The 72,089-nt window shown below is 33.7% G+C and overlaps 5 protein-coding genes across 5 annotated transcripts; 3 read left to right on the top strand and 2 right to left on the bottom strand.

Annotated features, from left to right (window-relative positions):
• The first annotated feature begins 5,879 nt into the window (after positions 1–5,879).
• Positions 5,880–6,796, top strand: LOC127104550 (serine/arginine-rich splicing factor RS2Z32-like). The gene is made up of 2 exons (XM_051041736.1): positions 5,880–6,028; positions 6,274–6,796. Exons 1-2 carry the CDS (start codon positions 5,880–5,882, stop codon positions 6,794–6,796), a joined length of 672 nt encoding a protein of 223 aa, XP_050897693.1.
• Positions 6,797–6,928: 132 nt separating this feature from the next.
• LOC127104549 (uncharacterized) lies at positions 6,929–7,387 on the top strand. Its single transcript, XM_051041735.1, has one exon. The coding sequence runs from the start codon at positions 6,929–6,931 to the stop codon at positions 7,385–7,387; it is 459 nt and encodes a 152-aa protein (XP_050897692.1).
• Positions 7,388–17,649: 10,262 nt separating this feature from the next.
• On the top strand, positions 17,650–18,033 carry LOC127104548 (uncharacterized). Its single transcript, XM_051041734.1, has one exon. It carries the CDS (start codon positions 17,650–17,652, stop codon positions 18,031–18,033), a length of 384 nt encoding a protein of 127 aa, XP_050897691.1.
• Positions 18,034–48,635: 30,602 nt separating this feature from the next.
• On the bottom strand, positions 48,636–49,178 carry LOC127104545 (uncharacterized). Its single transcript, XM_051041731.1, has one exon. It carries the CDS (start codon positions 49,176–49,178, stop codon positions 48,636–48,638), a length of 543 nt encoding a protein of 180 aa, XP_050897688.1.
• A 9-nt stretch (positions 49,179–49,187) lies between these two features.
• LOC127104544 (uncharacterized) lies at positions 49,188–50,135 on the bottom strand. Its single transcript, XM_051041730.1, has 2 exons — positions 49,771–50,135; positions 49,188–49,602 (listed from the first exon to the last, which is right to left on the bottom strand). The coding sequence occupies exons 1-2, from the start codon at positions 50,133–50,135 to the stop codon at positions 49,188–49,190; spliced, it is 780 nt and encodes a 259-aa protein (XP_050897687.1).
• Between the last annotated feature and the right edge of the window lie 21,954 nt (positions 50,136–72,089).

Below are 72,089 nucleotides of genomic sequence, written 5' to 3'. Positions count from 1 at the left end.
GCTTCCTGTGCAAGTCATGTTTAGGATAGGCTTGCTTCCTGTGCAAGTTAGCTAGAAACCTTAACTTAGGGACGACTTTGCATGACAACATCTAGGCTCGAGTCGTAGTCTCCCTAGTGTTGTGTCTCCCTCTGTTATTTGGTTAGGCTAGTCCTTTTCCCCTCCGTAGGGGAACTACGTCGCCCTGATCCTCATACCAGATGAGGTACGTAGGCAGGAGATGAGCTGATCTCTTCGGGCGCCCTTTTTTTCTTTTTCGCCCTTTTGTTTTGTTTGTGTGAGTTTGTTTCTCCTTTTCTGGTTGGAGTCCGACGTAAGTCCAGCGATTGGCAGTTGGTTTCCTGTGTGTGTTTGTTGGTTCGGATGCTGATGTAAGTCCAGTGATTGGCATTCAGGCTCCACGTTTGCCTTTGCCTGTGTTTGTTTGTGTGCGTGTCAGCCGAGCTACGAATGCTCTGATTCTCCTTCGTCCAAGGAGATACGTATGCATAGGAGGCGATATCCTAGCGAGCATGTGTCGTTTCCCCAGTCCGAACTACTTCGACTCTGATGTCTATGCCTGATAGACTAAGTAGGCCCAGGATGCGATATCCTGCCGAGTCAGTTTCAGTCAGTTTTCTTGTGTCTCTTTCAGCCAGTGTGTGTGTGTGTTTGAGCAGTGTTTTAGCAACCATTTTCCTTCCTATTGTGCGTGGATCCCGTCGAGTACGACGGATGCGTAGGGGTGCTAATACCTTCCCTTCGCATAACCGACTCCCGATCCCATTCTCTCTGGTCGCGAGACCATGTTCTTTCCAGGTTTACTCTGAGCGTTTCCTTTCCCTCTTTTGGGATAAATAACGCACGGTGGCGGCTCTGTTGTTCTTGTTTCCCGCCGGTTTTTTCGCGTAATGCGACAAGGAGCAGTGATGACATTAGGAGTCTCCGGAGGATTAAATTCAATTTCTCCAGCGTCGATCATATCCTGAATCTTATTCTTCAACAACCAACAATCGTTTGTATCATGCCCAGGGCTATCGGAGTGATATGCACACCTGGCATTGAGATTATAACGAGGAGAAGTAGTGTTGAGATTTGCAGGAGGGCCTCTGAGGGTAATTAAATTTGCTTTTAGCATACCCTGCAGTGCTTGTGCTAAAGTCATATTGATCTTGGTAAACTGCCTTCTTGGCCTGTCTTGTCTGTGCTGGAAGTTTTGAGATGGCGGTGCTGCAATCGTAACTGCTCCAACAGTATGGTCACGATTTTTCTTGTTATGATGTTATGATGTCATGATGTTATGATGTTATAATGTCATGATTTTATGATGTTATGATGTTATGATGTTATGATGTCATGATGTTATGATGTTATGATGTCATGATGTCATGATGTTAAATAAGTAACAAGCACAAACAAGTCACACAACAATCATTCCTAGGTTTTAAGGCCTGCATGAGTTCCATAGGTAAGTACCCTCCCCACTGAAGTTTGGTTGGTTCAACCTGTCCTAGAATAGTAACCGGGTTCTAGAAGGATCTCAAATCATTGACCTTTCCTTAAGTCCACTTCAGTGCACCACCAAGTGGTTGACCAAAGCTTCCCTAAAGTCCAATCTCAAAGAGTGTAATATCGAGTCTCAACCAACCCCAGTCGGAACCGAAGTCAGTTATCTCACTACTTTCTAATGGCTAGGATGAGTCAATTAGGGTTCTAAAGGTCTGGTTAACGCTTTGATGACACCACGCGGACGCCAAATTTTTCCTCAAGTAAACATGAGGAACATCAGGACATCCAAAGTGTCACGTTAACCGTAGCCATCATTTTAACCATTCCAGTATACGCCGGATAGTCGCGATGATCTCTTGCTACTTACCTAAGGTACACTAGATCCGGGTGTAGGATCTTTCACTCACGCATAAAATACCCAAGCAATCCCTTAAAAGTAAATCAGACAATTCGAATACATAAGTGATCTTGTTTTTTAAGGTAACCTCTCTTTTTAAGGTTCCCCAGCAGAGTCGCCAGTTCTGTCATACGGTGAACTGACTTTGTGTGTTTTTGCTTTGGAAAGCAAATGTCGCGGATAGCAAGAGTCGCCACCGACTTTTCTTTTATCCAATAAGGAAAGGCGGAAAAGAACATGAAAGACCTTGATTAGATTTTGGGTTCGGGAGGTACATTATACAAAGGGAAGGTGTTAGCACCCTTTGTATCCATGGTTATCCATGGGCTCTTAATTGCTTAATCACTTATGTTTTTCTTGTTTGAAAAAGTGTTTGAGAAATGTTTAGAAAATGTTTGAAAAGAGAGTTTAACTTTTTAATGATTCTTGTACGAATGTATACAAAGTGTTTATCTCGTTTAATTTTGAAAGTTGTTTAGAAAAATATAACTTGGCAATGATTCTAGTGCGAATGTATACCAAGTGGTGATTTTCTAATAGATGTTTTGCAAAGTGTGAGGTGTGAAAAGTATTTTAAGTTGTGAGTAAGCATTTAAGAGTTATACCTACTCAAGGTCTTTATGGGCATTTCCTATCCTTATGAGGGTAAAACTGTCCTTACTATTGAGAAGTAAGTAGTCTTATCCTTTGGATGTAAAGGGACATCGTAGGGTCATCGATTGGTCATTGAAGGCAACATTTGTAAGGATACCTTAGCATTCGAAGGGACGATCATCATTTAACCGTAGGCTACAACGACGGGTCATCGAGGGACAAAATCATATATTCGAAGGCAACATCCGAGGGACTATGATTTATCTTATAGGGACATGATGATTTAATCGAAGGGTCTTTGCTAAGTGTATCCCCACGTTCGCGGGACATGACCGTAATACCGTAAGGCAACAAAGAGAGGACCAAGATCACATGTATTCAAAGGCAACATTTGTAATCAGTTAGATAATTAGAATAGATCTCCACAAGGGTATCCCACAAATAAAGTGGAATACCTAGCAAGCTACCTTCTTCGGGAGTATGTGAACCCTCACAAAAAGTCAACAAACGGGTTAGAATACCAAAACGGGGTGCAATCGAGAGTTGCACCAAACAAAAGAATCACAGTAGTAAGAATGTCAGGTCAATAATACACGGTTATAATAAAACATGTCAGATAAGCACAGAACAGAACAGCAAAATCAACGACTATCATGTTCGCTACTGCCTCGCCTAGCGAAGGCTTGGCGAACACTCGCTACATGTTCGCTGAGCGAGGTGCTAGCGAACGGCTGCGGGTTTTGGGTTTGATAACAGTACGATTTCCGGAACTCCGAACCCTATGGCATCCATTACAGAAATTACACGGTTAAACATTCAGGATATTCATGCATACTTAAACCCACATGCAAAGTCTAACTACATATCCAAAATTCAATCATAATGCATCATGTATTTAGAGATTACAAATTGGAAGTGTAAAACGGTAGTGATGGTGCAAACCTGTTTGCAATTGAATTGCACCAGTGAATTGGCAGATCACTCTTAGGGTTTGTACCAGATCGAGTGGGCGGAGGTAACCTTTGTGCAGATGAGTTTCCTTCAGGTTTTCCTTTAGGGTTGCTCTGAATTCTTTCGGTTAGCCTCCAGGGTTTGCTCTCTGTGTGTGTTTGTGTTTCTCCTTTTCTCCTCTGTTTTTCATCCTCCTATTTTTCGTCCCCTTTTTTCTGAATGAGGTCTTGGTATTTATAATAGTTTTTGTGACCTAATGGGCTCAGAATGAAGCCCAAAATTTCTGGTATTCGCAAGCTTCGCTAGGCGAGTGGTGCAGCGAAGAGTTCGCTAGGCGAAGGATTTGCTCGCCTAGCGAGCATGCCAGTTTGAGTCATTTTCTGGATTTGGCCACCTGTGAGCTGGGTCTTCGTTCCTTTAAGATCAATGTCTTGAACAATGAGTTGGAGTGCCTTGAAGAATGTCTTGAAAGATTAACGGGCAAATTTTGGGGTATGACAAAGTGTATGATGGATCCTTTGACTCGAGTGCTCGTGGGATTCAAATTCAATGGTTGTCTTGGAGTTTGCTTCGAGCTCATAGAATTGGGTATTGGTGCTGACTTGGAATTGAAGCTTGTAGGTCACATGTGGAATTTTGCTTATGTTGCAATGGTTTAATGTATGGTTTATGTAGATATGTATGTTGCAATTTGGTTCATGGTTATGTAATGGCCTAGATATGAATGTATGGTTGAATATGATTTTGAATGTATGGTATTAATGAATGAATGAAAATTTGGTTGAAACTTGATTTGATTTGAATTTGGTTAAATGGTATGTAATTTTGAAATATAATGAATTTGTGATTGTAATTTGAACTTGGTTGAAGTGTTTGTAAAAATGTAATAAGAATGGTTGTAACTTGGTTTATGGAAATGGATATGGATTTTTAGAAATAATCCAAGACTAATCTAAATGTCAATTTAAAATAAAAAAAAAACCAATAAAACCAATTAAAATCAAATTAATCTATAATTTGTTAAAATTACTTTGATATCAATTCTAACATTTATTTGAAAATTAAAATCAATTAGAGTTTGAATCATTAGTAAAAACACAATTAAGATTAAATTGAAATTTGGAATTAGACTTAATTTGAAATTAAAATCAAATTGAAAATTAAAAAGTCAAATAATTAGAATCCATTTTATAATCAAAAGCACCATGATAAAAAAAACCTAGATAATGACCAATGTTTATCAAAATCGAGACAATATGGATTTGGGAATGGACGGTTGACTTTGGTCAACTAATTGACCAGAAAGTCAACGATTGACCTCAGACGTGAATCAGTGTTTGTACTAAAATGAATGCATGATGCATAGTGGATGAATGCAGATGGATCTAAAATCGGGGTATGACACCATGCATTCATAAATTATTGAGTTGGTGGAGATAAGTTTAAGTTCGAAGGAGAACGTTAAACTTATCCGAAACTTCGAAGGGGAAGTTCGGGATTCCGAAGGGGGAATTGGGTTTGTATGATGAACCATTGATAAACAATTGGTACCACATGCATTGGGTCGAGTTATGGAGTCTCATTGTATTTTCATTATATCGTGTGGTGTTTAATTATGGTGAGAATGTGGATTGTGAATGATTGTGGTGCTTTACGCATGAATACTATCCTTAGCATGTTATGCACTGATTAATTATATTAATGTATTTCTTACCCCCTTTTTATTTGTTGTGTCTATACTCCTTTGGAGTATAGAAAATCATGTACCTGAGTAGTTGACGGTGCACGATATGTTGCTATCGGTCGGGTCTTCTAGTGGAGCCGCTCTGATACGTAACACCGAAGTTGTTTTGTCTATGGGGCTGTTTTAACTATGTGTTTTTCATGTTACGTATCTTTAAATAATAAGGATTATTGTTTTAAACTACTATTGTTTGGATGTTTTGGTGAGGCTTTGGATGCCGAACAAAAATTGTTTTTGTTTCCGCTGTAACAAGGTGATTTATATGAGTTGAAGTAAACTTTTAAACTCAAAATTATGTCGATGTGACATCCTACTTGATTAATTAATTATATATTTTTTTATTTATTTGAATCGAGAAGTAGGTTGCTACAAAATGGTATCAGAGTAGGTTGGTCCGTCCGGCCAGGTGTATAGTGTCTTATAAGTTTTTAGTATGTGAATAGTGTGTGAACACTATTAATATAAGTTTCTTCTAACCATGTTGTTGATATGTTTAGAATATGGGTGGAAGGAATGATGGTGATATTGTTGTCTCCTTGCAAGCAGTACCTCAAGTTGTGCAAAATAACCAACATGGAGGAAATGATGAGTTCCGCAACTTGGGAAAGTTTCAGAGGAACAACCCGCATACCTTCAAAGGCGGGTATGATCGAGAGAGAGAGAGCGCATGCATGAATTAGGGATATTGAGGAGACATTTAGGGTAATGGCATGTACTGAGACACATAGAGTGTTGTTCGGTATGCATATGTTGACTGAGGAAGCTGATGATTGGTGGGGTAACACTCGCCAGAGATTGAAAGCTGCAGGTAATGAAATTACATGGGTTGTGTTCAAAGGAGAATTTCTGGAGAGGTATTTTCCAGAAGATGTATGTGGTAAGAAAGATATTGAGTTTCTGGAATTGAAACAAGGGAAATCAATTGTTGCTAATATGCTGCTAAGTTCGAGGAACTTATGAAAATTTGTCCACACTACAAAGATGCAGCTGTAGAGATTTCCAAGTGTATCAAGTTTGAGAATGGGTTGCATCCTGAGACCAAGCAAGGCATCGGGTATTAACAGATTCACCGGTTTCATGAACTGGTGAACAAATGCAGAATATATGATAAGGACAGTAGGGCTCAGTCTGTTCATTATAAAAGTTTGAGTGAGAAAAGGGGGAAGCAGCTGAATCATGGAAAGCTGTATAATGTTCCATTTGACAAAGGGAAACAAAGAATTTCATATGGTAGAAGGCCAAGTGTAGGAGGGGCTTCTGCTCCTATCAAGTGCTACAGGTGTGGTCGTGTAGGACATCACGCCAATGAATGTAAAAGTGATGAAAATAAATGTTTCAAATGTGGGAAGTCGGGACACTTGATCGCTGATTGCAAAACTAATGTGCCTACTTGTTACAATTGTAGGGAACCTAGTCAGAAACCAAAGAAAGCCCAGACTGGAGGGAAGGTGTTTGCGTTGACTGGATCTCAGCCTAACATATCTTACAGGTTGATTAGAGGTACATTTTATATTCATGATATTCCTTTGATTGCTATTATTGATACGGGTGCAACACACTCGTTTATTTATGCTAATTATGTACGAAAAATGGGTCTTATTTCATCTACTCTTAATAGTTGACTAATTATCGACACTCTAGCTAACGGGTTGGTGACTACTTCTTTGGTATGTATAAATTGTCCTTTGTCCATCTATGGCAAGGACTTTGGTATTTATTTAATTTGTTTACCGCTGGAAGATATGTATGTAATTATGGGAATGAACTGGTTGGAGTTCAACCATGTTTATATCAATTGTTACAACAAAACTTTACGGTTTCTTGTTCCTGAAGATAAACAAGAAGATGAATTTATATCTGCTAAAGAATTGAAGGAATTATTAAAATATGAAGCTAAAGCATTTGCAATGTTTTCCTCTTTATCTATGGAGAGTCAGACGACTATTGAAGGGTTACTAGTGGTGTGTGAATTTCCAGAGGTGTTTCCAGATGACATGTCTAAATTTCCGTCCAAGAGAGAGACGGAGTTTACTATTGATCTTGTACCTGGTACTAGGTCGATTTCTATGGCACCATACAGAATGTTCGCATTAGAGTTGGGAGAATTGAAGAATCAGTTGGAAAACTTACTTGAAAAGAGATTTATCAGGCCAAGTGTATCACTTTGGGGAGATCCAGTGTTGTTGGTGAAGAAGAAATATGGTAGCATGTGACTATGTGTTATTTATCGACAATTGAATAAAGTGACGATAAAAAATAAATATCCACTTCCGAGAATTGATGACTTAATGGGTCAGTGATCAGTGCATTTTGATGCACATTCTTCTACTATTCTACTTAGCCAACTCTATAATTTATTTTATTATTTTTACTATTTTAGTGTGTTTTTATATTTAAGTTTATTTTTTTCTTTATTTTATTTTCGTACTTTATTTTCAGCATAAATAGTTATTTGAGACCATGTCACTATGCAGATCATAACTTAAGCTATATGAGTCGGATTGATGTGTTCTAATATGCGTTGGAAATCTAAGAGAAAGAATTACAAGTTTCACGTTGAAGTCAAAAGCAGATTCAGAATTAAGAAGGGTCGAATAATTCATTGAAGTTCCAGACTTAATTAAAATAGTTAGTTTGGGCCGGTTTTTGTAATTTTCGGGTCGGATCCCATAAGGGTCCGAATTTCCCTTTTATTATATTAGGTCTTTCACTGCTGCATAAATCCTACTATGAATTTTGATGATACAATATTGCTTAGAAGATTTCATGGAGAACTAAAATTCACATGGTTGATTTGTTGTAATCGGTTTCCGCCGATACTTTAAGGTTTCTTAATTTTCAATCAAATGGCTTTTCCCTTTCAATATTTTGTTCTATGTCTTAAATGCTTTATTGAAGTTCTATATAATATGTGTTGATTAATTTCTATTGATATATGTTCCATAATCGTGTTTGCTTAATTCACGTGTGCTTAACCTGTTTGCTTAATTCAGAATATGTTTGCTTAATTCACAAATTAGGAACACATATCATCTATTAGTATCAATGCAATTGTTACTGTTACTGTAATCAAAAAGGGATTAGAATCCGCTTAGGGCATGGAAATTATATTAACCAATGATAAGTTAGGAAACCAAACCAGTAGACCGACTTATTTCATAATCACTTTTTATAATCACATTTTATAATCACTTATTCTTAATCGAATCGAAACCCCCGCTTTTGTTTTCTTATTTCTTTAATTTTCCAAGAGTCCTTGCGATACGATACTCGAGGTGTCGCTTCTCGTTTACTATATTTTATTACTCGTTTTTGACCCGTGTGCGACAACGGATCAGATTGACGCCATTGTCGGAGACTCTTGTAGATTTTAACCATTATTATAGTCTAACCATTATTATAGTCATAAGTGTTGTGTTTTAGCATTTTTTGCCCTAACTTTCTTGCGTTCTGGTCTTTTTGCGTTTTAGGATAAAAAAAATTGTTTTTTAAGCAACTTGTCTCAAATTATTCTGATTTTTTGTCGATTCACTAGGAAAAAATCAAGGAACTAAATAGTGGATGTCGCCCTAAAAATCCAATTTTTTTTATTTTTTTATTTTTTATGATTTTTTTTCTGTTCTGATAGTTTCAAAAAATTCCGAAAAAATTCTCAAAATTATTAGTTGACGTTATTAGATTAATTTTTGTGTTTTTGTATTTTTTTCCTTTTATTTTAGTAGTTTTTCCGTATTTTAATTGTTTTTTCTTAATAGGGACATTTTCGGTATTTTCCTATTTGTTGCTGCATTGCTGAATTAGTTTAGTGTTTTCTCATTGTTTGTTGATTTTTTTCTATTGAGTTTAACATGGATGACCAAAGAACTCTGAGAGAACTTGTTGCCCCTGATGTTAATTATAATGCTTTATGTATTGAATATCTTGTTGTTGTTGTACCTTTCGAATTGAAATTTGGTTTAATACACTTGTTGCCAAGGTTTAGTGGTCTTGCAAGTGAGAATCCACATAGACATCTAAAATAATTCCAGGTTGTGTGTTCTACACCATTGAGGTCTCAAGGAATTACCAAAGATCATGTCAAGCTTAGAGCATTTCCATTCTCACTACAAGGTGCTGCAAAAGATTGGTTATATTATCTTGAGCCAAATTCTATTACAAGTTGGAATAATATGAAGAAAATCTTAGAAAGATTTTTCCCTACTTCAATAGCTTCTTCAATCAGAAAAGAAATATGTGGTATTAGTCAGGTTGACATGGAATCATTGGCCAAATACTGGGAGAGATTAAAGCAGTTAGTGTCGAGTTGTCCTCACCACCAGATTTCTGAACAATTGCTAATACAATACTTTTATGAGGGATTGCTACCAATGGAAACAAACATTTTAGATGCTGTTAGTGGTGGAGCACTTGTTGATAAAACTCCAGTTGCTGCCAAATCCTTGATTGAGAACATGTCACTCAACTCCCAACAGTTCATAATAAGGGATAACTTTATGGTCCAAGCAAAAGGTGTGAATAAGATTCAGGTTTCTTCTTCCAACAAAGCTCTAGAAACCAGAGTTGATGAACTTACCTCTTTAGTGAAACAATAGATGCTACCCCTGCCACCACTACCATAAAACCCTCCCCAAGTGACCACCTTTATACCTTTCGGACCTTCACTTGAGGATCTTGTCAAGCAAATGGCTATAAATAATCTCTAGTTTCAACAACGAACAGATTCTAGTATTCAGAATTTGCAAACACAATTTGGACAGCTTGTCACTTCAATGAATGCCATGCATCAAGCTCAAGGATCGAACCAACTACCTGCCCAAACAGTAGTGAATCCAAAAGTCCCCAATGTGAGTGCAATTTCCTTGAGATCCGGAAAAGTTGCAGAACCAACCCCAGAAAAAATAAAAAAATTATTAGTGTAACATCTGAACCTTCTGTTGTTGTTGAGGCTGAAAAAGAGTATGTACCATCAATCCCTTTCCCACAAAGAGTTGTAAAAAAATAAGAAAATTTATGAGGAAGACAAAGAGAGAGAGAGATTTTGGATGTATTCAGAGAGGTAGCAGTGAATATTCCACTACTTGATGTGATTAAGCAGGTCCCGAAATATGCAAATTTTTTGAAGGATTTGTATACACACAAGAGGAGGCTTACCGAAGATGAGAGAGTGAATTTGGGACGAAATGTTTCGGCCCTTATTCAGCCTAGCACTTCACTTACTAGTTCATCCCTCACTCAGTACATGCCACAAAAGTGCAAGGATCCAAGAACTTTTTCTATTCCTTGTACCATTGGGGACAGTAAATTCGAAAATTGCATGCTTGATTTAGGAGCGGGCATTAATGTTATGCCTACTTCTGTTTATAATAACCTTGATCTTGGTCCTTTGCAGCATACAAGTTTAATCATTCAACTAGTGAACATAAGTAATGCTCGCCCTATTGGAGTAGTGGAAGATGTGCTTGTTCAAGTTAATGACTTGATTTTTCCTACAGATTTTTACATTCTGGACATGTATGGAGAAACAGATTCAAGCAGATCGCCCATCATTTTAGGCAGACCGTTCATGAAAATGGCGAAAACAAAAATTGATGTTGACAATGGAACCATGTCCATGGAATTTGCTGACATTGTCGCGAAATTTAACATTTTCGATGCCATGAAACATCCCTTGGAGGAGCATTCTGTTTTTCATATTGAATTGATCTTTGAGTTGGTTGATGACACTTTTTTTGAATTATTTTCACTTGATTTTCCATCTCTATCTGGGTTTGATGACAGGACTATGCCATTCTCCTATCTTAAGTGCACTCGAGTTCGGGTATAGAACTCATCTCACAAAGATCACCAAGCAGCCATAGCCAGCCAACAGATACAACAATGATATGTACACAATGCAATAAGGTAAAGCAGGTAAATAAATAACTGTACAAAAGCATGAACACCCAATAAACAAACAAACTACAAAAGCTAGGAGGGACTCGCTTAGGGAAGATGGACCAGCAAGAGGTCAACTTCTTAGGCTCCCCAGCAGAGTCGCCAGCTGTAGCAACCTGAAAAATACAGTGTGCGAAAAAACAATCGGCGAAAGAAAATGACAGAAGAGTCGCCACCGTGCATTATTTATCCCAAGGGAGGGAAAGGAAACGCTCGAAGTAAACCTGAAAAAGGAAAGGACAAGACGGGGTCTCGCAACCAAATCTTGGGTTCGGGAGTCGGTTATGCGAAGGGAAGGTATTAGCACCCCTACGCATCCGTAGTACTCTACGGGATCCACTTTTGTAGTTCTTGTCTAAAAGGTGTGGGTTTATCTTGTGCTGTTTGCCAAAAAAAAACAAAAAAGGGTTAAATGAAAATGACTCGCGCGGATGTTGCATCCACTGCATACGTATCTCATCTGAATATGAGAATCAGAGTCTTCGTAGCTCGGCTGACCTATGGGTTGGGGGGATGTGTGCTCGCTAAGACATCACGTCTTATGCCTACGTATCTCATCTGGAATGAGAATCAGAGCAAGCCGTAGTTCGGCTAACTACGGGGTTATGGATTGGGTTTTGGACGAACGACGTCACTACGCAATCTACCGGATGCTCGACCTTTGGAGACTTACTCGTCTGTAGTAGAAGGAGTAAACGTGTTGCTTTGGGTTTTAGGGTTTGGGATGCTCGAGGGCAAACAGGCAGTCCTTGACGAAGGAACCGCGCTACCTGCAGGGATATGAATACAAAACACAAAACATGTATCTCAAAGTAAAATGCCACCAAGGGGCTCAAACGTTGCCTCTTATCGAGGTCTTCCAGCTAGGAAAGCAGTAAAATGCGGGAAAAATGTAAAAGTACCACGCGGATAAAGATCCGAAGTAACAGCAATTAGAGGAATGGGAAACCCTGAGATCCTTCCAAGCTAATGCCATCAAAGAAAAGTGAGTCAGTACAGGTAATCGGAACGAACCTCCAGGGGTTATCCCACAAATAAAGTGGGAAACCACGCAAGTTATCCCTGCAAAAGTCATGTGAGCCCTCACAAAAACTCAACAAAAGGGTTAGTGAAACACCATAAGCATTTTTATCATGAATAACAGTATGGTATCAGAAACCTCAAACCCTGTGGCATACACTCAAAAATTAAACGGTTAAACATTCAAGGCATTGTTTATACATTCATATACATATTAAACCCATGGGCGAAAAACCTAATGAAATTCATCCATCATACCTCATACATTCAGAGTATTCAACTTCAAAGCAAAAGGTAATGGGAATAAAGGAAAACCTGATTGGGGAGCTTGATTGAAATTGAGTTGCACCCGTGAGGTTTACAAAACAATCTTCAGGGTTTATGTGAGGCAGAGGTGATTCTGTGTAGTTGAGTTCCCTTCAGGGTTTGGAGGTTGCTCTTAACTCTGTTGGCTTTTCTCTCACTATCTTTTTCCTCAGGGTTTTGTTCCAAGGAAACCTCAGAGTGTTTTGCTTCTCTTCCTTCTTTCTCCAGTGAATCTCCCAGTGTAACTCCAAGTGTCACTCCTCTACTGAAACTTCAGTATTTATAGACTGATTTTCGTGGGTAGTGGGCTCAAATGAGGGAGACCCAAGTCCAAAATAATTTGTTATATTTTATTTATTTATTTTATTTATTTATTTAATTAATTAATTAATTTTTTTTTTCGTTTTTTTTTCCAGGAAAAATGAAGGGTAAATTTTGGGGTATTACACCCCAAACATACCATCCATTGAACAACCACCTTCTTTAGAGCCTAAGCCAATTCCTGATGATTCATATTATTCATCAAAACTTTAATCCAAGCAGAAACATAAAAAGGGAATTGGATGGACCTTGGCTGACACTCGTGATATTAGCCCATCCATATGTATGCATAGATCTCACTTAAAGATGAAACAAAAGTAGTGAGGCAGCCCCGTAATCCTTTGATTCTTGATGTTGTGAAAACGGAGATCACTTTCACGTGTTCGTTCAACACTTTTACTTATTGAAGATTCTTCTTTGATCCTGGAATACAAGACGAATGCACTAAATAAAACTTCAAGGTCAATGGACACTACCCAAATCTACTCCATGAGAATCCGACTTTGGAAGAAGAGACTGTAGAAGAGCTCTCTTTGGGAAAGGCTGCTTATGTGATCATTTATCCTCCTTGACTCCTCGAGTGTGTTCTTTCCTTTTTCCCACTCTCATTTTATATTTATGGTCTTTCATTGAGGACGATGTATGTTTTAACTGTGGGGGAGGGAACCATTTATTTGTTTTGTTTTGTTTATTTTGTTTTACAGTTTTTCTCTGTTTTTGGTTTTTAGTTGCTAAATAAATAAAAATTGCATGCTTTTTCCTTTGGTTTTTAAGTTACAATTATGAGTATTTTTCTTGGTTCTCTTGACTTTGTGGTGTGATGTGAAAAATTTGTTGTGCATTTTTAGTATGATAGGTAGGACTAAAATCTAAATTGTACATCATTTGTGGTAGATCAATTAACCTTGTGAGATTTTGAGCCTTATATGGATAACATACAAAAATACATCTCTTTATTTTTTGTGTGATTCACTCATGTTTGTTAGTCTCTATAACTTGAATTGACTCTTGTTGATGTTGTTGTTTACTTGTGCACACTGATATGATAAAGACAGTTCTACTTTTTGTTTTTTATCCAGTTAGCAAAAAAGCCAACCCTAAAATAATATCATTCCTTGTTTGAAACTCCCTTGAGCCTATTATCCTTTTTTGTTTAAAACTCAATACAAATCGAGAAGTGAAAAACAATGTTATCACCATATTCAAAGGGTTGAAAGAGTCTTGTTTGGAGTTGTGTGTGGTTGAATAATTATGTTTGTAATATTTCAGAAGTTGGTAGAAAAAGAAAATAAAAATAAAAATAGAAAATAGAAAAAGAAAAAAATGAATGAAAAAAATAGAAGGATGTCAATCAATACATACTTCTTCCGAAAAAGAAAAAAATGAATGAAAAAAATGGAAGGATGTCAATCAATACATATTCCTTCCGAAAAAGAAAAAAAGGAATAAAAAAAGAAAGGAGAAGAGAAAATAGTTGCTATAGAGTTGTTGAAGTGAATGAAATCTTTTGTAAATTCAACTCCCGTAGTTTTTTTCAAGTCTCTTTTGTCTCTTTGAATTTTAGCTAGTACCCCCTTAGGATTTATCTCACCATTACCTTGGCCACGTTACAACCAAATAAAAGTCCTTTTGATCATTGTGTGCATGTATTTAAATTGTGGATGTTAGAGTCCTTTCAAGCTTATGGTAGTACTAACTTTCATGTTGTGCTTTGAGTGTAAACAATTAACCTAAACACTTGAGAGTTGAGTGAATTTTATCCTGTGAGGATCTTACTGCTTTTGGATGTACTCTTTGGTAATCTGTTTTCCTATCTTCTTTAAGTGTCACAAGAAGCTGCTCACTAACACCATATTCTTGTAGCTTAGACTTAGAATTCTGCTTGTACCTTGTATCTTGATAATCTTTGGAATTGCATGTTTTGTTTGTTCTTGTTTTTTCTGTTTTGAGTTTTGAATTTATAATTTTGCTCGGAGTGCAAAAGTTCAAGTGTGAGGGAATTTGATCAGTGCATTTTGATGCACATTCTTCTACTATTCTACTTAGGAAACTCTATAATTTATTCTATTATTTTTACTATTTTAGTGTGTTTTTATATTTAAGTTTATTTTTTCCTTTATTTTATTTTTATACTTTTTTTCCAGCATAAATAGTTATTTGATATCTTGTCACTATGCAGATCATAACTTAAGCTATAGGGGTCGAATTGACGCGTTCTAATATGTGTTAGAAAGCTAAGAGAAATAAATATAATTTTCATATTGAAGTAAAAATCAGATTCAGAATTAAGAAGCATCGAATAATTCGTTGAAGTTCCAGACTTAATTAAAATAGTTACTTTGGGCCGGTTTTTATAATTTTCGGGTTGGATCCCATAAGGGCCCGATTTTCCCTTTTATTATATTAGGTCTTTCACTGCTACATGAATCCTATTATGAATTTTTATGATACAATATTGCTTAGAAGATTTCATGGAGAACTAAAATTCACAAGGTTGATCTGCTATAATCGGTTTCCGCTAATACTTTGAGGTTTCTTAATTTTCAATCAAATGGCTTTTCCCTTTCAATATTTTGTTCTATGTCTTGTATGCTTTATTCAAGTTCTATATAATATGTGTTAATTAATTTCGATTGATATATGTTCCATAATCGCGTTTTCTTAATTCACGTGTGCTTAACCTGTTTGCTTAATTCAAAATCTGTTTGCTTAATTCACAAATTAGGAACACATATCATATATTAGTATTAATGCGCTTGTTATTGTTACTGTAATCGAAAAGGGATTAGAATCCGCTTAGGGCATGAAAATTATATTAACCAATGATAAGTTAGGAAACCAAACCAGTAGATCGACTTATTTCATAATCACTTTTTATAATCACTTTTTATAATCACATTTTATAATCACTTATTCTTAATCGAATCGAAACCCCTGTATTTTGTTTTCTTATTTGGTTAATTTTCCAAGAGTCCTTACGATACGATACTCGAGGTGTCTTTTCCCGTTTACTATATTTTATTACTCGTTTTTGACCCGTGTGCGACATCGGATCAATCAGATAGTAGGGGCATGTGTAATTAGAAAAATTTATTTGAGGTTAGGTTACCATCAAATCCGAGTTAGAGACGAGGATATTCAGAAGAAGAATTTTAGAACCCGATACGACCATTACAAATATTCGGTGATGCCTTTCGGAGTGTCTAATGCACCAGAGGTGTTCATGAAATATATGAACCATATATTTTCATCCGTACCTTGATCAGTTTGTCTTGGTCTTTATTGACGTCATACATATTTACTCTAAGTCGAATGAGGAGCATGCATAACATTTAAGAGTTGTACTACAAGTACTTAAAGAAAATAAGTTGTTTGTGAAATTGTCAAAGTGTGAGTTATGTCTACCTGAAGTGAGTTTCCTGGGTCATGTGATTTCTGGTGATGGCATTGTAGTGGATCCGTCTAAGGTAGATGCGATACTACTGTGGGAAACTCCTAAATCAGTTACAAAGATCATAAGCTTTTTAGGGTTGGCTGGTTACTATCATAGGTTTTTCGAATTTAGCCATTCCGCTGACTCAATTGACTCAAAAGGGTTTTCAAATTTAGCCCTACGATTGACTCAGTTGACTCGAAAGGGTTAGGCCTATGTTTGGAATAACCATTGTGAAGAAATCTTTAGAGAACTAAAAAAGAAGTTGACTACAACCCCAGTTTTAATTTTACAAAAATCCTTTTGAACCGTCTGTGGTATATTGTGATGCGCCTAAAATGGGTTTAGGAGGTATGTTGATGCATGATGGTAAGGTGGTGGCTAATGCTTCACAACAATTGAAAGTACACGAGAGGAATTAATCCCACTCACGATCTTGAACTAACATCAATGGTATTTATGTTAAAAATCTGGAGACATTATCTTTATGGTTCAAGGTTCGAGGTATATAGTGACCATAAGAGTTTGAAATACTTATTTGATCAAAAGGAGTTAAACATGAGGTAGGGGAGGTGGTTGGAATTTCTGAAGGATTATGACTTTGGTTTAAGTTATCATCCAGGTAAAGCTAACATCATGATTGATGCTTTAAGTCAGAAGTCTATTCATATGTCGACATTGATGGTTAGGGAATTGAAGTTAATTGAACAGATCAGAGATATGAGTATGGTTTGTGAAATGACACCGGAAAGTGTGATACTGGGTATGTTAAAAGCAAACAATGAATTCCTTAATGAGATCAGGGAGAATCAGAAATTGGATGTTAAGCTGGTGGATCTATTTCCTTCAGAGAACGCAAGTGCATATGGTAATTTTAAGGTAGACGAATATGGAGTATTGAGGTTTCGAGGTAGAGTATGTGTGCCTGACAATCTTGGACTGAAGAAATTGATTCTTGAGGAAAGTCATAAGAGTAGTTTGAGTATTCACCCTAGGGATACAAAGATGTATCAGGATCTCAAGAAGATATTTTGGTGGCCAGGAATGAAGCGAGATATAGCACAATTTGTGTACGCGTGTTTGACTTGCCAGAAGTCAAACGTAGAACACTAGAAACCTTAGGGTTCGATGCAACCTTTAGACATTCCAAAGTGGAAATTGGATAGTATTTTCATGGACTTCGTGATAGAGTTACCAAATACTCTTAGAGGGCATGATACTATATGGGTGATTGTCAATAGATTGACGAAATCATCCCACTTCATTCCAATTAACATCAGTTTCTCTTTGCAGAAGTTAACTGAGATTTATATTCGTGTTATAGTGAAGTTGCATGGAGTTCCTTTGAGTAGAGTTTCTGATAGAGTCCCTCGGTTTACATCCAGATTCTGGAAAAGTTTGCAAGATGCTTTGGGTACAAAACTGAAGTTGAGTTTTGCTTACCAGGTTATCTGAGATAACATGAAGACAACACAGAGTAGGCCGAAAATTTATCATGGTGCGAGAAGAAAAGATTTAGAATTCAAGAAAGGTGATCATGTGCTCCTTAGAGTTAATACAAGGATGGGCGTTGGATGTATGTTGAAATCGAAGAAGCTGGCTCCTAAATCTATTGGTCCATATCAGGTTTCTCTGAGAATCTGGGTTGTTTCATATAGAGTGGCATTGCCACCCGATCTTTCGAATTTACATGACGTGTTCCATGTATCACAACTTCATAAGTATATTCGTGATGCATCTCATGTGATTAGGATGGATGAGGTGCAAGTGAGGGACAACCTTACGGTAGAAGCATTACCCCTCAGAAATAAGGATAAAAAATTGAAGAAACTGAGACGCAAATAGATTGCTCTAGAGAAAGTTTTTTTGGGAGGAGTAGCTGGAGGAAATATGACTTGGGAGCTGGAGAGCCGGAAGCGGGAAACATACCCTGAATGTTCTCGTCAGGTAAAAATTTGAGGATGAAAATATTCTAAGTGGGGGGGGGGGGGGGGGGGGGGGAGTTGTAACGCCTTGAAATTTTATTTTATTTTTTCTTAATATAGTTGTGCAAATTGTGTGTGATGTTATGTTGTGTTAAGGGAGCCCCTTGAGTGTAGTACACCAACCTTAAAAATTAGAATTTAAGGTGTTAGGGGTGTGTGAGCAAAAAGGTAGAGTCATGGGGGTGGTGGAAGAAGTAGTGATTGTTACTATTATTTAATTTGGATGATTTATATAAATAATAGTAATAGTTAATATTTAAATATTTATTTTAATTATTATTGTTACAGTGATATATTAAAATAAATATTTGATTTAGATTTATTAAAATAAATATTTAGTTTAGATTTAATAAAATAATAATATTAGAGTTTAAATAAAAATAGAAAATTGGTTGTTATAAGGGAATTTGAAGTGAGAAGAGGGGAAGTTACAAAATATGTGAAAACTTGGAAAAAAGAGAGCTAAGAAGAGAAGTAAAAGCTAGGAGGATCAAGAAAATCACCATTGTTAAGAATCGAAGGTTAACAATCTAAGGTAAAGGGGGTGAAAAACCATTCTTATAAGGATGTATATCCATGAGAGGTAGTGACGGGTCCTTCCCTCTTAGGTTTACTCTTTACCATGTTTTTTATTGAAATTCTTGGTGGTTTGCAATATTTGTATGATTAGATGATTAGATTATGATTTTTATATATAAATCCTTGATTGTTGTATGAATTCGATGTGATGATGCTTGCCGAATTTTCCTATAATGATCATGGAATAAGGGTTTTAGGGATATGAACATGATGAACATATTATGGGAAATTATAAAGTGAAGATGTGTTGGTGTATGGTGAATGAATTATTGATATATGTACATGGTTGATGATGAAAATCCTTGAAAATATTTTGAGGGATATTTATAGGATGGACATTGGGGTTTGGCATGTGTTGGGTTCGTACTATTTTAGTTCTTCCAAACAACATCATTTTAAAAAAAATCCTTTGTACGATTTTAGTCATAACTTTTGACTCGTGTCACGTTTTAAGGTGAGATTTGGTGTGTTGGTTAGCTGAGAGGGAATACTACAATTTTGATTCAGGGGGAAATCATTTTAATGGATTTATCAGAGGGTTACATTATATGGAAGGAAGTGTAAAAATATGATAGATATGAATGAAGTCTGTATCATTAATTTAATCGTTGTGTCACGAATGATTGGTATGTGTGTTAATGATGTTAGTGGTAGTCCAGAAGAGTGGACTACTTATTAGATAAGTGTATTGAGTGACCAATGGTGGACCGTAATGTATTATAATATTTGTGTGTTAGAATGAATCATAACGAAATCCGTATCACTAAATTGTTGTGATTCATGAATCATTTGAATTGTTTGTTCACTTGTGATTTTGATAATCTAGAAGGGTGGATTATGTTGTGCATGTCTATATTTGTATGATCGATTGGGGATCACGACATGAATAATGACAAGTGTGTCAGTTTCATTTTTTGCCATGCGATGCATTCATAAATTGTTGAGTTGGTGGACATAAGTTTAAGTTCGAAGGAAAACGTTAAACTTATCCGGAACTTCAAAGGGGAAGTTCGGTATTCCGAAGGGGGAATCAGGTTTGTATGGTGAACCGTATATAAGTTATTGGTACCATATTCATTGGGTCGAGTTATGGAGTCTCATTTCATTTTCATTATATCGTGTGGTGTTTAATTATGGTAATAACGTGAATTGTGAATGATTGTGGTGCATTACGCATGAATACTATCCTTAGCATATTATGTACCTAATTATATTAATCTATTTATTTTATACCCTAATTTTACCCCTAAGATTCCACCTATCATATCATTTGCATTTCAACCAAGATCACAGGCATGGTATCTTCCTAACCTTCACCTCTTTGGGTTTGCCTTTATGGGTGATCATCAAGCACCCTTTGTATTTTATTTTACCTTTTTGCTTGCTTACATTATAACTTTTCTAACCTTATATAAAATACAAAAATATTTATTGTATCCTTGCATTCTAACGTTGCTAACCTTATTCAAAAATATGTGCTTGCATTCTAACTTTGCTTGCTTGCATCCTTGCAATCAAAGGATTAAGCTTGGTTTCTAAATTAGGGTTTTGATTCCCAAAGTCAAAGTTTGGTCAACAATTAGTCAACAAGAGCTTTTACTTCAAGGAATGACTTATAATCTTAGGTCATATTCATGTCAAGCTTCATTCAACATCATTTGATCAAGAGAAGTTCAAGTTGGTGCATGATTTCAAAATTAATTCAAGTATGGTTCATGTGTTTATTTCCATGCCATCTCCATCAAATTTTATAGAAATTATCAAGGTTTTTTTAAAGGGACAATCAAGTTTCCTTCGTTTGGTATTCAAGTGTTCATCATTTGGCCTTTGGATGCAATAAACGACAAGAAATCACAAGTTGGTGCATGTTTAGTTGACCTAAAATCAAGTATGGCATGTAACTTGGTCCAAACACCATAACTCTCTCATTTCTTAACATTTTTGGAAACTAATTTGAGCCAAATGTCACATTTGAACTCCTCTACAACTTTTCTTCAAGGGTGAAACATCAATTTTGCCTTTAAGTCCGTCAATTTTGGAATTTTACAAGATGCCCTTGTGTGCACAAAAGTAGGCCCAAGATCTGGTCGACCTAATGTCTGGCCTAGAATTTCAGGTCACGACCCCAACTTTCCACCCATGCCATTTTTAATTCAAGCATCCTTTTGATTTGATTCTTTTTGCATTTGATTCTTCACCATGAGCAAATCATTTGGCACAAAGAATATCTCAAAACGCACGAGTGAATCTCATTTGGCCAAAGCTCAAACATGGCACCATGGGCTTTGCTTCTTGCGCAACTTCCAGGTCACGAATTTCATGCTATTTTTAATCTGGGACCACCTGCACATATGTAACTCATTTGAGGACCTAGAACGCATATGACCAAACACAAAACGATCGGTTTCAAGTTCTAATTCATGCATTTCACCATCACTCTCACACCCTTGGAAAATTATGAAAGCTCTAACCTAATTCACACAAATTTTCCTCCATTTCACATGTATCATGATCTCATTTCATTTCCTGTAAATAGAGGAAGCATTTTCCTTTATTTCCAAGCTTTGATAGCCAAAGAAACCCTGAAACCATTTGAACTTGATACCTCAAAAAACCAGTTAACCATTTTCTTGATTCAAGCTCTTTTTGCTTCGAATATTTTCCCAAAATCACTCACCGACACCTTCGGAAGCTGATTAAATCATTGTCGTGGCTTGAAATTCCTTGGAATCAGACTTCCAAATCCACCATTATTGACGTCTGAAGCTTCAATAGGAAAGGTAGATACGAATAAAATTTCTGAGCAAACAAGTTACAATGTGTTCGTCTTGATTCACTGATCAAAAGCCCCCAACTACCTCGAATTCATTCTTCGTATTCATAATTTAGTTTTACTTTGAAGAACTAGGGTTCTTCGTGTTCTTGAGAAAAATCTCTTTTCTCATAGCCAATCAATGGCTCTGATGAAAAGAGACATGAACAATGAAATGTTAGGCACTTGAATCCATACTTAATTCTGGCTAAAAACACGAGTTCATGAAGCTTGCAAAATCAACTCAAGGTTGAAGATGAAGCTGATACGCGCATTTTCAAAAACTAGTCGTTGGCGCCATTATTCAAATATTTTCCTTTTTTTATTTATTTTCTTTCCTTTTTCTTTTTACTTTCTAATTTAATTTTTAATGATTTGTAATTCATTTTGATCCAAAAATTTTACAACAAAGTAAAAATATTGTGCATCTCATATATTTTTTGCATAATTTTTAAAATCATTTTTGCATTTAATTGATATTTTCCTTTATTTTTCATTTTATTTTCATTTTCCATTTTATTTTTGATCATTTTCAAACATTTTTGCATCCAACTTTTGGATGAATTTATGCTAAAGAGAACTGAAAGAGTAGTAATGAAAAGGAGAAATAACATAACAGATATAAAGATGTTGTTAGAGAAGAAGTTGCGAAGGTTAGATCCACCTTTGGTTCCTCTAGAAGAGTATGCCATTCATGTTAGACCCCGGAACATATAAACTCAATGTTTTTTCTTAAGTGTTTATTTGCTGTTGAAAAATAGAGTAAATTATATTCATAGAGGATTTAGAAACACATAAGATTATGAAATTAAATTCAATGTGAAGTAGAAATGGTAAAAGTAATATGGTATTCATTACTAATAAATTGGAAATTGTAAAGTCTCATGGCCAAAGCATTAAAACTTGCTAGTACTTCTGGAGTAACACGGATCACATAAAGAAAAGAAGGAATTGAGACTGAAATTTGAATTGGCTTATGAATTTTTCATGGAGGATGTTGATTTTGCACTAGGAAATTATTGAAATGTTGTAATTTCAATGATAAAACATTGGTTTTTCTGTAAATTTGCATTGAGCATTAAGAGTTTAGAAGACGTCGAGGAAGAAGATAATGCAAGCAAAATTAGGAAAGAAGATGAAGAACCTTAATCAAAACCCATAACAAAATTTAGTGACAAAAATTGGTCTAAGCCATGTGGCATTCCACGTCAATGTCACATGGTCTTATGGACTTGTCTAACAGAATGGACGGAAATGACTAAAGTGATACGTTTTGAAAAGTTGAGGGATTAAAATGGTCTTTTTAAAATTTAAGGGACCTAACTGGACCCGAGTACAAGATAAGGGTTGAAAAAGGGTATTTAGCCTTTATTTTAATTTTAAATTTATGTAACTTTATTTTATATTTATATCGTCTTGTGTTATAATTGGGAGTTATTTATTTTAAATATATTATGTACTTCATGCAGCAAACTAAGGACATTTGACTAATTAATAACTTGATTATAATATGAACTTAACAAAACAATAAACATACTTAATTATACTTGCGTGTAGCATCCATACAATTTTTGCGGCTATGATCGATTATGAGACAAATCTCACATTTTCTTTTATGTTTCTCCACATTATCTATTTCGGTTCTAATGCGGGTAGTGTTTAGGTGTCCTTTCTTTTTCTTTCGCATGAACTAATTCTGGAAAAAAAAGTATATCCTTCATATTTAGTCTAATTTTCTTCATGGGAAACACCTGGGAAGTTTTCTTTGTAGACTTTAAAGACGTTAACAACATTGTACACATCGGATATGTGCATAGAGAAATCCTAGTGTATACTAAAACATGAAGCAATAACATGTGAGCAAGGGAAATGTAAATCTTGAAATTTCCCACTGTCACACCACCATTTATAGAGGTTTGTGTTTAAATTACTTATTGGTCGGCCCTAATTATGATCCAAAGTATCATGGATCATGAAATAGAATCTTTGATGGTAAAATTGCAGATCATTGTGAGTGTTAAACTTAAGCATTTCCTCACCAATCCCTTTATTGCAATTATCTAATGTAATTGGCCTGAAGCCAACATTTGTGTCCAATCATGTCCCCAATTCCAAGATAATGCACCCAACCTAGAGTATGTTGATTTTACCAATGTTGTAATAAGTAGGTTAAGAGTATACTTACGCACCGAGTTTATTGACCCTACAAGGTTGGTTGTCATGTAGCTCCATCAATGACCTTTGTCATATGCTAGACCCCACTTTTCTCTTGGAATATTGCCTATCCATCTTAAAGCACGTATGTTTGCTTGACAAATTTACTTGTCGTATATTTGAATGTAAGCTCATTCAACACATATCATGTATAGGCAACATAAAATAGTAGAAAGCTAATAAATTAAGTTGTAGTAGTTAGGATAAACAAATATTATTTGTTACCCATGTTACCAATTTTTTTACGAAGTTCTTTGTCTTTGATCTCACGCATGAAGTTTTGTGCAATGTGTCTAATATAGTACACATGTGAAAATGAAGGATGTTGTCAACTATTTTCAGGTTATTATAAGCATTCTTTATAGATTCATGTCTATCACATATCAAACATAGGTTGGGTTGGGAAGTGACACACGTTCTCAAATTTTTCAGAAACAAATGCCAAGCACCTCCTGTCTCGCCTTCTATCAATGTTAAGGCTATTGGAAAAATGTTATCATTCTTATCTTGTGAAACATCTAGTAACAGCATCTCTCGGTACTTTACATACACTCATGTCCCATCAATTTGAACAATGATTTCTAATTATGTAAAATCAATGATACATGACTAGAAACCCCAAAATAAATGATGGAAGATTCTAGAACCACCTATTTGTGTTCCCTCAACCGTCAGTGCATAAAGTAACTGTAATTCAGTTATAGTACCATGATGAAATGTTTTCATAGCCAACAACCATTATGGTGTGTCATTGTATGAGGTTTCTCAGTTTTTATAGACTGATTTGAATGCCTTATTATTTGAAATCCATTCTTTTTGTAAGAGGTCGTGTATTTGAATTTCTCACAAAGGTAACTGATTATTAGATTCACTTTAATTCACACGTTGTTACTAACTAATTGTATAATTTTATGACATATCATGTTTGAGTAAATCTTTCAACGATATTGGAACATTAAGGATGACATGCAAGTGTGAGGTTTTGATCTATGTGCTTACAAGTATTGAACTAGTGATGCTGATGTTAATGACCTTCTTCGTGTTTTTTATGACAACATTAATGCTTATTAAAGTCAGTGATGATATATTTCCAACTTTTTGATGATGGTGATTAAATTGAAGATATCTCAAGCCTCATCAAGTAGAATATTCAAGGTTCCAATGAAGTTCTTATATGACTGGTGTATCTAGAAAAAGAATTTGAAAGCTTTAGAGTTGTGAAAGAGAGGAATTATGAAAGTTTTCCTGGTCGAGTCTGTCTAAGTGTCCAGAGTCTTATGAAGGTAGGAGAGTAACTCCTAATATACTTAGTAAACACACACAACACCTAATTTTTTTTAAGGACTATCTTTATTTGATAGAATCACCTAAAAATGTTTTTAGAGCCTAACTAGTTGAATAGAGGAGTGTCTGATTGATTTGAATATTTTTTCCAACTAAATAATCAAACCTAATAACCTAATCAATTATTTTCAATAAGTTAAGTTTAAATTCGATTTTTTCAGTCTCTTAATGACTGGTAATGGCTAAATATCAAAACCTTCAACTTGTGACTTGAACAGTCGATTATTAGTGGTCAATAATCAATTAGCCTAATCAATTGTGGCATTGATTCAGCCCATGGATTATATCATTTTTTTAGCCTCATTTTCTCCCATATAAAGGAGGTCTCTCTTCATTTGAAATCATGCCATAATATGTAGTTTTCCTATTTCTTAACATTTTATTACTCTCATCCTTTCTCTTTTACATTTTTTCTTCACCAAATTTGCCTTGGTGCCTTGTGAGTGAAAACTACTTGTGAGGAAAGTATTTTATTGGTGTTGTAACAATGTTTATTTCAAGAGTTCGATTCTCTTGAAGGTTTGTGTTTGATTTTTAAGATAAATTAGTGAAAATATCAGTTAGACTCTAGAACTTAGTCGATAAAAGTTTTGTTTGGTTATTGAGATTAGTTGGTAAAATATCTACTTGGTTCGTGAACTTAGCATGTGCAAAAGATCATGTTTGGTTGGGGGGATAAGTCAATGTAAACTCTCCTGATTCACTTGTAACAAAGGTTCGTAGGCATAACCTATAAAAGCTCAAGATTATTCTTAAAATTCTCAAGAAGCTCTCTTGGGACAAGAATATGTCAATGCTCATCCAAACCTGTATAAATCTCGATGTCGTCTTTCTAACCATATCTCTTTAATTTCTATCATTTACTTTATCATTTCAAATTGCTCATGTTAATTTTCTCTATGTATATTTACTAACAAAAGTTGGTGTTTTTAATCAAGAAAAAATTTAAAATAATCACGAATTTTAAATACTACAATCCTCCCCCCCCCCCCTCCCCCCTTGTGCATGAAGTCACTTGTCCAACAGGTGGAATCAAAGCCTAACATCTATTAAAGACTAACCAAATAAGGAGGAAATGACTTCGGGCTATTCACTAAACAAACCCACATCCTTTAATGGAGAAGGGTATATTTTGTGAAAAAAGAAGATGAAGTTCTTCATCGAAGGGATGTATCATGGTATTTGGAAGATTATGAAGGAATGTCCATTTGTTCCTACATACTAAGTTGATGATGATATAGTGAACAAACATGAAAAGGATTGGACCAAATGGGACAAAAAAATGTGCAACACAGTTGAAGGAGAAAAAATCATCACTACCGCTCTCGATCTTTATGAGTTTTTATGAGTTTCTCACTTCAAGACTACAAAAGAAATGTGGGGCATCCTCCAAATTACCCATGAAGGAACTAGTGAGGTAAAAATGGAAAGGTTAGGCGCATTAATTCATGAGTATGAACTCTTCATAATGAAACCTAAAGAGAACATAAATTAAATGCAAACATGGTTTACCCATTGTCATACCCCAAAATTCACCCTACCCCGAAACAACTTTCATCAGATCTATGATCATATTACACATACATTTATTCATTGCTCCATCACCATAATTATATTAATATTCATAACCAAAGGCATATTGCATAGGCTCAAGGCATGAATTTAAAAAAAAAAATAGGGAAATCGATTTACCCAATTATGTAAATCGATTTCCACTGCGCAGACACAAAAAATAAGCTTTTTTTTTGCACAAAGGATATTTGGTTCCCCCCACTTACCCACTTGCTTTCCCTATAAATAGATTCATTATTCCCCCTCATTTTTCATGCTTTCTAGCCCCCCAAAATTCTGAAAAAATATCATCCAACCCCTCTTCTCCAAACCTAAATCAAAACAAAAAAAAACTTTCTCTCCCAAAAGTCACCACCACCAACTTTTTTCCATTTTCATATTCTTTTCCTCAAAATTTCTCACTCTCTAACACTCATAACTCAACCCCTTTACTAATATTTCATCACAAATATTTTCATCCCAAACTCATTGCTTCACATTCAAGCTCAACATCATTTCTACCTAGTTTTTCTCACATTTCGTGGGTAATGATTTTAACTTAAACTTTTTAACTTTTTGGTTCTTTTTTTGATTAAAAATGGTTGTTTGTTCTTGGTTGGTCTTTTGAGATGATTTAGATTCAAGCTTGCAAAAATGATTGACTTTGGTTTACTCATTTTTTTTTGAGATTTTTTACTCTTACTATCTTTTTTGTTCACCTTTTTGTGGTTGCTTTGTATGTGTTATCATTTTCTTTTATTATGGACTTGTTGTTGTATTTGTTTGGATGATGAGGTCTATTAGATCATGACTATGGTTGTTTAGAGTTGATTAAATTTTCAATGTTTCAAACCTATTAATGGTTGATCAATAGATCATTCATGATACTTTGAGGCATTGATATATTGCCTCTATTTTAACCATATTTGGGTTATTTGATGCATAGATGAAACCATGTCTTTATATTAACTTGCTAATCCATTTGTTTATTGTTACTAACTACTAATTACTAACTCCTAATATTTATATTATTGCATTTTAATTCCTTGCAATTTATGTTCATTTTATTTCATTTACTTTATGTTTATGTTCACTAACTACTAACTTCTAACATTTATATTATTACACTTTATTTTTTTTGCAATTTATTTTATTGTTCACTTTATTTCAAGTATTTTATGTTTATGTTTATTGTTATCTAACTATATCATTTACATTATGCTAATTTATTTACTACCTTATTATCTTGTTAAATGAAAGAGGAATAAAAACAAAAGAAAGAGACCAAATCACTTTTTTTTAAAATATTAATAAATGGATATAAGGTTGCATAACTTTCTTTGTTACAAATCTATTGTTAGTTGATTTTTTTAATCATCTTCAATACTTTGCATCAATGATAAGCTATCCCTTAATGTGTCATATTTTAAGTCTTTTTGACCTAGGAAAATAGTCTTAAAAAATATTCATTTTTGTACATGTTACTAACCACTAATTATACTCCATTAATTTTGTTTATCATTAACCTTTGTTGTTGTGATTTTGGTATTATTGACTTATTATTTGTTTTATATCATTTATATTCACTAACCATTATTATTGTGATATTGTTTCTTTATCTTGTAATTTACTTTTATGTCATTACCTTGTAATTTACATTAAAGTACTCATCATCATCATTGTACAAATTCATCATGCATATTTATTTACTTGTTATTTATTTTATTGTCATCAAACATTAAAAACAACAAAAACATGATAAAATGATAAGACAAAAATATTCACTCCACTCTTAATCAACTTGGACTTAGAGGATTTCATTTTAGGACCCTTGCTTGGAGACCTTTTCCTTATCTTTGTGATACTTTGTAAATGTTGGATTTTATTTGTAACTTACATTCATGTTGTAAGAATGGCATCATAGCACCACCTTAGGGGGACATGTTTGTAAGACCATTATCTTTTGTTTAGATTAGGTCACTTTTGCACACAAAAGGCTTTCTCTTGGGTTACCTTATAATGAGACCCTTTAATTTCTTGTTGGTTACTTTGCATTCATGTTTCATAAGCCAAATTTCATAATCAAAATAAAATAAACCCTTGATTCAACGTCAAGTGGCATTTTCTTAGTCAAATTCAAAAATACTTAATAATTACGATTATTATTATGTGCCACGAGCCATAAGTGGTGGAGAATGAGTGAGAATGAAACATTCATACCCTTACTCTGATTATTTTGGACGCAAGACGCTTGGCTTGTTGTCTGGAATAATCACCTCCGCCCATAGACTTTAGTACAATATAATCACAAACACTCATTCATAAAACCCTTATTCAAGGTAAAAATAATACAATTCATCAAACTCATTTTTGTTCCTTAGGGAATCATCCCGAAAACCCTTTTTTCAAAGGTAAAATCAACCAACACACAAACATTTTTTACTCCGAACTACGGAGCTCTAATTCATCATCCCCGAATGAGTGATACGTAGGCACAAGGGCCCCAATCCTTGGCGAGCACTATAATAACAAAAACACCCCCTTTTTTCACACATTCTTTTGAAAGTAAAACAATGATAGATAAATCTCATGTATGTAAAATAACCCAAATGGTTCCCATGGAGTACCATGGATGTAAGGGGTGCTAATACCTTCCCCTTACGTAACCGACTTCCAAACTCAAATCTCGGTTGCGAGACCGATTCCTTATTCTCTTTTAGCGCTTCCCGTGCGCGTCTCCTTTCCGAGGGTTTTATCGACTATTTCCCCCCTCCTCTCCGATAGAGGTAAACTAAATAAAATTCGGTGGCAACTCTTCTGACTTTGTCTGTCTTTGGAATCTCTTTAGTCCCGATTTCGTTATCGTAAAATCCCGGTAGCGACACCCATATTGTGAGTCATATGAGAACTCTAGGAAAAAATTTCAAATGATGAGTTGGTTGTCAAAATTGTTAGATGCCTAAATCATATTTGACAATGAAAATTCACCGCAATTTGAAAATCTAGATATTTAGTAACCATGACATGCATACTTTTTTTGGTAAATTACAGGAACATAAGATGAAGCTGAATGGACTTGCTGATGACAAAGAAGGTGACAGAAAAAGAGGAAAAGTATTGCACTAAAAGCTACTAAGATCAAAGATATGGAACCAAAATATGAATATTGTAAAGCAAAATTAATAAGAGATTAATTGTTATGCACTGTCAGTGTAAAAAGTTTTACATTGTCAATGCATCACAATCATCCATTTGTATTACTTTTAAAATGGTTAAAATAAAAGTCAAACATTTTAAATAAATCAATGGTTGTGATTAACTGACAGTTTAAAAAATCCTTACACTGTCAGTGTATATCAATTAAATTCAATTAATAAATACATGAAACTCATGTTTCAAAAATTCAAGTATTTCCTAAGGCACGAAAAACAAATTTCAAATTTCTAGAAGCAAAATGAAGAAATATCCTCTTTTGTTCTCACATGCCACCAATGTAGAAAAGAAGGGAAAATGAGACCAAACTTCCCTCAAAACCAGAGAAGATCCAAGAAATCGTGAAAAAAAAGTTAAGAGAACCTACATATCTTGGGATGACAATGATGTGGAATCCTCTGATAAGGAAGAATCAAACATGTGTCTCATGGAAAATCAGGAATAAGATGGGGTAACCTCTTATTTTTCTTATCAAGACTTGTTTCACGTGTGTAAAAAGCTAACTAAATAAACAAGTAAATTAGAACAAATTGCCCTTATCTCCAAAGATATTATTTCTTCACTCTAATTGAAAAATAAAAACCTATTGCAAGAAATAAAAAGTCTTAAAGAAAGACAAGATAATCTAATTCAAAACTTTTCATCTTCTGACAAATTCTTAGATGAATCTATCAAGTGTGATCAATGTGATATTTTAAAAAATAAATTTGATTATCTTCAAAACACGCTTGATAAATTCACTAAAGTAAGAGACAACTTAAATATTTTGTTAGGTAACCAAAGGGTGTCTTACAATAAGGTTGATCTTGGTTATAAACCTAAGAATACCATTAAAAGCTTTAGAAATATTTGAAATACCAAACCAACATCTAAAGGCAAAAACCTAAAATGTAATTACTGTAATAAAGATGATCATATTGTTATGTTTTGTTTTATTAAAAAGATTCATAAAATCAACCAAGGATATCCTCCCTCGCATTTTAATAAAGATCATTATTAATGTAAAATGATAAATATTCCTTATCATAATATGCATTTCACCAACATCAAAGGATACAAAAAGATTTGGGTACCAAAGGTCAAAGAGTCAAACTTTTATACATATATGCTTGACAACTTGAATTCAAAAGATCATATCGACATTGACTCTTCAAGTCATATAACTGAATAAGTAAATATGCTCTCTTATTTCACTCTTATGAGAAGAGAAGTTTCTTCACATAATAATAACAAGGAAGAATTGGTGAATATGTAAGATCCCTAATCTTACCTTTGAGTTGTTCTAATTGATTAAGGTTTTATATCACAAGTTACTTAGTATTAAGTAACTTGTATAACAAAGCTAATATAGTATGTTTAATTCTTCTCCATGCATGGTCATTAAAAACCTTTAAATAAAATATTCTTACTCTTTTAAAACTTCTTTTCAAAAAGACCATGACTATAGAAGAACTCATACATATTACCTTTGTGAACTAACCCTTAGTATGTAAAAGCAGAGGTTATTGATTGTGTCGATATCTTGGAAAAGATAACTCTAGAGGATGAAGATAATGATCAAGAAGTAGAACATGAACAAGACAAAGTTCAAGATTAGGTTATAAGTGAAGAAAATCTTGTAGATCATCAAGATCTTCCGAAGGAATGAAGGAAGGCCTAAGACCATCCTATTTAGAATTTAATTGATGATATCTCTAAGGGAGTTATTACTCAATACTCCCTTAATAAGGTATTCAAATTTGTGGCTTTTATTTCACAAATTGAGCCAAAGGGAAATGAAAAAGCTATCATCAATGAACATTGGTCTCTTGTCATGCAAGAAGAGTTAAATAAATTTGAACAAAACTACATTTAGGAACTTGTTCCCAAAGCTTCAGCTAATCAAGTTATTGGTACTCAGAGGGTCTTTTGCAACAAGTTTAATGGTTTTGTAAATGATTTAAGAAATAAAACATGTCTCATTGCGAAAGGTTACAATCAACAAAAAGGCATAAATTTCAATGAAAATTATGCTCATGTAGCTCGATTAGGATCCATAATAATGCTTCTAGTTTTCTCATGCATTATATTTTCTTAAACTCTTATAAATGGATTTAAAGAGTGTGTTCTTGAAGAGTTACATCTAGAAGGAAGTGCATGTTCATCATCATCCTCTCGATTTTATGAATGATTTCTTACTTTTATTTTAAAAATGAAAAAGATTCTATTTAATTTGAAACATACTTCTAGAGCTTGGTTAGATAGTCTGGACATTTTTCTTCTTGAAAAAAAGTTTCTAATAATGAAGGATGATATAACCCTTTTTCAAACCGAGCATGTTTTGTTCTTTTGCATGTTTCTTTTTTGATTCGGTGCTACTAGCAAATCCTTTTGCAAGGAAGTTTCTAATATGATGCAAATCAAATTAAAAAGATGGGAGATCTTCAATATTATCTTGGGTTACAAATTCATATATCATAGGAAGGATTCCTTAAACAATTTCACCTAATAAATGTATAAATAAATCTAAAGCTCTACACTAACAAAGATGAAAATGTAATGTTTTGCAACTTTAAAGGATTCTTCCTTGAAAATTCAATGAAGTTATGGATAACATGTGTATACCTTGGATATACAAGAATAAGTGGTTACATGGTGGAGTTCATAAATCAAGTGTTTTCTTTATCAAGACACTAATGGTGTTTTTCAATGAATGTGGTCAAAGTACTGATGGATGTGTTCAAGGTGTTGACATTGATGGTATCATTCAACGGTTGTGAACATGGAACCTCTTAGAAGATTGACGTGGTAAATTTGTAATGAATTTATAAGTCTTATATTTTGACCAACTCACATATCAAACGCTTCATAGAGAATGAAATTTGATGGTGGTTTGTAGTTCCCTCAAAAGGGGGCGGGGTTTCTTAAGTTTTCTTGATGTTTTGAGGTAGTTACCTCCAAAAATTACCTACAGTTTGATCTCAAATATGGATGCTACCATTTGTGCGGAGAAGTATGATCTTATGTCCTGCTTACTTGTGCCTCAATATGGACTATTCGTGTTCATCAATTTATCATATAACTATTTCCTTTTACTTGAGAAATCATGTGGTCTATGTGCTTGCGCTTTTTTATCGCATATTTTCCCCCGCCTTTTTATTATGCCAAATGAGGAGTATACTCTTAGAGAGGAGTAGAGAATACTCTCTACTCATATGTGTGGGAGTTTAACCACTTAAAACTTTATCACTGTGTTTTTCTCTTTTCCAACATTCTTAAGAGATGTGTTGTCATCATCAAAAATGGGGGATAATAAGGATATGTGTGCTTGTGGGTATGGAGCTAATGATCATGATGTTGGTGATCTTCTTGGTATTTTGATGACGAAAATGTTGATGCTTGTTGAAGTTAGTAGTGATATATTTCCAAATCATTCAAGATGGAAATTAAATTAAATATATCTCAAACCTCATCAAGTAGAAGATTCAATGTTTCAGTGAAGTGCTTATATGACTGGTGTATCTAGAAAAGGAACTTGAAAGCTTTAGAGTTGTGAAAGAGATGAAGTATGAAAGCTTGTCTGATCGTGTCTGTCTAAGTGACTAGAGTCTTATGAAATTAGGAGAGTAGCTCCTAATATACTAAAGAAACTCAGCCACACGTCTAAAATGTTTTTAATGTCTCTCTTTATTTGACAAAATCACCTAAAAATGTTTTTAGGGACGAGCTAGTTGATTAGAGGAGTATCTGATTGATTAGAAGACTTTTCCAACTAAATAATTGATTAGACCTAATGACCTAATAAAATATTTTCACTAAGTTGACTCTAAAATCGATTGAGACAGTATCTTAATAATTGGTAATGGCTAAATATCAAAACCATACGTTTGTGGATTTAACAATTGATTACTAGAGGTGCATAATCGATTAGCCTAATTAATTATGGCATTGATTCAACCCATGAATTGTTTCCTTTTAGCCTCATTTTCTCCTATATAAAGGAGGCCTTTTCTCATTTAAAATCACACAAAAATTCAGAGTTATCCTATTTCTTACATTTTATTAATCTCCTCTCTCTTTTATATTTTCTATTCACCAAAGTTGCCTTAGTGCCTTGTGAGTGAAATCTACTTGTGAGGAAATTATTGTATTGGTGTCGTGCCATTGTTTATTTCAAGAGTGTGATTCTCTTGAATGTTTGTATTTGGTTCTTGAGATAAACTAGTGAAAGTATCTATTTAGTTCTAGAAATTAGCCGGTAAAAGTTCTGTTTGTTTAATGAGATTAGCCGGTAAAATCTCTACTTGGTTCGTAAGCTCATCTTGTGCAAAAGCTCGTGTTTGGTTAGGGGGGATAATCTAGTGTAAAATCTCTCGACTTTTTTGTAACGAAGGTTTGAGGGCATAACCTATAAAAACTCAAGATTATTCTTAAAACTCTCAAGAAGATCTCTTGGGGATATGAGTATGCAAACGTTTTGCCAAACCTGTATAAATCTCGGTGTCATCTCACTAACCCTATCTCTTTAAATTATGTCATTTACTTTATTAATTCAAATTATTTATGTTGCTTTTCTCTCTTCCTCTTTACTAACACAGGTGTTTTTAAGTAAGAAACTATTTAAACTAATAAAAAAAAATTAAATATCACAATTCTCCCCCTTCTTGTACTTGAAGTCACTTGTCAAACACGAGGTCCACTCCCTCTTCTTGTTCTTGAACTCACTTGTTCAAAATGAGGTTCACTTATAATTCCAATCACCCATTTAGAATTTTTCTTTCTTAGAGATGGCGTACATTTGAACCCACAATATGAGTTAACACATTTAATCACATACCTTTCGTTATCTGCTTTATCATCCTAATAATCAAGATATTGTTCGATGTGATATTATTAAATTACAAGCAACATGCTTATTTGTTCTTAAACTCCAATCCCACCTCTAAACCACATATACTTTTTGTCATGGGAAACTTCTAAAAGAGGTTCAAGATCCAATAACCTCCACGGGCGATTATCGCATATGAACTAGTGGGTTGTACACACTCATTGGTGAGGGTTTTAGAAGGTGTGTGGTCTCGTTGACCGTGTCCTCTCCTTCATCGTTATTTAACCAAAGAAATCCACGTATATGACTTCATCATCTCTACTACCTTCAGTGACATCTTCTGCTAGAATAATTGGTATATTATACTGTGATGGTTCTTGTTGACTCAGCTGGTGTTGTATCGTAAATGAAGTCAGTGAAGATATAAGTTGGATGTATTGTTGGCTCATTTGATATAGGTATGGTTGAGACCACCATGTGGGATAAACTAGTTGCGGTGAATGTACATCTTTGTCAAAATGAACATACAACACAATAATTGTTGGAGGATTTTTTCACTATGAAGCATTGAACATTGTGAGACTTCTTTTCTAGAGCAACACCTTTGTGAGAGACATGCCACATATTCATCTAAAACCTTAAGGTGATAGGTGGGTGGATTCTCTCACTTATAAATGCTTAAGTCTCCACATTTTCAACCAATGTGAGACTATTACCCACACTACTCACACTTGATACATTCTAAACACTCCCCTCAAGTGGAAGCTCTTTTTACTTCCACAAACTATTGTACCGCACATAACATTTCTTATTCACCACCCTGGCGCCGTTGACACTCTTCAACGGAACATTTCTTATTCACCACCTTTGTGGCGCCGTTGACTTTCAATACAAGTAAGTTGGTCCCTTTCTTGAAACAAAGACTCATGATACCATTTGTTGGAGGAATTTTTCACTAGGGAGCATTGAACATTATGTGACTTCTTTTCTAGAGCAACACCTTTATGAGAGACACACCATATATTCACCTAAAACCTTAAGGTGATAATTGGATGGGTTCTCTCACTTGATACATTCTCAACAATAATATACATATGATTAAATTTCATGTAACACTGAAACATTAATTTTATGTCATCACCATCTTTGATTTTTTACATGGTGTAAAAGGAATTGTTATCAACTCAATTTATCAATGGATTTCGATAAATAATTTCTGATATCCGGCTTTGTAATTTATTTTCGACATTGTAATTTTTATTCCACAAAAAAAATTTATATGATTTTTTATATTCAATATTCATACGCTAACAAACATTACATATCATGTATTAGTTTACATGGAGGTCGTATATTCGTTATATGCCATGTGACTATGACGATAGTTTAATTTAGAGAGCAACAACATCTTTGATATGTTTCTTTATTACTGAAATGCATCATACAGATATGATGAAACTTCAATTTGGCTACCAACAACAAATGTTCGATCCACCAAAATGTCTTAGAGAACATCAGGAGATGAGCATTATCAAGTCATGGCAAAAAAATTACGTCGAGTTGAAAAAAGAGGAGCAAGGTGAGTAGAAGATAATGTTAGATTATTTATTTTATTAATTAAAGATGAATTGATATAATTAATTGGTAATCATTTATATCCAGTTGTTATTAATCATTAATTATTGATGAATTGTTTGAATTGAGCTTTGTGTATGAATGGACTGTGATGGTTTGAATCATTTAGTTAAGCCCAATAAAAGATCTTTGACATAAAATATTTAGTTATTTAATCATTGCTCCATTAGAAGATTAAAATATTTTGGAAATCCTAGACAATAACGAGGGTCGTAATCCTCTCATATTCACTCTCTCCGACGATAATCTCTCATATCCTACAAGATACATCATTCTTATTATTCAAGATTATTTTATAATATAATAATATGATATAATTTGTATTTATCTAATTTATTTAAATTTTACCCCTAATAGATATATTTTATGGCTATTAATCCTTGATAAAACTATACATATTGTTATTTAAATATATGATTATGAATAGAAAAATATATTTGATAGTATAGTTCATGAAAGTATTAAATTTTACATGAATGATACATCACGCCATTTTTTTTTTTTAATAGGGAGGGCCGAGGCCCAAAATAGAGAAAAAAACTACAACAAAATCAATTTCGGAACAAAGGACCCAACAATATCAGAATGAACTAAATGCCTAATAATCTCCGGATAATCTTCACCACCCTCATATTTAGCCAAGGCATTTGCACAATGGTTTGCTTCTCTATAAGTGTGAAATATTTTAACATCTCCAATCCTTTCTAAAAGCCACCAGATACGATTTAACAAAGAAAAATTATTCATGCCCAAATTATTATCTGACTTTATCAAGCCTACGACAGTGCTAGAATCCACTTGAAGATCTACTTTTGAAAATCCCATCTCCATAGCAAGCTTAAACCCTTCATACACTCCCCAAACTTCCGCCATCGACACATTGCAATTATCAAGATGCTTGGCAAAACCTCCTAGACACTCACTATTTATGGTTCTTATTATGCCTCCGCACTCTGACTCTCTACCATCTAAACAAACTCCATCTGTGTTGAGACTCACCTAATCTGTCTCTGGTGGCTTCCAACCTACCATGCTCTAAGTCTTATTCGTCCCGACAATAATCTTGTTATTCTTCATAACTTCCACATAGTCATTCATTCTTCTATGAATATGCTTGTCCAATGAGGGGGGGTTTGTTATAATTAACATCATGATACTCTTTATCCCTCTAAGTCCAAAAGCTATGACACCCAGCCACCTAAAGACTGACCCAATATTGATTCTAATTTGTTTAAGATTGATCCACTCTTTAATATTCAATGTGAAAAAGCTCACTTTAATATTAGTTGGCGCAATTAGAACCCAGAATTGATGAATTTTAGGACAATCCTAACGCATGCAACGTCGTTTCCATGACACTCCCACAACTCTTAGAATCCACTCCTCCAAGTCCTTTGAGACTTTCATTATAGTTTGTTAATAACCGATCATGACTCATTAACAAAACAAAGCTACGAATTCTCTCCTGAACTTTCAAGTTCCATATCTTCCACAATGAATGTCGTCGGCATGATTATTTATCGTACTAATGCTATCATAGCTGGACTTGATGTAGAAATTATCCCTTCCGAAACCTAAAAACATGAAAGTGTCCTCCCCATACTCCCTTCCAGGAGGAAGAATAGCCTTGATTTTCTGCAAAAGCTCCTTAGGTATCCATGAACTAATCTTCTGTCAATGCCAATCTCCATTGTGATCCATTATATCCTTGACTTTGGCTTGATCACACTCACTCGGAATCACTAATCCTTGACTTTGGTTCAATATTTGCTCCACCAGATATTGATAATCTTGTCTCTTCAATCTCCTACTGATACATCACACGATTTCCACTCAACTAATTTTGCCGTAATTCATTTTGTTTGGTGAATGCTATTTAATTGATCTTTTAGGATATCACTGATTTTGACTTATAAATATATGAATTCTCTATCCTTCATTTATATTGCATAAAGGTAGTTATTTTATTTTTTTTGTATTTATGTTTATTATCATATCATAAAGATGCACTAGAATTTATTTTATCTTTGATTAAATTTCAATAATACGAAATTGTAATTCTAGCACGATGATTCTTAAAGTTTCTCGTGGGTTTAGATTACTTGAGTTCTTTGAGTGACATATGGAAAAACATTTTTTAGTGGATTATGAGATATCCATCACGATGATTCTTCAAAATATTTTGATCTAGAATTTTGTCCATTGACTTGATGGACTTAAAAACTGTTATGTGCATTCTTCTTGTTTGATCGTTGTAAACAAGCACCATATAAGATTGGGGGGTTTGCTTATTCCACCTAAATGGTGGAAAAGTACCCTATTTTTTTTTTTTAAAATTCCTCTCTCATTAAATATATTTTCGGACATATCTTTTTCTCACCAAAATATATTTTAAAATGAGTCACACTCTTTTTTTTCTTCTAAAGTTTAATTTGGAGATGCATCTCATTCACTGTATACATGCCCTATGAAATCCTAATAGATACACACTCATTTTACCATAAATTATCTCAGAGATGCATCTCTGTATTCACCCTAGACAGAATACGGAGATGCGTTTTTGGATTTTTACCAGTAAATTTAGACTTTGTTTTACGGATACAATGATGTATTTGACGATGTATTATATTTATACTGTCATATTAAATTTTATATAAATTAAACCATAATGAAGTCAAAATGTCATATATAAATACATAAATCCGGAATACATAATGAAGTCAAAATAAATTACAAACGATATCAGTGCTCCTAATACATATAATATAAGCTACTGTGTATGCCATACCCGAGTCCTTCTTGTTCTTACGCTGCTTGCTATAATGTAGTGCCTTTCGTGCCTTATCCATGATGGCATCTAGAATGTCCCTCACCTTAGAGCCTTCCGAAAAGCTCCTATGTCTATATCGGTATGCGCCATATCCATGATATGTTGACATCTAGGCAACATATCAACAACATGATCTGTCATAGCCTGCTCTTCTTATAATATCTCTTGATGAGCTAGCATAGGTGGATCACCTGGAGCATCTGGTGTCATATAAGGATATGACACCCTAAAATATCATTGGATGTAGCCGTGTGCAACAATCCAGTCATTAGTAGCTAGAGTACCACATGTTGCATCAGGTACCTGATGATTAATGTAATCATCATACATGGGACCCACATATTTGTGTGTCATAGTGGGAGGAGCAGACTCTGAAGAGTCTCTAGGAACAAATTGCATGTAGCCAATCTGCCGTATGACGAGCTAAGGCATATAGGGAAACATCATACGTGACCCGTAAGCCAACAATATAAAGTATAAGGCTATGTCGTCCAACAAGTGCGTCTCAAAGTGATATGCGCACACCTGGAAGTGTATATCCTATGTTACCAAGCAATCAAGATACACTCTAAATGGTTCCTTCGTCTGATTCCTTCTGAGTGGGATGAATTTAGAAACACATGGCATATCTTCACTATAGGTCAGGATACATGACTAGACAGATATGCACGGGAAATGTTGAAGGATCCAATTCTGAAAAATGGTACATATGAATCATTAGTAATTACGTAGCACAAGTGGGATGAAAATGACACACAAATATTAAAAGATTAAAATATATTACCGTCAACAGTGTACAACTGCCTATTATCTATTTCGTCTTCCATATACAACCTTCAACAAACTTGGAATACACGTAACCAAGCAAGCAGGCTCACAATTGTACTCATTGATCTGCTCCAAGCCAGCAAAGTATCTCAGATAAACAACATCCATATAAGTGATGCTCTTTTCCATAAAAATGGTGTGCCAACCAAATACAACTTGTATGCTCAAATTGCATATGCTCTATGCTACATGACATGCTCATCATCACCAACGGCCTGCTATGCAATATGCAATTGTTGTGTATACACCATCTTTAAGAATCAAATCTGGCATGACACCCTCATGTGGCTTATAACTCCATAATGGCATCCTCTGGGTCAACTGTAACACCCTAAAACCCTAAACACTTATTTTATAAAATCATGCGGATAATTTACTAAAAAACAGGGTGTCATATTTTCTGAACATAAACATCTTTCTCAATTATCATATTATAGCAGCGGAAATAAATAATAACAACTAAAATTTAATTGTCTCTTAAATAAAAATCAATTTCTTTTCAACTCATAAAAGAAATCTTCAACAACTCTCTGAAAACACAAATCAGAAAGGTAACTCATCCCATTGTTACACTATCATAGCGACACACAAAAATTAAAATAACTCAAAAGTGATAATGACGAAGAAGGCTATTACTCCATCCTCCAAACACAACAGCAGCTCTTTAACCTGAGTATCTGTACCACAAGTGTAAAGAACAAAATAGAAAAATAAATGGGATTGAGACATACATTCATATATGTTAGTGGTGCATAAAACAACAAGGATAATATAAATAATATCACTCATAAATCACATAAGTCAGCCACACAAATAATCAATCACAAATGCGATTATATATGCAATGTATATCATCTCCTCTACTCTGATGCATGTGGTAACAAGATTTTTGGATATCAGATTTATGTTACTGATTAATCCACTCGTCACTGGTTCCTCTCTGAACCTGGTTCCATCTCTAAACCATCAGACTCGTCACATGTTCCACCTCTGAACCTGAGACTCGTCATTAGACCGAAGTTCGTCACCATCAAACTCATTACAGGTTCCATCTATGAACTTGAGACTCATCACTGGACCGAATTTCGTCACATATCTCCGATATACATGATGCATGAATGCAAAAAAAAAAATGAAATACTCGTCTCAAACCTCCAACACCAATACTCGTTATCGGTCCCTCTATGAATCTAAAACTCAACATGAATATCGCCAATATAAATCCACAACGATGGTTCCCTTCGGAACCAACATCTCAACATAACTTAAAACTTTTTCTCTTCATAAGGAATTCATTTTAAAAACTCATCATTATAATTAAGATAAATAGTTTTCTCATCAACAGTCATCAAATAATATCAAACAGCCGACAAAGTCAAAACTATTCACAAACACTTGAGTAAAACGACTCCATTCACACATTTAAAACATGTTAAGACATCACCATAATATATTCATATGTGTTCTTTATCCAACGCTTCGAACCACGCCTCAATTAGAGTCACGAAACTCAAGTTACGCATGAAAAGACACGCTTGGTACAAAAACTAGGGGTCTACTATGGCCGCATGTAGCAGATACTATGTCACTTTGAAACAAACCCAAAACTCCATTACTTGAGTCCCAACAGTCCCAAAACATATAACAACTCATAGTACTCGAATCATACGGTAATTAACACATCAAAACACCTAATTAATATTATCACAACAATCCATCATGTTTTTTCATTAACACACAACATAAGCATATACAACATCTTCAATTTCATCATGGCATATAATCATATAAAATTCATATCAACAACAATAACTAAGCACGATTAATACAACCAAAACAGAAACACATCAATCTAATTGTGGAGGTTTTGCACAAACCTTACACAACTCAAATCTCTCATCAACGGAGAAAGAGGAAAAGGGGAAATAGGCGAAGGATTCATCTATATCCTACATGCTTTAACACCCATAATATGAACAGTTCCCCTACCTTAAATACGCATCAAGCTTCAAGTTGCAGCAATGAGATCTACTCTTTTCTCCTACTTCTTCCTCTGCTAGGATTCTCTCTGACTCTGGTGACAACTATTTCTCACAACCACAACCCTAACTCTAATTCTCTTATATATTTAAATAAAACCCTACTAATTTTATTAATTCACCAACTCCCATCAATTCTCACTAATTTCACCATTTTCCTTAGTTTTAATTAAAATTCTAATTTCCTCCCCAAAGCTCAATTTCTCATTATTTCTATTGTTTAAATAATTAAAAATTACTGATAATTCTAATAAAACTCTATCCATCATCAATAATACCAATAAAATAAATATAGCATTCAAATAAAATAATATAAATCCTTTTAACTCAATTAAATAAAATAAACAAAATTGAGGTGTTAAATCAACTCCCAGATAGGTCTCCATCTCCATTGACTCAGGAGTTGAGTGAGCTTCCAAAGAACAAGAAAGCCATTAGTCGAAGAATCAGAGCAAAATAAGTGAAAGTCGAGCAAATTTGAGGAAGAATGATCAAAGAATGAGGGGAAAATAGCTAAGTATGCAAATTGTGGACTTCGTGAAAATTCGAGTGAAAAAGGAGTAAAAAATAATGAAGCTTCGGAAATAATCACATCCACCATCACACAGGATTGCGCACGCGATAGGGCATTAAAAGCTGCATCATGCGCAATGCAGGGTATCGTGCGCGCGATGATCATTTTTCTGCGCTTTTTTTGATGTTCTCTAGTTCATTTTGAAGTCTTTAAAAGAATTTTTTCAAACACTTTCACAAGGGTTACGATTTTGGGAGATTTAAGAACGAATTAGAGAGCAAAAGTGGTGATTTTTGGAGCATTTCAAGTCATTTGAGGTCATCTCTTCAAGGGACTTCTTATGTTATCATTGTTTATCAATTATGATATTTTTAATTACACTATGACTAGCTAAATTTTTCTAGGTTAGATTGTGTTATGATGGACCTGTTTCTCAATTGTTGGATTCTATGTTGATTTGACCGCTGTATGAACATATTGATCTATAACTTTATTCAATTGCTTCTTGTTCGTAATGCTTTTTATGTGAGATACTCTTCTAATTTGATTTTGGACACATAGGGAATACTGACCATTGGTCTATATGTTGGACCTAGGGTAATTGATGTACTTATATTGGTTGAATAGGGATAGGAGACCCCGAGTAATGGCATATAGAATTAACGTTTTATACATCGTCTAACCCTGTTTACATTGGCAGACTAGGAATAGGAAGCTCCTGGTAGTGGTTAGTGAGTTATTTCATGGGGGATAAGCTATAACAATTTTATTAATTCGCCGTGAGGATACAGTGATTAGATAATTCATACAGGGCATCAAACATCAACAAGAGAGGAATATGGGATTCTACAACACAACCTGACCGTTTTTGTGACATTTTTACTCATTTATTTACTTTTCATACTGAAACTCGAATCCCCCCCCCCCCTCTCTTTTACTAGTTTATCCAAATTGCACACATTTTGTCTTGCTTGGAGGAAGCCCATGTGGATTTGATATTTTTATTACTGCGACATTATTAGTACACTTGTTGAGAAGTCGTCAAGTTTTTGGCGTCGTAAGTTGTCGGGGACAATTGCTTTTTCAACAAGGTGACTTTCGTGCAATTGTTTTTATTTCTATTTTCAGTCTTTTTAATTTTTGTATTAATTTCTTGTTTATCATAGTGCTACTAAGGTATTTTCTGTTTGTGTTTGTGCAGTTCAGGATCCCCATTAATTCCATTGGATCCGAAAATCGAAAGAATCGCACGTGCTCTCAGAAAAGCAGTTAGAGAAGCAGCTCCGGATGGAGGAAGACTAGAAGAAGAGCAACTATAAAGTTCTTCTGACTCTAAAGAATAAGTAATGGAAGATGCACAATCCCTAACTATGGGGGACTACTGTAAACGAACTGATGAAGCACATGTTTCCAAGGGGTTTGTACCGGCATACCTTGCTAACTTTGATATTAAAAATTATGTACTTTCAGGTTTAAGAGAAAATTCACTCGACGAGAACGCGATTAGAAACCCATGGGCGTATCTTGCACGCTTTTATGAAACAACTTCAATGTGCAAACCTATTGATGCCACTGAAGATCGAGTTAAATTGAGGTTGTTTAGGTTCTCACTGATTGAAAGAGCGAAAGATTGGGTGTTTTGCATTCCGAATGGAACAATCTGGACTTGGAAGTAATTGGAGGATAAATTCCTTGAAAGATTTTTTACTACTACTCAGTTTACCGAGCGCCGAACAGAAATTGTTAATTTTGAGCAGCATGAAATTGAGTCATTTTATGACGCTTGAGAGAGATTTAAACTTTCGTTGCGCAGATGCCCAAATCATAACATGAATAGTATGGAACAAATGCAAAACTTCATCTAAGGTCTCAAGAGTCAAACTCACATGTTATTGGATGCTTCTGCGGGAGGTACTATTCGTCAAATGACTGAGCCACAAGTAAAATACCTCATTGAGAAGATGTCTACGAATGAATACCGTTCAAAAAATGAAAGGTCGATCAAGCTTGAAACTATGGGCACGCCTAAAGGTATGTTACCTCTTGATAGACATACTTCTCTTTTAGCTCATATTGAACTGTTAAATAAAAAGCTAGCTGAAAGCAGCTTAGGTAGAGCTAATATGAGTCAGGTACAAGCATTTAGGTGTGATTTCTGTGGAGTAGAACATGCAAATGGAAGGTGTTCGTTGGAAGGGACAAGTGAGGAAGTTCAGTTTGCAAATTTTCAAAAGAACAACTATTATCCAACACATAGAATCCGGGTTGGAAAGATCATCCAAATTTCCGTTAGAGCAATAATCAGAATTCCAATGCCAAACAAAGGATTCTACAAAACCAACAAGTTTCGTTTCAAAGGAAGTCATTACAATTGGAAGAGACTTTACAGAATTTCATTAAGGCCACTCAAAGTAGCTTTGGCAGGTAACTAGGAACCATGAAATTTTGAGCAGAAACCATTATGCGTCAATAAAAAATTTGGAGACTCAAATTGGTCAATTATCAAGAAAAATAGTTGCTTTGCAAAGCTCAAGTGGAGGATTCACCAGTAACACCATTAATAATCCCAAGAATGAAACATGCAAGATTGTGGAAACGGATTTTGGGGTTGTTACTAGAAAGGAGGAAGCTGAAAAGGTTAAAGAGAAAAAAATGAGGAAAAGAACGGTGAAATCGAAAGGAGGAGAGTGGAAATCAAGGTGACAAAGAGGAAAGAGAAGTCACAATTGATCACTTCATTGATAAAAAAATTCCTTGGAAGAGAACAAAGAATCAAATTCTGAATGAACTGAACCCACCTTTACCGGATTACATAAACTACCATATCTCATCATTAAGAAGAAATTGTAACAGGAGGATGAGGCTGGAATGTATGAAAATTTAAAGATATGTTGAAACAACTTCAAATAAGTCTCTCTTTTCATGAAATTTTAGAATTAATTTTCAAGTTTGCTAAGTTTATGCAGGTATTAATGAAAGGTGGAAAGCAGAAGTTGACGCAAGAATAGGTCAACATGGAAGAAAAAGAGGAGATGGTAGAACCGTCAGAAGTTCTACCATTTTTATTATTTTGAATTTAATGGATATATACTGTCAATGTTACATAATCATCTAATAGAAAACCATTAATCTGATAAATCATCCAAATCATTTTAAATTATTAGTATGATGTGGTGGGATTAGGGATGAGAATTATACCTATTCCCAGTAGGTACCCGCAAATATTACCCACAACATGTAGGATAAAAACTCATAAAATGGGTATGAACACGAGCACGAACAATTATCCACCAAAATAAGCAGGTATGGATATAGATACGGGTACCTTAGTACTCAATCCACCCCATACCTTCACTATATATATATATATATATATATATATATATATATATATATATATATATATATATATATATATATATATATATATATATATATATATATATATATATATATATATATATATATATATTATTTTCATTATTATCTACACATGTTAATCTAACAATTTTATTAAATACATCACTATTAAATTTCAACGCGTTTTAATATAAATGTTTGTTTATGTCTTATCTCAACAATAACATTCTCAATTTTTTAAAAATATTATTAAAAAATTAAAATAACATGATAAATTATAATTGATAATATTTTTTTATTAGAAATGCAAATAAACGGGTATGTATATGGGTACGTAGGTACCCATAGAATATATGTACAAACATTGGTGCCCACGTCGTATTGGATGACAATAAGGGCATCTCCTATTTCCTCTATTTATTTTTGATATCTTTTTCTAGAAATTTGTGAAGTTCAAATCATACTTAGATATATAAATTTAATAAAGTGAAATGATCAAATTTAAAAGATTAAAGAAATTTCTGAAAAACTTTAATTTTAATTTCAAAATTTTCTTATTTTTATAATATAATTAATTATATCTAAATAATTAATTTATCTAAATAATTTTTAAAATATATTACACTATCACTTTTGAGTCAAATAATTTGTAGAGGAGAACAAAATTTGTGATTTTAAAATAGAAAATTCAATTTTATAAACGAGTAAAATTAAAGAATATAAATGAAAAATAAATCTTTGTATAATATTTTTCTTTAATATGTTATGTATAAATAAATAAACATTTTTTCTTTAATACTATGTTATGTATAAATAAATAAACATTTATCTTTTGGGCACAATTTGTGTCGGTCGTATAGTTGAAAATGGCTTGTATACTTTATAGTAAATGCTATCGATGTAATTTCAACTAAGTGTATCATGTTCTGATTTCTTATTGAATGCGTTGTTTTTATTGAGCTTTGCGTTGTCGACCTTTAACTCGAACATAATGTAACTTTATCGTAGTTTATAGTTTGTGTGTGTGAGATAAAATATCTTAGTCTATCATGTTTTGGTTTCTTTGTAGATGCGTTATCTAGTTTTCTGAGCTTCTTTTCTATTTTGATGAGACAGTTTATTGGAGTTTTGTGTCGACCTCTAACTTAACTCAAACATAAATAGTAGAACTTCTACTTTTGACTGAATCTGATGAATGAGACTTTTGTGTCAGATTGGGTATTATATTATATTATATTAATTTTAATATGTCCTAAGACTGGGATATTCAGATGAAAAAGTTTTAATGTTTTTTCAAAGAAATAAATCACTGCATTTCATTTATATAAGAGAAAATATCAACCTTAATATGCTCTTAAAAATTTTAAATTTGACAGATTATAAAGTATAAGAAAACACAAGGAATTTAGTTCAATTGAGTTAGCTTAATAATTGATTAATTAATTGCTCATTCTATTTTAAAATAAGTGGCTTTCAAGAATTTTACAAAATACAATAAAATTATAAAAATACTCTGTCAAAATAATTTTTTTTAATCATCTTGAGAGTTTTTGCTTCAAATGCCCCTCTTTTGTAAACTTTTTCCCAATATGCCCCACTTTAAAAATCATTTCCCAATCTACCCCCTTTCCAATTGGGGCTCGTCACTTGAAGTGACGAGGGGATGAAGAATTTTTTTTGCTTTGTAGGCTCGTCACTTGAAGTGACGAGGTGATGAAGAATTTTGTGTTTTTTATTTTTTAATATTTTAAATAGTTTATTAAATACCAATAATAATTAATATAATTAATTTTTAATTATTAATTATATATTTAATTAATATAATTGATTTAATTAAAAATAATAATAATTTTTTTATAAAAAAATATTTAAAATAAATAATAAATAATTATAGTTTTTCATGATAATAAAAAATTTGTGATATTATTATTTTTGATTAAATTAATAATAAAAATGAATAATATTTAGAATATTAATAATAGAAATAATTGGTGTCTTATATATTAATAATAAAATTGTTATTTTTCCCTCCAAAATGTCAATCATTTTTTGGAAATGATATCTTTCCCGCAAAAAAGTTTTTGTGTTTGTACTATCTCGGCCAATGATTTGCCGAGTATTCAACTATTAATTTTTGTATAAATAGCAGAACTTGTAGAAATGTAACTCAGACCACCAAATCCTTTCTTTAGTTCATAATGTCTGTTTGTGGTCTTGTATTTTATGGACACGGTGAAAAAATGAGTGTTTGCCTTGATCCGCAATGGAATTTCAGAATACTGATTTCTGCCATTCACACTGGCTTCCGACAGTTGGGCGGGCGTCGTATGAAGGTGAGGAAAGTAGAGTATCGTTGTCCATACATAACGTTGACTGATGCAAGCCCCGATGGTACGTACATGTATTACCTGGATCGTATAGAAAATGATGAAGATGTCCAGTGTATGTTTTCGGCACATAGTGGTGAAGTTAATAGAGGAGTTGAAGGTCCACTTGTGTTGGTTGTTGTTGTTGATTAGTTTTTTAATTACCAGTTGTGTTGGTTGTTGTTGTTGTTTAGTTAATGTGGTCTTACTTTGTAACCATAACCCTTTGATTAACAAATGTATTTCATAAATGTTTGTTCCCAAAAGACATTAGAAGTACACAATGGTTTATATATATTACGTGCATAGTAGTTAATAAATAAATAAATAAACATAGTCATCTGAACGGATATTTAAAACAACAACATAATCATCTGGAAGGTCGTTGGGATGGTCCTGCAACATTAGGACATTTCCTACGCATGTGTCCTATTTCACGACAAATTCCACACCTTCTCTTCTCCTTCTCAACGTCATCCATCTCGGTTCTAATCCTGGTGCTGTTTGGGCGCCCTTTCTTCCTCCTTCTCATAGAGTCGTCGTGGCAAAGAGTAAATCCTTCATATTGTGGCCAATTCTCCTCATGGGGAAGTCCTAGGAAACTCTCCTGATAGACCTTGAAGACGTCTGGAATGTGAATGGAATAGTCTTGGCGTATGCTCGAACATGCTGCGATTACATGGGAGCAAGGTAAGTGAAATGCCTGAAATTTCCCACAGTCACAGTGTTGTTTCCTCAGATCAACGTTGAACGTTCCGGTTGGTCGACCGTCGTTATGATTAATCTTCTCTTGGACCATGAAATAAAATCTCTTTCGGTCGAACTGCATGACGTTATGCGTGTTAGCTTTGATGACTTCCTCAGCCATCCTCTTGTTGCAGTTATCAGTGAAAACCTGCCCAGAGGCTAACATTTTTGTCCACTAATGGCCTCTTCTACCAAATAGTGATCCTAAACGATAGTACGTAGATTTGACCAATGCAGTGATTGGAAGGTTTCGGGTTTCTTTCAACACCGCATTCATTGCTTCTGCTAGGTTAGTTGTCATGTGACCCCAGCATTGCCCTCCGTCAAATGCCTTTGCCCACTTCTCGCGAGGGATGTTGTCTATCCATGATAAAGCGTCGTTGTTTGTTCTTCGGATTTCCCCCCGATAGTAGTTAAACGTTGCCTCTGTTAACGCATAACCCATGTTAACAACTATTTTCCGCAGATCCTTGTCTTTAATCTCCCGCATGAAGTTTTGCACGATATGTCTAATGCAATAGACGTGTGATGAAGGAGGAAACTGCCATCCATTTTCCGGGTTGTTGTATGCACTCTTTATTGATTCATGCCTGTCAGATATTAGGCATAGATTTGCTTGGGGGGTAACATGCATTCTCAAATTCTTAAGAAAGAAACTCCAGGCTTCCTTTGTCTCACTTTCAACCAATGCGAACGCTATCGGAAATATGTTCCCGTTCCCATCCTATGCCACAGCCATCAGCAGAGTCCCTCTGTACTTGCCATACAACCAAGTTCCATCAACCTGCACAATTGGTTTACAATACGCGAAGCCACGTATACATGGTCTAAACGCCCAAAACAGACGATGAAATATCCTTTGGTCACCCAAGTATGAACCATCATTTGAAATCACAGGTAGGGTTTGTAATTCTATAATGGTACCTGGAAGATATGTTTTCATTACCAGTATCCACTGCGGAAGATCGTTGTAAGATGTCTCCCAATTTCCATAGAGTGACTCAACCGCCTTACACTTTGCAATCCATGCCTTTTTGTATGATATGATATACCGGTATTTCTCAACAACATGAGCAATGATAACCTTCACCTTAAGAGAAGCGTCCCGATTTACAAGCTCCATTATGCTCTTGCTAATCATTTCTGAACTGAGTTTTGTATGGTCTTGTGACATGGAAGTGGTTGTGCACGTATGAGGCCCACTAGACTTACCAACTCTCCACCTTGAGTTGCCCTTGCGCAAAGAGACCCTGCATTTGAAATTGCATGTTGAATTTCTACATTTGATGACAAAACGTACACTGTCAGATTTAACCACAGAAAAATCTAGACTACGTTTTATATGCCATTGTCGCAACGCCAGAAGACACTCTTCCTTATCTTCATACTCTATGCCCTCCTCTATTTCGTCAAAGTTGTGAGTTGGTATGAAACTGCCGAAAACGGAGATTGGTTCGACATCATCCAAACTTATGTTTTACATGTGCGCAGGTGGGTTGTACAAACTAATTGGTTGCGCTCTTAGCGCAACGGCCGGTGTGTCTAATATTTCCTCATTGCCATCGTCATCGCTAACACCGAAAAGATCTTCAAATCGAACCTCGTCAAGATCATCCTCACTATTCTCGCCCACCTCTTCATTTGGTATGAAAGGTTCATTATTTTAAGTCGGCTCTTCGTCAATGCCTTGACTCATTCCATAGTCGTGTGACTGTACAGATTGAGTTGGATAACAGTGATTTTCGGTGTGAGACGGTTGTTCCTCAACATTGTCACTCGGTTGTTCTTCAAGATTATCGACTAGACGAACATATATCTCAATGCTGGGTAATTGAGATAATGTTACATGACATTGAAACATCGACCTGACATCTTCGTCGGTCTTAATCGGTGTCATTATGTGAAAGACGGTATTATCATCTCCATTAAATAATGGTTGACGATAAATGATGTCTTCAACATAACGTTGCAACTTCTTTTCAATACGGTCTTTTAAATGATGATAGTCGGAGTTGATGTGGATTTTGAACATAGTTACATTCTTATTGCAAAATGAGAATCCCTCACTTGAATCTGTGAAAAGTGATCCTTCGGAATGGATAGAAACAATTAAATTTCTTTGAGCCATGGATGTGTAAATTTAGTGTGAATATAAATGAGGATTTAAGTTGGTGTGAATATAAATGAGAATTTGAGTTGGTGTGAATATATATGAGGATTTGGTTTGGTGAATGTAAATGAGGTAGTAGTTGTATTTATAGGAAATATGAATTTGATTTTGTGTGAATGTAAATTGAGGATTTGATTTGGTGAATGTAAATGAGGTATGTAAATTGAGGATTTGATTTGTGAATGTAAATGAGGTAGTAGTAGTATTTATAGGAAATATCAATTTGATCTGTTAAGCATAATAAAACAAAATCCAAATCACATGCTATTTCTAAGTTAAATATAGGAGAGAGAGAGAGAGAGGGGGAAACGCGTGCTGAAAATGGCATGTGATACCTCGTCACTTGGAGTATGCCCAAACAAGACACCTTTTATTCCACCTCAACTCAACACCATAATCCCCAAACTCCATTCCCTCCAACAAACTACTTTTACAACCAACAATATCAACAACAAACCAACCTACGCCCACCCATACAATACACTCCAATTCCTCAACCCAACTTCGAAAACTCAAACCCTCATTCTCAACCCCAACCTTCTAACACCACATACGCACATCCCACTCCCACATACAACCCTGATGATGTGTATTATCCTCCTATCCAACACACCCCACCCCAAACCTACACACAAACCACACATTCACTACCCAACTTTGACCTCACCGATGACCATTTAATGAGTATGCCTTCTTTTGGCGTTCAAGAACTCGACGTTATGGATATGCCTCCTAACACATCACAACAACGTCAAAGTCAACAACAACAACAAAACGCCCTTGATGAATTGTCTTCCGACTCATCTCCGTCTCCCGTAAGACAAATACAAGAAGACTTGGGCAAGGGAAAACGAAAAAAAGTTGGCACAAGATGTGGAACAGGCGGTCACTATAGATAAAATGTATTGCTTCCATTATATCAATAAAATGTATTTCTTCCATTATATCAATAAAATGTATTTGCTTCCATTATATCAATTAATCATATTTATTATTACTATTTCAAAAATAATAATATCACAATTTTTTTATTATCATTAAAAACTATAATTATTTACTATTTAATTAAATCAATTAAAAATTATCACAATTATATCAATTAAAAACTATAATTATCACAATTATATCAATTAAATCAATTAAAAACTATAACTACAATTATATAATTAAATCAATTAAAAACTATAATTATTTACTATTTCAAATATAATTATTTACTATTTAATAATAACATCACAATTTCTTTATTATCATTAAAAATTATTATTATTTTTAATTAAATCAATTATATTAATTAAATATAGAATTAATATTTAAAAAACAATTATATTAATTATTATTAGTATTCAATAAACTATTTAAAATATTAAAAAAAATGTTCATCTCCTCGTCACTTCAAGTGACGAGCTCACACAGCGAATTTTGGGCCTTCATACGCTCGTCACTTGAAGTGACGAGCCCTTACTGAAAATTTTGGGCCTTCAGCCCCTCGTCACTTGAAGTGACGAGCCCAAACTGAAAAAGGGGGTAGATTGGGATTTTTTTTCAGAATGGGGTATATTGGGTAAAAAATTTCAATACTGGGGCAAGGCAAGAAAAAACTCTCATCTTGATCCTTTAATTTTTTAATAGATATGTATGAGTTCCTTTCGTTTGTTTTCCTCGAATGAATCCATTTATTTAAGATATGCGGCAACTGAATTGGCAGTGGTTGGTTGTTTTAATTCTGATAAAAAGTTAAAAAAAATGGTATACTAGAGGAATCAGAATGTATCGTCTCATACTTTTGAGAATCCTTTTTTTTATTTGTTTTTATCATTTTATTTTTTACTTTTATGTTATTTAGAATTAGGTTGTTTTGGTTTGGGCTTTAGAATGTTGTTTTGCACACCCACCCAATTTTATACATTACTCTTATGTTTTCTTTTCTATTTATTATTTGCATTTCTTTTGATTATTAGATTTATAATTAATTATTTGTTTTTTTTTATTAAGTCAATTTTCATATGTTTATTTTAATTAAATTGGATTAGAGGGTAATAAATTTAAAACCCATTTCTCTGATTCTCCATATCATTTTACACCTCTCATGTGTTGTAAATAATGTTGCAAACTCGATAAATAATTTGAGTTATTGTTGTTTCATTTATTGTATCGTGTTGCGTCTAAAATCGGACTTTGATCTGCGGATTCGACATTTGTATGTCGTTATGCTGCCGAATTTTTTATTGATATATTGACTGAATTTCGCCTCATTATGACCCCTTCCATACGACGTCTCATTTGTTGTCGATACGCACATACTGGCTTTGAGCACATTACATAGGGTTTCGTTTGCATTTCTCAATTTCTTGCTTATTTTATTTGTCTATTCTGAGATTTACTTGATCATGATTTTATACCATTTTTTTTGTCATTGTACGAATTAAACCTCACTTTATGACTTCATTTGGTTGAGTGTTTGAGTTCATTCTATACCATCTTGCAATGATATGTTTCACGTTAGCATTTCTTTCGAATCATGATAACAAACAACAATCCAACATCGTTGTTGTTTAAATCAAATTTGAATTCAACTTCCGTTTATTTTGCATGTCCTTGCGTTATGTGACATTGATTCACATCTCCGCATCACGATCTTAATTCGTGCACATTTCATTTTGTTTTTACTTCTTTAGATTTAATTATTATGAATGTGTGTTATGCTTATAACGTTGTGTTGCTATCTCCAATTCACATGACTTACTCTTGGGCTTTCTTATAATGAGACTATTTTCTCGTGCACGCACACATATTTATTTGTGTTTGTTAATTGGGTTTTTATTTAGTCATTTGATTATCTCATATCCCCATTCGATAAAATGTACCCTCACTCTCATGACGTGTAATAATTTTATCGCTTTATTTCTTGATTGTTCTGTTTAGTTAGTTTCTAACACAAAAATAAAATCAACCATTTTTCAAAAAGAACAAAAATAAAAACTCGATCCAACGTTGAGTAGTTTTCTCAAAGACCAAATCATTTCAAACTCTTCTTCTCAATCCATTTCTATCATTTACAAACTTTCAAACCATTCCATCAAACTCTTTTGCAACCGATCATCAAATGTTTGATCTAACGTCAAGTCATTTTCCTAATCAAAAATATAAAACACTTAATCATTGTCATACCCCAATTTTGTCCAAGCATTTTAAATTCATCTGATACAAGTCCATTTGTCCAGTTTTGCATTTTTAGCCATATGCATTTTTATCATCAAATAAAGTCACCATAATTATTCATATATGCACATATAGTAAAAAAAGTCAACATAAAGTCAATATTTTACATGTTAAGAAATTGAATAAAATTGCATTTTTTTCATTATGCATTTTAAAAAATAAATTTATGATTATTTTGCTAATCATTTTCATGCATCATAAAAACCTTAATGTTTCTAGAAAACCCAAAATATCTCTCATTTATTATACCATTATTCCATGCATATATTACATCATTATTTCATTCATATATTATATCATTATTTATTATTTATTTAAATAAGTTTCTATAAAACACTCACACTCTTTGCATAATTCCTAAACTATCCTTTTTAGAGCCTATAAATAAAATCATTCTCATTCACAAATCTAATCACCAATCATTCACAAAAACTAAGTCAAAACTCTATTCATTTTTCTCTTCATTTTCTTTCAATTTAATTCTTTCTTTTTATTGAATAGGTAGACTCTTAAGCTTATTCTTTATTTAATTTTATTGCATTTTTACTCTTACTTTATTTATTTAGTACCTTAATCATCACCATTTTGCATAGAAACTCAATGAATTTTAAATCAAGAGTTGAAAAGTGTTCTTGAAACTCCATAAGCAAAAGTGATTTGTTGTTGTTTAAATAGATCTTATGCTTGTTCTTTATTTAATTATATTATATTTTTACTCTTGCTTTATATATTTAGTACCTTAATCATCACCATTTTGTATGGAATCTCAATTGATTTCAAAATCAAGAGTTAAAAAGTGTTCTTGAACCTCCATAAACAAAAGTGATTTGTCGTTGTTTAAATGGATCTTATACTTGTTCTTTATTTAATTCTATTGTATTTTTACTTTTACTTTATTCATTTAGTACCTTAATAATCACCATTTTGTATGGAAACTCAATTGATTTCAAAATCAAGAGTTTAAAGTGTTCTTGAACCTCCATGAATAAAAATGGTCAAATGCAAATTGATGTTTGTTTTACATAAATATTGTATCCAATAACTTCTCAATATCATCCCGAGCATGAATCCATAGTTCATTTGTCATGAGGATGGATAAAAAGGTCAAATCAAGCAAATATATACTACTGTATTTTATTGATTTTCGAATTTTTTGTTGTTTATTTTCTGATTTTGAATATATCATTGTGTTTGTGAGATCGAGTAGATAAATTTTCATATTTTATTTGCTTAATTACGTGAAATTTTGAGAAAGTTATGGTGTTTTTACGTTTTTGTTAGAATCATTTCTCTTTCATTTTTATTGTTACGGGAATAGTAATCAAATATGGGGTTGGAGAAGATGAAGTCTCCTCGCACCCATTGATTGCTCAACACACATATATGGTCCTCCATCCTTTGGGCCTAGAGCACTTCTCTAGCTACACCCTCAATTTTTAATCTGCTTTTGTCTTTTGTATATTTTTTTTATTTATTATTTTCTTATTATTGATTTATCTATTTATTTTTGTTCTTTCTTTTATTTCTTTTAGTTTTTTTTAATTCTTTTACCTCTTGTATTGACAGTATGTCCCATCCCTTTTATTATTTTTGTTACCTTTTTTATTGATTTATTTTTTAGTTTATTTTATTGTATTTTTAGTTGATGCATAATTGTTAATCCAAAAAAAACAAAATGACTATTAAAATTAACATTTCAAAAATAATAAAACCAAAGGTGCTTGATCAACATCAAGTATATTTTTCAAAATCATTTCCAAATCCCTTTCCGTTTTAAACGCAAATTCAAAACTTCGATTCAACGTCGAGTATTTTATTAAGTCAAAAATAAAACATTCTAGTTATACCTAAGCATAATTTAGAAATGAAAAGGGGGTGGTTTTGAGCCATCGACTCCTCTCCTCGATTATTTGAGTACGAGTTCCCTTACTCGATTATTCAAACAATTGTCATTTCTCTTAAAAACTTCTAAACTAATTAAATTAATCATTTTCATAATAAATTAAACGAAAAGGGAGATGATCTAGAGCCTTTGATTCCTCTCCTCTAATACTTGGATATGAGTTGTCTTACTCAGTCATTCGAGTATTCGACGTTTATCTAAAAAATATCAACCGTACACAAACCTTTTTTCATAGTAACTTAGATGAAAAAGAAAGTGGTCTAGAGCCTTATATCCCAATTCCCGAATACTTGGATATGAGTTGTCTTACCTGACCATTCGAGTATTCTTCATCCATTTAAACACCTTAATATTATCAAATCCTTTTGCAATTAAAGCTGAAAAGAGATATGGTCTAGCGCATTCGATTCCTCTCCTCGATTGTTTGGATACAAGTTCCCTTACTCGATCATTCGAGCAATCATCATCCAATAAAACATCTCAATACATCAAACCTATCTTTTTCTCGCCCCCGTGCGATCGAAAACCTTTTCAAAAAGAATAATCTTCAATCCCTTCTAACGCGCATAACAAACTAGTGCTTAAGCCTCCTTAGAGAGTAGACAAGCCAATGTTTAGCCTTTAAAACACGATCTAAACAGTTGTTCATTAAAACAAACAAACCAACAAATTGTAGTTTTCCGAACTACGGATGCTATGACTTCCTTATTGCACCATAAGGATACATAGGCACGAGATTGTTAGATCTTGGCGAGCACACTAATAAAAAAAACCTTCCCTTTTCCCCTTTTGAGGTTTCCTTTCGTTTCTCTTTTCGATCTTTTATTCACTCGAAGAAAAAAATGAACATTAGCTAACATTAAAATTGTAAATTAGACTAAAAGGTTTCCGTTGAGTATAATGGACGTGAGGGGTGTTAATACCTTCCCCTTGTGTAATTGACTCCCGAACCCGAATATGGTTGCGACGACCATTATTCTGTTTTTAAAGGTTTTATCGATATTTTCCTATTCCTTCATTGGAATAAATAAAATTTGGTGGCGACTCTGTTCAAATCATTTTTCCGCAACCATCGCGAAGGATTGTATTTTTCGTGGTACGATAATCATTATTCAACACTTTTTCAATAAAAGAGATGAAAGGAACATAGTGTAATCCATAAGCTTCTGAGAGTTAAGATCCGAGATGTATTTCTCGTCAATCTAAACACTCATCATCCTCAAATCAATTCCAAAACATGTAATAAACCTCGACTAGCTTCGAGTGTGCTTTCTCAAGCCAAATTTCAAAAACATCTAAAAATATCAAAACCCTTTTGCATCTAAGATGAAAAAGGAGCGGGGTGTAGTCCATGAATTCCTAAGAGTTAGGAACCGAGATGTAGTTCTCGCCTCTCCATACTCTCTCATCATCCAAAAATACATTACAACCAATCAAATTCTTTTCTTGCTACCGTGCAATTGATTCTTAAACCCTTTTATCAAACGAAAGATGCTTTGTACCAAGACAATGGAAAACAATGTTTCCTCCAGTTGAACGTGTGAGTAAGCTTGCGATGTTACCCACGAATATTGATTTGTAAATCCATTCAGCCGTGAAGTAAATGTTACCTTCTCCACTTGTTTTGGATAGCCAATAATATTTTTGTCGATTGACACAAAGTAGCTTTCGCTAAAATCGACCAACAAACAAACATTTTCTACCAAGAACTACGTAAGCCTTGAGTTCTCTATTGCATCCGCATATATGTAGGAGCAGGATTTATAAATCTTATTAGGCCCATTAATAAAAAAAAAGGTTTATTTCATTTCTTGGCACATTAATAAAAAATCCAAAAACATTTCCTCTTTTCTTTTGATCATATTCTTCTTTCCCCTCTTAATAACTTGAGAACCCTAACATTTCTAAGCTAACACTAACACGCACAAATAACCTAATGGTTCCTGCTGAGTACAATGTACGTGAGGGGTGTTAATCCCTTCCCTTTGTGTAATTGACTCCCGAACCCTGATTTGGTTGCCACGATCAATATCATTGTCATTCTTTCTTGAGTTTTATCGATATTTACCCTTTCCTTTTTAGGAATAAATAAAGTTCGGTGGTGACTCTGTTTATTTCATCCCACGAACGTGTGATTGTGCTTCGCTAAGTCATGTTCTCATTTTTCGAGGTGCGATAATTACCAATCTTCTTTTTCTTTTTTCACTTTGTGTATCTGTTTTCTGCAACGAAAAAAAATATTGGTTCATTGTTTTCATCATTTTTTTCATTTTCTTCGAAGCATGGAGTCCGAATAATGTTCTTCATTTCTGAAGTAGAAGAACTATGAAAGTTATGAATCCAATGTATACTCAAGCTCACGATGTGTACCAAAATGTCATTGTGGAGATAAAATTATGATTCGTAGGGCAACAACTGATAAGAATTTTGGAAAGAATTTTTGGGGTTGTTAAAATTTTAAGGTAAACCCTAATTTCAGTTTGATTTATGTTCAAATGTAATAAACTCATTTTGATACATGTATTAAATTTTCAGGGATCCTTGCAAATAGGGTGTGTTGTTTCCCATTGGTTCCATGAGGATTTGAGAGATGAAAATGGGCAATTTATGATGAATAGGTTGGAAAGCATAGCAAAGGAAATTGATGATGCAAAAAAAGAGTATGAAAAATCCAAGGTGAGAAATGAAGAATTAGGGAAAGTTGTGATGAAACTTCAAACTCAAGTGAACAAGATCTTGAAGTGAAAAAAACATGGAATATTATGTTTCTTGTAATCTTATGTGTATTGTTTTTTAGGATGTCTTAGCAGTATGCACCCGTTTGTATGTATCAGTTTGTATCAGTTATCAATATCAGTTTGTTTCACTGTATTGTTATGCATGAGTTGGTATGTAACACATTGTATCAATTTAATATGAGTTGGTTTATTTGGCAGATTATTATTTGTATCAGTCCATAAACATATCAGTTTTACTTAACCAGTTTACAATATCAGTTCATAAACCAGTCCATAAACACAATGTAACACATATTATTTACTTAACCAGTTTGTCGTACCCCAAATTTTTCCCACTCTTCATATGCTTTCTAGCACCATTTTATTTCGAATGAATGCGATAACATAATTGATAGAAGAGCAAGTGTAAGGAGTTACAAGGGGGGGAGGTCTTGAGTTTGAATTCCACTTTCCTCACTTTTAGAGTTTTCTCTTTTTTTATTTATTTTTATTTTATGTTTTTACCTTCTTTTACATTATTTTATAATTTAAAATTACACCTTTTTATTTTTTATTTTTTATTTTTGTATTTTTTTTATTAATTAATTTTTAATAATTATTATATAATTGATTTTTCATGTATTTTAGTCTAAAAATCAAGGGAAATCAATATAAAATTTAAAAAAATCAAAGTCCTTTGATTATTACCTTTATTAAATTTATTTTTATTATTATTTATCAAATTATTAAAATAAATTATTTAATTATTGTTACATTTCATAGAGCCACGAAGTCATCTAGATTCATTGGTTTGACCATGAAGAAATAGATAAAATCAGATTAAATGAAATCACTCCAAAAATAGACAAATCTCATTCAATTTTTTGACCTAACTTTTATCTAGAGTACAAATTTTTTACACTTTTTTCATACACAATTCACAAATTCACTCCCTAAAAGTTATTACTCTTCACATCGAAGAACAACAACACTAAAATCCTAAGCTCCCATCATTCTTACAGTTCAAGTTCTAGTAAGCATCAAGGCGGAAAGCGGTAGAAAGCGGAAAGAAGGAGAAAGGAGCGAAGAGAAACGATAGTTATGCTCAAACCAGGAAAATCCTCCTCCTTGTAAGTTGGTCCTCCATCCTTATGGACCATTTTTTTGCATTAAACTATTACTGTTATAAAATTTTGTTATCTTAACCTATTATTGATATTTGTTTTAATTATGTGTTTGAGGTCTATTAAAATAGGTAATCAAAGGCTTCAAATGAAGAAAAAAAATGTAGCAATTTTTTAAAAATTAATATTATAAATCATTTTTTTCAAGTTAATATCATAAATTTATATTTTTTTTTTTAAAATTAAATATTGTGAGATGAATTTTTTTTAATATCATAATTAAAACTGGGCACAATCAAAAGTATAACTTGTTTTCAATTAACAAAATCATAATTTGTTTCAAAACCATTAATCAAAATTAGTTTTCAAATCAAGTCATGACATATTAAAAATCTAAAAAAAACTAGTGCCATGTAAAAACCAAAAATCAATAATTAAAAACATAAAAACAATAATAAATACAAAAAATGTTTCTTTTAAGTAAGTTAATTATTTTAATTAGATTATTTAGGCTAATTTTGATAATTAAATAAATCATAAAAAAACAAAAACATAATATTTTTGTACATATTAAAATTATTTAGTTAGGATGATGCTAGGATCTAATTAGAATAATCAGGGTAATCTTGGGATTTATTTAAAATAATTTAGGGATTAACTAGAATAATTAGGTTTATTTCTAAGATATTTAGATTTTATAAAAATAATTAAGGATTAGTTAGTTATTAAGTTTATTCTATGATCATTTAGACTTAATTAAAATAGTTAGGGATTAGTGAATTACGATAATTAATAGTAATCAAAATTTGGTTAATTGAATTAGGATAACAATTTTATGAGAGCAATTTCAAATCCTAATAAAACTAAGCCAAATCATATTCACAACATGTTTTTAATCATAATTCCAACCTGTTTCGAAATCATAAAAAATATAAAAATACAAAAACACCAAAATAGAATTCAATTAATTTTCAATCCCCTTTTGAATTTTATTGATTTGATTGTTTTTTATTCGTCTTAATTTGTTTATTTTTTTTATTTATCATAAAAGATTTAAAACTCTCTTTTGTCATTAAAAACTCAAAAATATTAAATAAAACCTTTCTTGTAAATATCACAAGATCATGTACATAAATCAAACACTTTCCATACAAAGAAAAATATAATAAAAATACCAAAAAAATATTTAATTAAATATTTAATTAGGTTTTAATTAGGATATAGTTAAGGATAATTTTATGATAATATTAAGATATAATTAGGATAATTAAGCATAATTAGGCATAATTAGTTAGAAATAATAATTAGACTATTATAATTATTCTTTATATTTAACATAAATAAAAAGATAAATAAATATAATTAATTAGTTAATTTTAATTAATTAGGGTTGATTAAGACAATTATAGGATAATTAATATTAGGGTTAATTTTAGGATAGTATTAGGGTTTTGATTAGTCTAATTAAAATTGTAATTAGAATTAACATAATTAAAAATATAACATTAATCTTTTTCTTTTTTCATATAACTTATTTAATTTTCTTATCTTACTAAATAATCACACACACACACACACACATATATATATATATATATATATATATATATATATATATATATATATATATATATATATATATATATATATATATATATATATATATATATATATATATATAAAACATTTAACATGTTTTCTAAGTTAAACTAATCATGACATATTTTGCAACATAATCAACCTAAAATCAATCTAACACATTTAAACCTTAAGTCTTCTACCCTTGTGCATTGAGGCATTTTCAAATCAAACATTTCTTCCCCCGATGCATTGAGAATCTTTCAATAATCTAAAAACAACAAACCAACAAATATTTTCTAGACGAAGTATGATACTCTAATCCTTCAACAAACTTGAAGGTATGTAGGCATAGAGTTGTAACACTCTAGCGAGTACAATAACAAAAAAAAATCTTTTTCCTTTTTAATCAAACATTTTTTCTTAATAATAACTTAATTCCTTATAAATAAGTAATCAAGCAATTGATAAATAATATGAACAAACATCCCATAGAAAACATAGCAACCCTAGAAGTAGAGAAGGATCCTATTGAGTACAATGGAAGTGAGGAATGCCTAATACCTTCCTCTTCCTTAACTGACTCCCGAACCCTAGTGTATCACCCTTAACATTAGATTTTATAATTATTTCTCTATTCCTTAGGAACGAATAAAAGATGATGGCGACTTTGTGATTTTTCCAGCCGCGACACAGTTTACAATATCAGTTCACATAACATGAATTCCAAAATGATTTGCATATCACATAAACTGATTTGCATAATACACTACATGATTCCAAAATGATTCCAAAATGACATTGATATGTTAAAACCATTAACTAGACAATGGCTAAATAACACTAGATGTTCTTCTTTGGTGTGATTCTCTTGGTTGGAGTAGACCTCCTAGTTGTTGGGCGAACTACATTCTTGGCCGAAATGAATCTTGTTCTTGGTCCTAGGGGTACAAATGGTCTTCTTACACCTAGATTTTATGTCTTTCCATTTCCTTGAGTTATTTGATTTGCACTTCCTTGAGTAACTAGCCTTTTTCCCTTGAGTTGATTGAGTTGCCTTGCCCTGAGATGACTTAGATGGTTGAGTTGTTGGTCTTTTCCCTTGAGTTGATTGAGTTTCCCTTCCTTGAGATGACAGAGTAGCATTCTTGTATCCTTGAGTTGTCTGAGATTGTTGAGTAGCATTCCTACTTTCTTGAGTTGCATTTCCCTGAGATTGCTGAGTTGTATTGCAATGAGATTGCTGAGTTTCATTGCCTTGGGATGGATGAGTTGCATTGCCTAAAATTTACCCTAATTCAGTTACAAAAACATAAAATAATATTGACTTGTATTCTAAACTTCGTCTTCAATCCTTCACTTCCTTGATTTTTCCAGGTTGTGCGCCTCTAAACGCCGGTTCAATCGTTTCTTCAAAAGCGTTCCTTCAAAATCTCCTTCGTTTATCTTTAGCTTAGGGTTCCTTCATTTTGAATAACAAGAAAACATTTTGGTTGCTATATTGAGTCTCATATCCAGATCATCAGGTAACATGCCACTTGGAAGTTTTTTTTTTGGCTTTGAGTAACATCCATTAACGGAAGGACAAACGTGACAATGTTTCAAAAGTTAAAGGACTAAGGTGACACGAAAAAAAAATTAAGGGACCAATCTGAACCCAAGGGTATAGCTAGGGGACCAAAAAGGGTATTTTGCTGAATACTTTTATTAAATTAACCTTGTTAACATATTACAAGTAATGTACACAATAACAATTGAAGAACACAATTAAAAAAATAACAATTATTTTTATATTAAAAATGACATTTATTTTGAAACTTATTTCTTAGAGACTCATGCATAATGTCATTATTGTCGTGAATGTGGGAGCTAAAACGGGTCAAAGACCATAAGAAACATTGATACCACATATTCATCAAAAACCCTAAGCCACTAAATGTATGAGTCATTTCTCTTATATATTTAGTATTTTCTCCATTTGTAGTCAAAGTGAAACTTAACTACTAGCACTTGAGTTTCAACAATTGCCACATATGACAATCTTATAAGGAGAGAAGTTACAATGATTTTTAGGTGGTCCCCAAATAAGGGTGACGCAAGGTTCCCACACCATTAGGTGACGCTTGGGTGATTCATCTATGTAGCCTAGGGGATCACACTCCTAATAAGACATATGCACAATGCCAATATCCATGACCAGTTAGACAGACTAAGTCATACCATGACCTCTTGAGAAATAGGTACTCTATAATCTCCCTCAGTCAAGGGGAGTAGTTACCACCTTTTAGAGTTTCCTAAATCTTAGGCCCAAAGGCCTATATAAATAGCAATCCCAATAACAGGATAGGGGACATATCCTAACTGAACCACATATCACATGATACACAGAGCCTCTCACCTCAAATGAGATGACCTCTCATACCACCATAAACACCATAAAACTGTGATACAAGGTTTCTCGCCGCTGCGGGAAAACCTTAACCACCCTAAACTGTTATAAACCTGCTAAGGCCTCTGAGTATCCCATGTCCTTATAGAGATACCATGCATAACTTTATTTTATAATTAGTACAATGACTCCCACTGTGGGGCCCTGGTAAAACTAACTTGGGCTATAACTTCTTCATTACAATCATCATACTCACTGCTACCCTAAACTCCTACACCTAACTATCCTTAGCCATGGTCAATAGAAGAGCGTCATCACCTATGTCGGAGGATACCAATGTTAGTGGTGGTGCCAATTCCCTGGAGGAGATGCATGCCGCCATGGATAAACTACGCTGTTAGAATTAAATGCTAGAGGACAACGTCCACAATATCAAACAACGCCAACAAGAGTCTAATACCCCATAGGAGATGGAAGTGTTGGATCCCTAATGACTCTCAGACGATATATGGGAAACATTTGGACTGGAAGGATTCAAACCTCTCTCTCTGTCCAAGTTCGATGGATGCAGTGATCCTTATGAACATGTCGCCTCCATCAACACACAGATGGACATCATTGAAGCACGTGACTCCTTGAAGTGAAAATTATTATATGGAGCCTTCGGGGATGCAAACTTGTGATGGTATATGGGTCTACCTCGATCTTTCATCTCCATTTATAAAGAACTTGTGAAGAAGTTCATATACCTAGTTGTTGCCAACCACCACAGGAAAATCTCCACCACTAGCACGTTAAACATAAAACACAGTCTCTCAGAATTATTGAGGGACTATCTCGCATAGTTCAATGAATCTATAATAAGGCTTGTCCCTCCAAACCAAGAAATTTACGTGAGGGTGTTCTAGAATGGTCTCAAGGCGGGACACTTAAATAAGTCTCTCGCCTAAAAGACATCACTTTTGCTAGTAGAAGTGGTTACCAGGGAAAAATGTTACATAAAAGGCTAGGAGAGAAACACTATGAAGAAGGCGTGAGACGTCGAGGAGCATGTTCCTAACACAAAAAGTTCAGACCACCAGAGGAAGATTAATTATACCTCTCCCATTAAGGACAAAACTGCGTTCAAGAGAGTAGGCAAGACGGCGGAGAGCTTCAAACCTATGACACTCACCATGAACAAATTTGGTGTGAGGTTCTTTACATACACAATATCCCCATGCCCAACTCCTAAATAATATGCAATGGATCCTAAACCAACTAGATGGTGCAAGTTACACGAGTCAAAGGAGACCATTGATAAGTGGTTTTCACATCGTTTTTATTAGTTGTTTTACTTTGTTATTTTCCTGTTTTCATCCGATTTACTTGCTTTTATTATTTATTATGCTTTGGTAGTGTGTTTTTTGATGTTTTCAGGCTTAAATAAGTGTCTCGGATAAAAGAGGAACCAAAGTGATCAAAATACAGAAAAAGGCGAAAGTTAGATTTTCTCCCATATATTTTCCAAAGGGTTGCTACGGCCATCCGTAGCAGCTGCTACGGGTCATAGCAGCACATGCCTTGATTTCCCATTCTAATACAAACACCAGAGGCCTGCTACAGGCGGCCGTAGCAGATGCTACGGGATGTAATATACAAGCGATATTTTCTCAGATTTCTTTCCTTTTCCAGCTCTCCTATTACTGTTTTAGGGCTTTTGCATCTTTTTATCTGAGATATTTTCTATTTGATGGGTATTTAACTGATAAGTTTAGTCCATTAATAGAATTTTATTATAAAACTCATAGGATGTCTTGAGTTTAGGGATCCATCTTTTCTTTTGTTTTACTTTTACGTACTTTATTTTTCAAGTTCTACTGTATTATTGTACTCAAGTCTCCATTAAAGCACCTGGATCTTTATATATTCAAGTTATTTTCTTGCCAGTCAGGTTTGTAAGACCCCAATTTTGACCCTAAGATCCCTCATGATATCTCATCATATGCATTGGCTTTGGGGATCACACCTTAGCATCCTCCTTACCCCTCATTCATTGGGTTTGCATTGGAAGAGATCACCAAGCACATTTGATTGTATCATACTTTGTTTTTCTTTATTTACTAACCAAAATACCAAAAATATGTCTATGTATAGTTTTGTTTCTTTTGTAGGTAGTATGTGCATCCACCAATGCCTCATCAAGCTCATATCTAGGGTTTAAGACCCTCAATGCAAGGAGATCAATCAATAGATGGTTCAAATTGATTCTAGACATCATATATGGATCTCCATGATCTTCATTTATCATTTTGATCAAGAATTCATCAAGAGTTTGAAGCTTGTTTGCCTTGGAAGCCCTAATTCATCTAGGTATCTTATGTGACTTCCTCAGCAAGTTTCTTCAACATTTGATCAAATATATCAAGGTATACTTCATTATACATCATCTTATACATATATGATCCTCCATGAGTCCAATATATCAAGATAACTTCAAGTTTGCAAGTTGGTCCATGGTGGTTGACCAGAGAAAATCAACTGGTCAAAACTGGGGTTCACTAAAACCTATATCCTACAATTTTTGCCATATGAAAATTATTCCAAGATAAAAGTAACTTCTCATGACATTCCAAACAAATTTCATTTTGAGGTCAAGATCTAGTTTTGCTTGGAAAGTCATTTTTTATGGTGAAAGATTATAGGTCATTTTGTCTGAACCCTAGTTAGGAAGTCAACTTCCAAGGACCATAACTTGCTCAATTTTTATGATGTTAAGTCCATCCAAGTTTCATGATCAATTTCAATATGTCTTATCCAACTTTTATTCTTTAAGAAATGTCAAATTCAACATGAAAGGGCATGTGCCAAGAGGAAAGATTATAGGTCATTTTGGGCCATTACCATTGAACAAGCAATTTTCCTCAACTTCTAAAATGCATAACGCCTTCATGCCAAATCCAAATGAGGTAAAATTTGTGGCTAAATGGAATAGATTTGAAAGATATACAACTTTTATGAAGGAAATTTTTCCATTTGAAGCCCATAGCAAAAGTTATTCAAGGTGGAAGAAGTGAACATTTGACTTGGTACTTAGAAAAAATTCAATTATGTTTGATTTTCCAAACTTCCACCTCAAAATTCATCATGATCGAAGCTTCAAATGAAAAAGTGTTCAACATGAGAGTTGTTCCCCTTGATCTTACATTTCCAAAAAGTCCAAAATCAATTCATTTGGCCAAGGATTGAATGACTTGTGCATGGCTTTTCTTCCAGGTTCCATTTGGATGAATCTCATTAACATTTCCCAATTCCAAATGCATGGCTTCATGACACACTTTCAGCATTGCTCGTGATTAATTTTGGACCTTTTGACATCACTTCATGGGCCTATCACACGCCCATGCATCCATGCAAGTGAGAATTGCTATTTTTGGCATTTGATTGGAAGAGTGTGGAAATCAATTGTTCAGCCAATAAATACATTGCCTCATGCTCAGAATTAGGGACACCTTGCCCAAGCTTTGATCCTGCAACCCTACCCTCCACCATTAGAGGATAAACTTGAAGGTTTTCAATTGAAAATCGAGTTTCAGTTTCACTTATATTTTGAAGTTGAAACTCCAAGAATCCAAGCCATTCTTTGATCCAATTCACTTCCTGGAAGCTTCTGAAGTCAAGCCAAGGCCAATTGGAAGCAAGATCAAGCAAGATTCAAGCTCTTTGAAGGTGATTTTTTCAGAAACTTTCTCTCTTCAATTCTCTCTCAATTCTTCACCATTCTCTTTGATTTTTGGTTGGCTGAAGTCCTACCAATGTAGGCAACAAGATTGAGTTGCTTTGAGGTCAAATCGAAGCAACTCAGTTCATGATCCTCAAAATTCAAATCATTGTATCTTTCAATATACTTGCAATTGGAGAAATTTGAGGCCATATTCGAGCTTGTGAGCATTTTCCTTTGAATCCATGTCCTTGTTTTTCATTTTAGTGAAGGTTAATGGTGGACCAGTCTGGTGAGGTCCACCGGAGAAGAAGACCAGAGCCCTAACTCCGGTGGTATGTTGGCACCCTTCCATCCCTTTGATCATGTTTACGTGTTTTAATCTGGTCCCTTGCTTCTGCATACCATCCCTATGACGCGTTGACTGAGGTGTATGGTGTGAAGCGCGCGCGTGGCCATCAGATCTGCCACCTCAATTAATGAGGGACATCTGATGGCCCTTGTTTTTTCTATTTTCTTTTTTATTTCTGATTTTTCATTTAATCCATATATTTTGTTTAATTCATATAAATTTCATTTTTAATCCAAAAAATATGGGACTTTCATAAAAAATCTATAAATATTTTCCTCTTCTATATTCTAAATTAAAATTATTTTTTGGATTAATTTTGATACTTTTCATGAATTAAATGCTTTTGTCCATATTTTTTATTGTTTAAAAATACTTCTGACTTTTAAAAAATTGTGATTTTTTTTGTCTAAGGTCCTTTGACCTTATTTGACCTAGGATAAATCCCTTGGCCATTTGTTTGGTGTTTTGAAGGGATTTTAGGTTTTGACCAAATTAAAATGTATTTTAACGCATTTTTAAATTGATTTTTAATTGATTAAATGTTTAAAAATATTGTTGATCCATTTTTATGGTCTTGTGATGTTTGACTTTCTGTTTGGGCCTTGGTCAGGGTTGATTTGACTTTTGTTGGATCAAAACCATTGGATTTAGTGGATTGATGAAATGTATATTTCATCTCCCAAAATGAATGAATGGTTTTGATTTGATGAAATTCCTCCCATGATCAATTTGTGTTTCTATCTTCCCCTCCCTCTTCATCTTCATCAATATTCTTCCCCATTCCCTCATTTGACCAATGAAATCTCTAATGTCTAAAGGCTAATTGATTCATCAATGACCTTGTGTCAGATGAATCAGTACAAGTATGACTTAGATATGTCTCTCCCTCTTGATCTTTTCTTTTAGTGTGTGGTATGTTTTAGGACTTTGGTTCTTCATCCCAAATCTCTAACATGCATTAACACCTAAATTTTTATTGCCCAGCCTCAGATAGTTATGACTTCTACATAAGTCCAATTACGATTGCTTAACATAGAGCTAAATTTGACCCTCGAGGCATAACATTCTAGTAAGTGAGATCGTAAGTATCCCATTCTTCATGGAATTGTGTGGAGACTTTACCTTTTTTCCTTTCATGTGAGTTAGTGCCATACTTGTTGAATTATCCAAGTTGGAGCCCTTCTCATGGAAGATGTCTTGGTTTAAGGATTCATACTTGTGAATGAATGGTTGAGTGTTCTCCAAAGAATGACTTAATCAATTAAAAATCACCACTAACACTTGATTAACTTTTGACTAACATTTGACTAATCTTGTTAATATTTATTTACTTTCAAGTCATTTACTTTATGCATGTTAAATTTCAGTCATTTATCATTCATTGCCATTTACATTTCATATAACTTGTTTATGTCATGGCATTTTCACTTTGCTCATTTGAGTCATATCTTGTGATTGTATATATTGTTGATGTGTTTTGACTTTGTTTATGGTCTTAGGACCTTAAGATACCTAATAACAAGAAAAACCCTTAAAAACATTTGGTGGACTGTTGAACTTGATTTGAACTTTTGGACTTAAGATTAGGCAACATTCCCTATGCAAAAAGGACTTGGCCAATGCCAACATTTTGAGACTGAGCCTTCATTTGATGCAAGCCTTAGGGTTTGTTTGAATTCATTTACTACTTTGTCCTTGTGCTTAATTGTTATTTTGATCCTGTGTCTGATGCTTTGTTCTAAGTTGATCAAGGAATATTTCATCTGATACATTGGAAGACAAAGAAGACTGTTAGCTATGAGAATTGCTTGCTTGGATGTGGCTATCTTTATTTGATGCCTTGATCTTCATGATGTCTGGGTAGTATTCATTACTTATTTATTATTGCTTGATTAAAGTCCAAAGAGAAAATGGGTTTCTATATGATATTCTTGTTTGTTGGATTGCATCCCATTGGTCAGATCTTTTCAACCCTTAACTTTTAATTTTGTGCTTAGGATAGTCTCTTCATCTCCTCTCACTTCTTAAATTTCAAATTCTCTCCCGCTTTTCAAAAACTTCTTTTCATGTGATTTTAAACTTAGACTTTATTATAATGATTAGAAATTTTGGCCTTATGCCATTGAATTTTCAAACTTTTTCTTAAATCAAATTTGTAAATAAACTTAATCATATTGACTTAAAATTTCAAAAAGACAAAAATAACTAACAACCTCATTCAAATTTTTGGCCCCTTGGTGCCTTTTTATTTTAACTTTTGTTAAAAGCAATTTACCAACTTTGAAATTTTTACCATGAACTACGAGGTTTTGATCCCTCATTTTTATGTTGGTACGTAGGCACGAGACTGAAGGTCTTGTCAAACACAAAAATATAATCAATGAATTCTTTTCTCATCCCCACACTCTATTTTTCTCAAACTTCTTTTATACCAAAAACACATACACACATAAAAAAGGGCTCCCTAAGAGTACCTAGGACACTTTGGGTGCTAACACCTTCCCTCTGTGTAACCAACCCCCTTACCTCTAATATCTGGCATTTTATTAGTTTTGATTTGAAAACTTCTTATCTTTTGGGTTTTGTTCGTACTTTTCCCTTTTCCTTTGGAAAAAATAAAAGTGTGGTGGCGACTCTGGTTTTATTGACGTCAAGTTTATCCATAGCTTGATGGTCATGAATTTACCGCTACAAGGTTACATTTACCTTTATTTATCATAATCAATTTATGTTTTTATGATCAATCATGTTTTTGATTACAAATATTGTTATGATTGTGTTGCTTCTCACCATGAGTGAATAGTCCACTAGAAACTAAGGGTCATGAGATCTACCTCATGACTTTTTGTATGATCTATCACTAATCGATTACGAACTTCATTTACGTTTTATTTTAAAACCTAGGTTTTTCCATTCCAACCCTTGTACGAAAGTAAAGAGTTTTCAGGTATTGATTGTAATATGAAAGGATATGTATCAATACTCGAAAGTGGATTTTAAACAATTAAGCCTGATACAATGAAAGTGCTCATATGTGATTGAGAAATGTTCCATCTTTTATAGTTTCTCAAAAAAAAAATCTCTAATGAATAATTCGGTCATGCGAAAGCAGACGAATTATTCTCCATAGATAGGACAACACGATGATGAAAGTAGATGTTGTCCACATTTATCTATTTTCTATAACAATGTTAAAAGTCTCGTAATAAAAGCAAAAGGAACATATGAATATGTTAGAGTAGGGATCGTGAACCCTAAGTCATGTTTGTCTCATAATATTTCAAGTGATTTTCATTTAAGATATTTTTTCAAAGTTTTTTATTTTATTTAAGTTGTTTCACAAAACACCAATCTTCAGACACTCTAGATATACATTGATAGAAAGGAATTTGGTAATCAAACCTTTGGTGTTTGTGGTTCAATAACTATTTTTACTACTTTTCACATCCGTACACTTTCGGCGTGTCAACCACAATTGTTACCATCTTAAGAAAGAGACTGGGAGACTGATCTAAGAGGGAAACCTCAAGAAGTACGTGAAGGGAGATTCTTCTCGTAGGTTGGACAAGTCAAACTCGCGAGGGAGAGATGACAAGGGAAACCCTAGGCTCAACAAATAAAAGGAGACATCCACATGCAAGAATGACAAAGTCGTGCGCCACGTGATAAACACTATTATTCGAGGATTGACAGAGGCGTGGAGGTAAGTTGCTCCTGTAGAAAGTATGCTCGCCAAATTTTGAATATAGAAAACCTACCTAATTTTTATGAATGAGATTTCAAAATAGTTATTATAGACCAAGGAAAATCTACAAATATTCTATATTGGGATTCATTTGAAAAACTCTGCCTCGATCTAGAGAACCTAAAACCCTTTAAGGGCTTGCTAGTTGGGTTCTCTCGAGAGTAGGTGCAAGTGAAA

The sequence above is a fragment of the Lathyrus oleraceus genome, chromosome 7 (assembly GCF_024323335.1).
Source record: "Lathyrus oleraceus cultivar Zhongwan6 chromosome 7, CAAS_Psat_ZW6_1.0, whole genome shotgun sequence".
In the NCBI taxonomy this organism is placed as follows: Eukaryota; Viridiplantae; Streptophyta; class Magnoliopsida; order Fabales; family Fabaceae; genus Lathyrus; species Lathyrus oleraceus.
This window is presented reverse-complemented; position numbering and strand designations above follow the sequence as displayed.

Coding starts and splice junctions, on each gene's coding strand:
- LOC127104550 (XM_051041736.1), top strand. CDS start 5,880: ATGGCATGTACTGAGACACATAGAGTGTTGTTCGGTATGCATATGTTG. Junction 6,029..6,273: donor AAAGGAGAATTTCTGGAGAG/GTATTTTCCAGA, acceptor GAACAAATGCAG/AATATATGATAAGGACAGTA.
- LOC127104549 (XM_051041735.1), top strand. CDS start 6,929: ATGGGAATGAACTGGTTGGAGTTCAACCATGTTTATATCAATTGTTAC.
- LOC127104548 (XM_051041734.1), top strand. CDS start 17,650: ATGAAGACAACACAGAGTAGGCCGAAAATTTATCATGGTGCGAGAAGA.
- LOC127104545 (XM_051041731.1), bottom strand. CDS start 49,178: ATGTTAGCCTCTGGGCAGGTTTTCACTGATAACTGCAACAAGAGGATG.
- LOC127104544 (XM_051041730.1), bottom strand. CDS start 50,135: ATGGAGCTTGTAAATCGGGACGCTTCTCTTAAGGTGAAGGTTATCATT. Junction 49,603..49,770: donor GGAACTTGGTTGTATGGCAA/GTACAGAGGGAC, acceptor AATATCTGACAG/GCATGAATCAATAAAGAGTG.